The sequence below is a fragment of the Idiotropiscis lumnitzeri genome, chromosome 2 (assembly GCF_059441095.1).
Source record: "Idiotropiscis lumnitzeri isolate Australia: NSW breed Sydney's pygmy pipehorse chromosome 2, RoL_Ilum_1.0, whole genome shotgun sequence".
In the NCBI taxonomy this organism is placed as follows: Eukaryota; Metazoa; Chordata; class Actinopteri; order Syngnathiformes; family Syngnathidae; genus Idiotropiscis; species Idiotropiscis lumnitzeri.
Genome location: NC_142392.1, coordinates 34,180,775 through 34,241,722, shown reverse-complemented (window position 1 = coordinate 34,241,722; position 60,948 = coordinate 34,180,775). Strand labels below are relative to the sequence as shown.

At 42.8% G+C, this 60,948-nt stretch overlaps 1 protein-coding gene and 2 pseudogenes across 1 annotated transcript; 1 reads left to right on the top strand and 2 right to left on the bottom strand.

Annotated features, from left to right (window-relative positions):
- Positions 1-6,947: 6,947 nt before the first annotated feature.
- LOC148342373 (uncharacterized) lies at positions 6,948-25,269 on the top strand (annotated as a pseudogene).
- LOC148342374 (uncharacterized) lies at positions 20,343-21,650 on the bottom strand (the record flags this gene model as incomplete). Its single annotated transcript, XM_088286069.1, has 1 exon — positions 20,343-21,650. A coding segment is annotated over one exon (1,035 nt), but the record flags the coding sequence as incomplete, so codon positions are not given.
- A 991-nt stretch (positions 25,270-26,260) lies between the features above and the next one.
- LOC148342372 (uncharacterized) lies at positions 26,261-28,342 on the bottom strand (annotated as a pseudogene).
- Between the last annotated feature and the right edge of the window lie 32,606 nt (positions 28,343-60,948).

The following is a 60,948-nucleotide window of genomic DNA, read 5'->3' as shown; positions in this document are numbered from 1 at the left end:
ATGGAAAATATCAGAATAAAATTTCATACATCCAACATGAGACACGTGCTTGTGACCACTTCAGGGTCATTTTTGTCTGAAATATCTCCTCTACAACAACTTACCCTTGCGTTAAGTGAGTAATTTTCCATAAAAACAGTGCCACTAATTCGACATTAACTTCAAGTATCACTGCTGTGGTGCTGTATTATATGGAAAAGTCTGAACAATCCAAGAAAATTTTGCCCTATCCTGGACTGGGTGTGTGTTATCTAGTCGCGCATCCAATGTGAATATGTCTTATATCTCCCTCCTTGTTGAGGAGAACCTCTGGGATGGTAGTGGTGAGGCGCTATTTGAAGCAGTCTCTGGCCTTCTGGTCACACTGGTCACATGTCACCTCAAACCTGTGGACAGAACTGGACGAGTGGCACTTGCCAGTGAGAATGAGAAGGGGTAAATTATCTTCCTTCCAAAACTTTCAGTTTTGCATAAATTTTGTGTAATAACGTCAATCAATCATTCACTTGATGCTTGAATTTAATTACTCCAATCTATCTCCAAAAACAATTTCAAAATCAATACTCGGGAGTGCAATAGGGATTCAGGTTGATCAGGCCTGTCCACCCATCGCATCCTAAGTACTGTAAGGGCTTGCCGGTGACCTCAAACAATTTTCTGTCCTGAGGCCCGTCCCTACAACATTCACTCAAACCACATATGCATACAAACACTTTTCTTTCACACTGTCATTCACCAAACGATACTTTCCAATTCCACACAGAGACCCCTCCCTTGGCGCGTCCGCCTTGATTTCACTGAGATTTGTGCTGGCATATCCATAATTTTGCCTTAATTTAGCCAGCGTATGCCAAAATTTACAACTGTGGGTCTCTGGATTTTCCCATTCACTCCCCGTGAAGTTGTTTCTCCTCTCCCGGACGCAGCTGACGAAACTGCACCTGTGACATCAAACAGCTCATAGATGCGAATGTTAGCAGTCTGGTATTTATGGAATGATGTCATATCCTCTAAAATTGTCATGTCAGCGTTCGCGTCGTACAGTCAAACAAAAACATCGGTCTTCCACCTTTGTCACATTTAATACACATCAGTTAATAAATCATCTACAAAACTATTTAGTCCAACTTTATATTTGGTAAACCAATCTCCAATGACTAGATATTCCCCTTTCCAAAGATTTTCTTTCAACATGTTCATAGAATACTTCACTTAAAACTTATCCCAAAACCATAATCCCTTTGCTTAAAATTTAAATTTTAATAAGATTGTCGCCGCCCTGCTGTTCCTCAGGCATCCCCTGCATGTTTCAGTGTTTAACTTGTGTTCTAATTCCCTGCTAATTTGTATTTATTGTTAGGTTGAATACATATATTTTATCCCGTACCATACTACACTAGCACTGTAAAAAAAACTGCTCGACAGTGCGACCCATGCTCGACCACATGAGAACACCTCAAGTAGAGGCAGATGCCTGAAGATTAGATCGTCAGCAACATCGAGGGGGGTGCCGAGACACACCTCTGAAACAAAAAGACTGTGACCTTCTTTCGAGAGCACCAAAAGGCATATCTTCCTTTTCAATCAGTTAACGACTGCCATTGATGCCTGTTTTTCCTCTTGTGTCTGAAATGTTTACATGTTCCTGCTGGTGCTTCCCCCCCCCGGGGCCAGCACGGGCGTCTCCACACTCCCCTGCTGTTCTCCTTGCACCCTCTCTCTCATTATTCACAGCCTGTTCGATCAATTGTATGGTCGCTGGTGTCATCTGTGAATCGTTATCTTTTGTATCTCAAACCATTCTGCTCCCCCCCCATTAATGGCGCCGTCGGATCGGGCGGCGGCTCAAACACATACTGTTGCGAGTCTGGCAACTGTGGATGAATGCCTCTCAGACATTCCGTCTTTTCTTCCGCTTTTTCAATCACTTCATCCTCTTTCTCTGACTTCCTCCCCCTACTTGGGAACGAGCATCTAACTTCAAAGAGCTGTTAACTCTTTGTTAGAGCACACTCATGATTTTACGATTACACCTATACTCATTGCCTTCTGTAAAATCTTTCTCACTCTTATTTTTTTTCCTTTAATTTTCCAAATTCACTGTAGCCTTACCAAAGCCACTCAAACAATCAAGGTATCAAATCACAAACTACAAAGTCAGGAACCACCTATGCTCTTGCAAAGTTTTCTCATGCTCTCAAAAGCTTCATTCAATTATGATTTCTTAACACCAATCTTTTTTCTTTGTGTCATTTCCATCTGTGCATTTCATTCCAGTTACTAATTACAGTTACCTTAATAGAAAGACCATCAACTAAAGTATGAAACATAAAATATTTATTTCTTCAATTCCTCCTTACAGCAGACCCTAATTCTTATCCTTTTCATTTGTTCAAGTCACACCTTCTTCAATACTGCCTGTTTAATCATCCTCCTTTCAATGGAACATTAATTGTTCCTTTCTCTTTTCTTATTGAACTTCCAATCTCTACACTGACACAATTTCTTCTCTTTTCTCTAGCTTTCTTTCTTTCTCTTTTCTTATTTCATCCCTACTTCATGTTTTTCTTCTCTTTTTTTATGTTTCATTTTTATGAATTTATCCTTAATCTCCGTGCCACACCCGAGACCACTATCACACTTACTCTCCTTCGCCATCTTGAAATCCACTCGTGTGTGTCCCAACCACTTCTTACGCAGAACAATTTTAGCCTTCACATTCACACAGCTTCCACACAGACACGTAAATCCCAGATTTTAAACCGTGTCCCGATACGTAAATCCCAGATTTTATACCGTATCTTAACCACGAATAGTTCCAAACTATTCTAGTAGGTAAATCCCAGATTTTACACTACTATCGTCCACACTTTTACACTTATTTATTTATATATTTATTTATTTATTTAACCATATCATATCTTAACCACGAATAGTTCCAAACTATTCTAGTAGGTAAATCCCAGATTTTACACTACTATCGTCCACACTTTTACACTTATTTATTTATACATTTTAACGCCGTTCCACTCCGCCTTCCTCTTATAATTTAGCGTTGCCAATATGCAGAATTTGAAAAGGATCTGCTTACCTTATGTCACTGTGGGCCCAAGAGGAAGGCCGGTCGGATGTGCGGCTCCTTCATTCTTTATCAGGTCGTCACCTGGTGTGGACGTGGGCCCCAGGCCCGAGTCTCAGACTCTTGTGGTTTTTCCTGAAGCCCCAGGCTTCCTTTGAGCCCCAGGCTCTTGAAGCCCCAGGCTTCTCTTCTTTTCTTAGAGTCCCAGACTCTCTTTGAAGTCCCAGACTTCTATTACCTCTCATGCATCACGTCGGGGTCACCATAAATTGTTGGAATTTATCTTTATATCAATGTTAGAATTTAACTTTAACCCAATGTAAACTCAAATAAGTAATCTGACTCCAATTTGCGACCTTACCCAACTCCCACACATCCAACAATATGCGCGCTCGTTCTGCAATAGAAAGGTATCAGGAAGCCGGCATTTTCACACACGAGTGGATTTATTCCTAACACACAAATCTACAACTTGAGTTTGGGTCCCTCTCAATACAGCTCTCCACCTCTCTTGCCACCAGCGAATGTGTTCTACCCCCGAGTTGCCCAGTCCTGATTCATACTATACAACATGCAAAATGGCACAGACAAAGGCATCCTGGCATGATTCTATTGGCTATGTGTATTGCAGTTAACTTTAGCTCGCTCTCATTGGTCTTTCTCCTCCCGCCGAATCCCGTGGCTCCTCCTGCGTGCGATTCCCCCGATGGCCGCTCCTTCCCGGAGTCATCTCGTCTCGCTCAGCACCTTCTGTTTCTAAAACATTCCATTCTTGCACAACCCCCGCAACCAGTTTCTCGCCACCAGTCACACTCTCAGCATTTTACAATATCACATTTTCATACATTGGATGCACCAACATCTAATGAACTATGTTAAGCTCAAACTCTTATATTCCTTTAATAGTCAAAAGTATGAAATCCTTTAAGTGTAACTGAAGTTTAGACCATGCTAATGACCAGACATTCAGGAGAGGAATGCAGGAAGATTAGATCACAGCTGCACCACAGGAGGTGTGAACGAGACCCCTCTGAAACAATGGACTTCCATGCCAGGATCACAAAAGTGGCTCCGAGCCGTCTAACCTTTGTTCAGTTTTAAATTGACTGCCATTTACATTATCCTTTAGTTGTTAAATTTGTCTTTTGAGAGAAACTCTTGCCACAAACTGAGCAGGAAAAAGGTTTTTCTCCACTGTGTGTTCTTGTGTGTTCTGTTAAATTTCCCTTTTGAGAGAAGCATTTTCCACAAACTGAACAAGAAAAAGGTTTTTCACCACTGTGTGTTTTTCTGTGCCCTTTTAAAGACAGCTTTGAAGTGAATGAGTCAGTGTGACATGCCCTTTCACCTTTAGTTTGCTCATTATCATCATCGTCATGAGCATCTGATAATGTGTCCTTATTATGTGCTTGTGATGGCCCCCAGTGGTCTTCATCACCTTCTGTTGTCACGTGATGACTTGAACGGTTGCTTGGAGGCTCCGCCCCTCTCTTGTCCTCACTCTCATCCTTGTTTTCATCGTCAGTCTCTATACGGACAACGTTCACTGGTGACTTGTTGATCTCCTCCTCCTCCTCCTCCTTTTTGATGCGAGTCAGGTCTGGCACCTCTTTCACAGAACGGAGATATTTTTCACTGACGTCTGCAGGACACAAAAAGACAAACACACATTTGGTTTGATCAAGTCAAAGCTCATGCAGCGACTTTGTCTTATATTGTTTCTACAGTGCGGCACGGTGGCCGACTGGTTAGCGCGATGGCCTCACAGTGAGAGACATCATCGGGCGTGGGTTCAATCCCGGCTCCGGCCATCCTGTGTGGAGTTTGCATGTCCCCCCGTGCCTGCGTGGGTTTCCTCCGGGTACTCCGGTTTTCTCCCACATTCCAAAAACATGCATGGCAGGCCGATTGAACACTCTAAATTGCCCCAATAAAATCCTCGCTCTTCCTCTACGCCGTTCTACACTCGCAAGATGCAAACTACCAAAGCCACGTGTTCCGCCTCATCCGAGTGCACTTTCAGATGTAAGTACAAGTTATTTATATGTAATATTAAGACAGCACTCATGAGAAATATTGGGCAGCAATGTTTGGATATTTAGCTCCAGATTAAGATAATTTTATTAGTTGCGATATCGGCCAAATATAACTAAGGTAGCTCTAAGAACTATTGCATAGGAGGTACGGCTGAAACATTTGAATTGTCTTATTTCTGCATGTTAGCATTATTTTATTTAATCTTTCCCTTATGTTTTAGGGAGCAAGGAGATGACCGCGCTGATCAAGCTGCGCGGGGAGTACGACGGCCTCTTTACGGGGGCCAAGTTCTCCGCAGCCACAGCATGGAGGCAAAAATACAATTTCTATCGGGAAAAATATTTGACGGGTTGTCTTATTTATTTCCATCCATTTAAACTCAAAATTCAATGTACCTCCTGCAATGTGCTCCCCAATTACTGATATTAATGAATAATATACGAATCACCCTCCACATTAACATGATAAAACGCACTGAAACGGTCATGAACTAATGTACTGAAGTACATAAATCTGCATGTTACCCATAACACCAGGATTTCTGACTAATGTTTGCATCTTTTTTTACCCTTTTTTTCATCCTTTATTTTTGCATGCATTTTTATTTATTTAATACAGGACCATCGTGAAAAAACTTGAGCTGCAGGGCAAAGTGACGCCCCTGCAGGCAAAAAAAAATGTTTTTTTAAATGAAGTATAAAGTATGGAAGTCCACATTTTTTTTTCTTGTGTGTGAAAATGAAGATATGATTGTTTTATCTTTTTTCATATAAAGGATTGCAAAAACCCAGGGACTGGCGAAGGGTGGCAGGGAGGGCTACTGCCGATACTTGGCCCTGGTTCGAACTTATGGATGGAGTGCTCGGACAGAGACCGTCCATCACCCCCCCTGTCCTAATTGCCTCCATCCCTGAGGAAAGACCAGGGCCAAGTCGGGCCAGGGTGATGCAAGAGGAGGAGGAGGAGGAAGAAGAAGAAGAAGTAGAAGAAGAAGAAGAGCGAGGCCAACAGCCGGAGCAACGACAGAGAGGGAGAAAGCGAAGGACAGAGGATGAAATTATCAGACTTTACAGATTCGATTTAGCAATGCGGAGACAGGAATTGGAGAGACAGAGGTTGGCAGAGGAGGGAGACGAAGGTTTTTCAGTTTAATGAAAAAAATTATTGATCAAAATAAAAATCAATGCTTGGTGTTCAAGACTAAAATTTAGATCACATTCATTTAAAATTAAACAAAAACCGGGGTACTTTCAAAACAGATGAACTAGTTTGTATCCCAGTCACACCTTGAGATCAGCTTCTTCAGACAAAAGTGAAAAAGCCCAGGTTTGTGAAAGACCAAAACCTTTACAATAATATGAAGACTCCACCATGTCTGTTTTGCTTACAAACTATTAATTCATTGAAAAACTGGTGGACAAACAAGGCATACATTAAGTACATCATAACTCACAGTAACTATTCACAGTAAATAAAAAGCATTCCCCAGTTCATAACTGTTGCAGGATAAACCTGAGTGTGTCAGTGCTGTTTTGCCAATTCTCGCCTGAGCAGGGACTCATTTGGAGCATGGATGGAACCTTTCTTCCAGGACCCATGACATGGATGGGGCACGAGCAAGAGTCCCGATCTTCCTCTCGTGACTTGAAGTGGGGCATCATACCGGTTGCAGTGTCCACTACATCATCCATTACGTGGGGGTTTGCAGGGATGGTTGGGGCAATAGATGGCTGCCATGTCACTCCAAAAGATGGGAAAGATTTATTAACCATTCATTACATTGTATATGAATCTATTTTTCCATCTTCTCATATTTTGCCATGTTTGTGTGTCTGTGCTCTTTGATGATTCAGTTAAAGATTATTTTGTGCCAAAGGTGTGGTGCACCTCCAGGGCGTGGAAAAAGATGGCCCGGAATCTCACCTTCATCATTCCAAGGCACGCTCAATAATTGAGCGTGCCTTGGAATGATGAACGTTGAAGCGCCGGGCCCCCACGCCCTGCACCGGCCGCTTGTAAGGAGTGATGAGGGGGAGTGGTCGCTGGAGGCACGGATACCCTCCATCTGCCAAGATGAAGTGCCCTGGAGGAGGATACAACCCTCTTTGGTAAAGGGGGCTGTGGCGGAGGACCCTGGAGTCGTGGACTGATCCAGGCCAGCCCATGTAGATGTCCAGAAAAGCTTGCGGTTCTTATAAGTCGTGACCATCAAGGTCACTTGGAGGCTTGATTCGGACATGACAACCATCTATTGCTCCAGCAACTTTTGCAAATGCATGGTGCCTCGCCAGCCCTGCAAATGCCTGGGTCACTGCCTGAAGGTCTCCTGCAGTGTTGGGGAAGTGGATGACTCTGTGGCGAAGAGCCACCACTTCCCCAGTGACCCGGTGGATGATGTAGTGGACGGTGGACCGCGGCATCCCTAATGCTCGTGCCTGCGTTAAATGAGTATTTTTTTTCATAAAAACAGCGCCACCGCCCCCTTAACTGAAATTAACTTCAAGTATCACCGCTGTGGTGCCGTATATTATGGAAAAGTCTAAACAATACACCAAAATTTTGCCCTATCCTGGACTGGGTATGTGTTATCTAGTCGCGCACCAAATGTGAATCATAAAACCTGCGAGGCACATGAGCAGGCTAAAGCGACAACTATATCTTAATCTGTTTTTGTGGACCCTAAATTACAATATCTTATATCTCCTTCCTTGTTGAGGAGAACCTCCGGGATGGGCGTGATGCGGCGCTTTTTGAAGCGTTCTCTGGCCTTCTGGTCACACAGGTCACATGTCACCTCAAACCTGTGGAGAGAACTGGAGGAGTGGCACTTGCAAGCGAGAAGGGGTAAATTACCTCCATTCTGACACTTTCAGTTTTGCATAAATTTTGTGTATTAACGTCAATCAATCATTCACTTGATGCATGAATTTAATTAGTCCAATCTGCCTCCAATAGCAATTTGAAAATCAGTACTTGGGAGTGCAATAGGGATTCAGGTTGATCAGGTCTGTCCGTCCATTGCATCCGAAGTACTGTAAGGGCTTGCCGGTGCCCTCAATCAGGTTTCTTTCCTGAGGCCCGTCCCTTAAACATTCACTCATACCACATATACAGACAAACACTTTTTCTGTCACACTTTCATTCACCAAAAAGATACTTTCCAATTCCACACAGAAACCCTTCCCTCGGCGCGTCCGCCTTGATTACACTGAGATTTGTGCTGGCAGAACCTTAATTTTGCCTCAATTTAGCCAGAGTATGCCAAAGTTTACCACTGTGCGTTTGTGGATTTTCCCATTCAGTCCCCGTGAAATCGTTTCTCCTGTTCCTCCTGGACGTAGCTGACGATCCTGCACCTGTGACGTCAAACAGCTCATAGATGCGGATGTTAGTCTGGTATTTATGGAATGCTGTCTTGTCCCTTAAAAGTTGTCATGTCAGGGCTGGTGTCGCATAGTCATAAAACATCTGTCGTCCACCTTTGTTACATTTGATACACATCAGTTAATAAATCAGCTGCCGAACTATTTAATCCAACTTTATACTTGGCAAACCTCTCATCAATTGCTAGACATCTCCTGTTCTAAAGATTTTCTTTGAACATGATCATAAAATGTTTCAATTCAAACCTATCCCAAAAACCTAATCCTTTTGTATCATGGTCCGTCTTATCCTGTCATGTTTTTGTTTTGTGTTTGCCCAGCTGGAGTGGGGGTGTTTCCTTTCAGCACTTGTTCCTGTTCATGTCGTCATGGCTGGAGAGATGCGCCCACCAGCCACGCACCTGTCACTCGTCAAGTCATTGATTACTGCACTATTTAAACATTCCACGCTGACTACTCAGTGTCGGAATAGTCATCTTGCTCATGTCCCAAGTTGTGAATTCTAGAGACCTTGTTATTGCATTACGTGTAACTTGTTCCCGTTCATTGTTAGTGTTTCCGTTTTCTTTTATTGATTTTCTCGGTTGAGCTCGCTCATCAATTGGTTTTCCTTGCCCTTCTGTGGTAAGCGATTTTTGTTCATTTTGTTCCTTGCCTTTTGCAAGCCTTTTTCGTTCCCGTCGTTATTCCCCTGGTGTCAGTTTTTCCACTCGTGTCTTTAGTTGCACTTTGTCGGTATTGCGTATGATTTTATATATATATATAGTGTTCCTGTTTTTGTAAAAATAAATATCTTTGTTAAAATTCATCTCTCTGTGTCTGCGCTTGAAGAGTCCTGATCCTATTTTCCAGCTGTGATGGAAAATACCATAACAAAATATTCCGACCATGGACTCTGCGGACACAGAGAAGATTTACAAGGCTCTGGCCAGCCAAGGACGATTGGTGGGACAGCAGGAGACTGAGCTTGCGGACCCCCGCAACGCAGTTGGCCAGCTGGCCCACCGTTTTGAGAATTTCGATGCCCGCATAGGTAGCCTGCTGTCACGCACTGTCTCGGGTTCCGACCCGATTGCCTTTGCGACCGGAGCTCTCCCGCCCGGCTACCACAGTCGCGAGCCAAACTTACCTCACCCCTCCCATTATGTGGGGGAACCTGGCCTTTGTGGGGAGTTTATTCATTAATGTAGGTTAAATTTCGATCAAGAGCCCCTCACGTATGTTCATGACAGCACCAAGGTAGCATTTATGATGAGTCTATTGACTGGCCAAGCTAGTGCTTGGGCCATGGCTGTGAGCAATGCCCGACCAGACCTCCGGTCTTCTTTCCCTGCTTTCCTGGCTGAGTTTCAGCGGGCATTCCATCACACAGTTGAGGGAAAGGAGGCTGGAGGTGAACTGTTAGATTGCACTCAGGGCAGCCGATCGATGGCCGACTATTCCATTTCTTTACGCATTTGCACGGCGGAAAGTGGTTTTGATGACTGTGCCTTACGAACCGTGTTCCGCCGAGGAATAAACTCGGCTTTAAAGGATGAGCTCGCCGTCCGCGAGGTTACGGCATCACTGGAGGAGCTCATCAGCCTGGCGATCCGTCTGGACAAACGCCTGAGAGAGAGAATCCGAGAGAGAGGAGCAGAGCAGCTTCACACTGAGCCAGCGCACCCCCGGGTCCTAGTGCCTCCTCCTTCTGATGAACCTATGCAGCTGGGAGGAGGTCGGCTGGATGTGGTGGAACGACAGCGATGGTTCAGGTCGGGGTCTTGCTTCTACTGCGGCTTACTGGGCCACCGGGTGTCTTCATGTCCGACACGACCCTCACGCCGGGCACCACCACAGAAGCAAGGATAATTCTGTAAGTCGGCTATCCGCCACCTCGAGCACCCCGACTCCGGGGAAGAGAACTCAAGCCTCGAGGTCAGAGGACAAATGGACATACGACCTGGGGACACTAAAAGACTTGAGATGGACGGGGAAATTATTGGACTAAGTACTAGTATCCACATTCGTGCCCTCGTTGATTCGGGAGCGGATGATTGTTTCATTGACCCCGGGTTGGTCGCTAAATTAGGTTGCTCGGTCAGAGAATTAGGAAAACCCGAGAGAGTTTGCGATCTCGACGGGCGACTCCTGCCGGATATTAAACTGGTAACGCAACCGTTAACCTTAAAATTATCAAGTAACCACGTAGAGAAATGGTCCTTTTTTTGTCATGCCCTCCAGAGCAGCCCCGATTGTTCTTGGGTTACCCTGGTTGAGGTCTCACAAACCGGTAATCGATTGGGGTAGGCTGTCTTTTGAAAATTGGAGCCCTTATTGTTATGCCCATTGTTTACGCTCAGTGGAAGAAGGACTAAGTACCCGTGCCACGCCACTTGAAATTATTTGCTTAGATAATGTTCCTGAAGTTTATCATGACCTCCACTCCGTTTTCAGCAAAGATAGGGCTCAATCCTAACCCCCGCACCTTCCATATGATTGCGCCGTCGAGCTCCTTCCGAACTCGACCCTTCCTTCTGCTCGCCTGTATAAGTATCCCAGCCCGAGCAAACAGCAATGAAAGAATATATCACCAACTCCCTTGCGGTGGGATTGATTCAGCCTTCAAAATCCCCGGTGGGATATGGATTTTTCTTTGTAGAAAAGAAGGATAAGACATTACGCCCTTGTGTGGACTACAAGAGTCTGAACGATATCACATCGCGGTTAAAAATCGCTATCCACTTGCGGTGCTGGACTCTGCTTTTGCTCCGTTGCAATCAGCAACAGTGTTTTCCAAATTAGATTTACAAAGTGCTTACCATTTGGTGAGAATACGCGAGGGGGATAAATGGAAGACAGCCTTCAAGACGTCCTTTAGGCATTTTGAATATTTGGTAATGCTTTTCGGATTGACCAATGCCCCCGCAGTTTTTCAGAGCCTAATCAATGACGTCTTAAGAGATATGTTGAACGTCTTTTGTTTTGTTTCTCTTGATGACATTTTAATCTTCTTGAATTCCGTGGAGAACACCAACGACACGTCTGGGCCATCTTGCAACGTTTATTTGAAAACAAGTTGTACGTCAAGGTGGAGAAGTGTGAGTTACACAAGAATTAGGCCGATCCGGCCAAGACCCGCGCTGTGGTAGATTGGCCGACACCCACTAACCCTAAACAGCTGCAGCGTTTCCTGGGTTTCGCGAATTTTTACCGCCGCTTTATTTAGAATTACAGTCACCAAGCATTACCCCTCACTCGTCTCACATCCGTCAAGACAATCTTTATCTGGGATCAAAGGGCTGAAACCGCGTTCCGTGGCCTCAAACGAGCCTTCACCAACCCGCCTATATTGCGTCACCCTAACCCTGAGTTTCCTTTTGTTGTAGAGGTGGACGCTTCTGATTCAGGAGTGGGGGCGGTGCTATCTCAGCGTTCTCCAGTCGACCAGAGACTCCATCCCTGCGCCTTCTTATCCCGCCGGCTCAGTGAGGCCACTACGATGTGGAGAATCGGGAACTGTTGGCGGTGGTCCTCGCGCTTCAAGAATGGAGACACTGGCTAGAAGGCTCCATAGAACCGTTCACCATGTACACTGACAATAAGAATCTCTCATACATCCGGACTGTAAAAAGACTTAATCCTCGCCGAGCACGTTGGTCCTTGCTCCTCAGCCGATACAATTACACCTTAACATATCTCCCTGGGTCCAAAAACACCAAGCCGGACGCCCTGTCACGCATCCATGATCCAGTGGAGGAAAGGCCGGGACCTGACAGCGTGGTGCCAGACCATTGCTTGGTGGGATCCTTGCAGTGGGAGATGGAGCAACAAATCCAAGGGGCACAGGACGATGCCAACAACCCGTCCGGGTGCCCAGTGGGCCGGTTATTTGTGCCGGCCCAACTTCGCACAGAAGTACTAAAGTGGGGCCAATCCTCCAAGGTGGCATGCCATCCCGGGGTTCTTCGTACCCTCGGGCTCATCTGTGCATCGAGTAAAGCATCGCATCAGCCTCCAGCGGGGCTTCTGCACCCCTTGCCAATACCTCCACGACCTTGGTCACACATAGCCCTGGACTTTGTCATGAGTCTGCCTGCCTCTCGGGGCAACTCCGTCATACTCACCATTGTGGATCGCTTCTCCAAGTCTGCTCACTTCGTCGCCTTGCCTAAGCTTCCATCTGCCCTAGAGACGGCCAACCTGCTAGAGCTTCATGTTTTTAGGCTTCACGGAATCCCGACGGATTTGGTGTCCGACCGAGGCCCACAATTCGTGTCCCGGGTGTGGAAGCGATTCTGCCGGTCCCTGGGGGCTACGTCAAGCCTGTCATCCGGGTACCACCCTTAGTCCAATGGACATTCTGAAAGGACAAATCAGGACCTGGAAGCTGCTCTGCGGTGGATGTGTCTCGATCGGCCATCCTTGTGGGCCGACCATCTGCCATGGGTGGAGTATGCGCACAACACGCTGGTCTCGTCTGCCACGGAGCGCTCCCCCTTCATGACCGCCTATGGCTACCAGCCTCCGCTGTTTCCATCCCAGGAGGGGGTGGTAGAGGTTCCGTCCATCCAGTTCCATCTTAAGCGGGCGCATTGCGTCTGGAGGGAGGCCAGGGCGGCCCTGTCCTGCACCGCCGAGCGCAATCGGCGGATCGCTGACCGCCGTCGGCGTCCCGCCCCGGTCTACAAAGTGTTCTGTTCTGCTTCAGGGTTGCATTCACTCACACGATCGCTTGAACTTTCACACGATATATTGTATGCACCACACGTTACTTTAAGCATGTTTTGTTGTGAGTGTGGGACGCAAACCCCACTCTCTCCTTTTTATCATCACTCACCAGACATTAACACTCTACTTTCTCCTACACACCCTAACATTAAACCAATTGAGCATCATAAGACATAGACCCGGGAATTATAAACATGGGACACAACAACCCAGTAGAACGCAGCACAGCAAGGGCCACAAATTGCCACGGGACACACACAACGTATAGACAATTGCACAACAAATACATGTCACAATTAACATTCAGACAACAGCACAAACACACAACAGAGCAAGTGAACCACATTGGAACACCCTGAAATCAAGAAACTGTCAACAATATCGAAACACCTTAAAATCTATTCTATATTCCAGCAACCGGAACGCTCCGCACCTCGGTCAACCACGTATACCGTGACTGCCCGCTCTTTTACCGTGACTGCGCACTCTTTTTTGAGGTTGCAGTGCGACCATCAGCTCGTCAGCTGTGCACTTCCCTCCACCGTGTATGCCTCTGCAGCGATAAATAATGGCGGTCCGAAAGATCCAATCTTTCCCAGCCTCAGGCCACTTATATACTATACTATACTAACTATACTGAGCGTCACTTTATTGGGATCGCCGTGCACACGTTCTGCTAGTCAGCTGTGCATCCCCTTCTTCGACTGCCAGAGCAGGAGTCCCCCTTTTTGACTACGGGTGCTAATTTCTGTTGCCGGCCGACAACAGGAGCCCCCTACTTATTTCACCTGCGTACGCTTCCAATATTACTAGTAATCCATGCGCAATCTACATTCTATACAAAGCATTCCTGAAGTCCAGAAACAATATATCCAGAACCACTGACAAAATTTAACGGTCTAATAATCGGCCACGTCTTTCCACTCTACAATATAACAAATCAGGAGACTTTGAATAAACAGGCTCTCCCCTACCTTTGTTCTGATTGTCCAGGCCTGGAATATTGTAGAGTGTGAAGTACAAGCCGCAAGGACTCCCTTTTTGAGAAAATCACGTTGGGGTCACCAAAAATGTTGGCGTTGAGCCACCGAGAAAACGAGAAATATTTCGTAAATGAACCTGAAAAGCCAAACTTACTCCAATGCGTGTTCGTTTTTTGTACTCAAGAAGAAAAGGGTCAAATAAAGACTCAACAACAGCTGATTAGGGTTGCGATATTTTAGTTTCTTCGATTTCTTGAGTTCAGGAAATAGTACAAATACAGATATCTGGGCGGCTTTTTCTTAATCTAACGAGAAACTGTACTCGGACGAGCACAATCGAAAAATGTCGCGCTGATCTCAGCCCAGCCTCACATTTTATAGGAGGTTTTCTTTGTCAAGGGTCATGTAGGTTGAATCGGTCGTCCTTGCTCCTTCCCCCGGTCCACGTCCAAGGCTCACCTTCTCAGGCAGGCGGCAGTCTCTCGGTCTCTCCTGTTCACATTCCCCTGTAATCTCGTCAGTGTACAGATTGTGTGGTGTATGTTTTCCCAGATCAAATTGTTATGTTTTTGGGTGTTCTTGATCGCGTCCCGGTGACGTCCTCCCCGGCCCAATTTGATATGTTTGAATCTTCGATGGCCTATGTGGAGAATGTGTTTCGTCGTATTTTCCATGAAGTGCTATCTGGTTTGTCATCAGTTTGAGCTGAGCAGACTGAATTTGTTTGTTCTGAATGAGAGTGTGGGTCATAAAATTCTATGTGTGCAAGTTTGAGGTCTTACATTTAAACTAAGTCATATCAATTTAGCATACGAATGCATCAGTAAACACCATGACTACAATCCCAGTCAATCTTATCGATGCACTGCACTTCTACTTTCATTTGATAAATGCTTTTTGTTCAATCAATGTTGAACATATTCAGTAAATATGAACCTGACCTTTTGTCCCGTAAGTGTTTAAAATAATGCCAGCAATCGTAATACAATCCTTCACTATTAATTACATAACACCTACAATAAAGCATAACTTTAACTCTATTGATGAAAGTAAAGTTTAATTTAGGCTATTAAGTAACTCAGTGTTGGGCCTTCAATGCCTTCTCTGCTGGCCAAACATAATCAATAAAAAAAAAAAATCATAATCGTCGCATTGATGTCATATTATAGCTGAGCGTTGTATTTTTAGGTGAGGGTTTTGAATCCAATCGGAATTCCGCTCGCTCGTGTTGCCAGGCAGGTTTCACAATACGGGGAGCGCGCATTATTCATTCCGAGGCCTTAAGATGCAATTGTGCGAGCATCTCTTCTGTCAAAGTCAATGAGCTTTCATATTTGTTCGACAGTTGCGAAAGCCAATCAGATCACGAGTTGGTTACAGTGAGCCTTTTCGCTGGCCTTACGCTGAGAGTGATGAACGCGTTTTGTGATTGGATACTCACTTGTGAGGGGGCGGCGCGATGCCGAATCAACACACCAAAAAGTCGTAACTGGCGACCGTTCGAAAATCTAAAATATATTCTTGCTTTTTTTTAAACCACAATGGTCGAAGGAGGGAAAAGTGTGGATTTAATTTCAGATCCACTTGCAAGGATATTTTCAAGTCGGACCTTTCAAGAGAAGCTATATCGTCCAACACTCACTTAGTGGTGCTTAAGTGTGTTTCTGGATATTATTTGTCCAGCCGTGGTGTCAGAAATGATGGTATTTTGATGTGGATTCATTCAAGTAGGACAGAGTAGGACTTCACTGAAGGCACCTTAAATTACTCTCATACCCTGGAAGGTCACTGACCTGGCGAGAGAATTGCCCCCACCATAAACAATGCTCAGGCCTATTTTCTCTCAGGGCAGTATCTGGTTACATCGGAACTTCAGAACCAAGACTGGTCACTTCTGTGAGCTCCAGTCCCTTCATAGTTTCATAAAGAAAATTACTTCCCATATCTATATTGTCATGATCCGTCTGTTCTTTGTCCAGCAGAGGGCGTACCCTCCGCGTGCTCCCCGCCGCGCGTCACCGGGCAGACGCGCCCAGCCACGCAGCTGATGCTCATCCCCTGCTGATTAATGGGACTACTTAAGCCGTAGCCGAGGATCGCTCGGCGTCGGATAATTTTCCTGCAATGCTCATGATCAGAGTTACTGCTCACGTTTGCTCCATGTTGTTCCGTGTCTTGTTTTGCTCGCTCATAGTACTTTTCTGTTCAGCTACTTTTCGGCTCGCCCTTGGTTCTCGGTTTCGTTATTTGGACTCTTCCTTCCCTTCTGTGTTAAGACCATTCTCGTTTTGTAGTTTATCCTTGCTTGGCAAGCGCTTTAAGTTTAACCTCGTTTTGATTTCCTGGCGCGACTCGGTCCGCCAGCGTTTTCTGTTCTCGTCGCTCGCGGCGTTTGTAATTATAAATATATATCTAAATCTATATTGTTCCCTAGTCCATGCCCTAGTGAAAGTATGGATTGATTGTTCTCTGTCGGCCCCAATAAACATCTGGTCTGAAACTCCTCTTGTTGTCAGCGTTTGTGGAGTTCACTCTTCGCTTCCGGCCTCGGCCGGACAGCGACCCCAACATATATTAGGCCATTTAAAAATACACAACTTTTTTTTTCATTTATCCTCCTGACTACCAGGGAAAAAAATGTTCTCCAATCACATTTATTTTGAAATTCCCCAATCTACGTGAAGTAATTAGAATATTGCAAAAGAAATTTTTGAAATTTTTATTTTTGTTTTGAAGCTATGATGTGTCTTCTACAATGCACATCGGAACTCAATACAGGGGAAAACGGAACTTCATTGTGAAACAGTTAGTCCAACAAAAACATCAAAAAGTCTATTTGACAAAGTGTTCAACATAAATATTACAGTCCATCATCTCTTTTCTTTTATTTCACTTTTGCTTCTATTATGCTTATTTGATATGATACTTCAAATAGCAATTCCCTTTCTTGGAAATACAAAGGAAAATTTTGCACTTGGAGCACATAAATGTTTCACTGTTGCAGCCAGATTGGCGACACCCTGATGCATGTGTTTCATCCACCATTTCTGGAAGATGCACAGCATCATAGTCTCATCATGTCATGTCATGATCCACACCACTTATCCTGTACAGGGTCGCGGGAGGGTGCTGGAGCCTATCCCAGCTGACCAACGGGCGAAAGGCGCACTACACCCTGAACTGGTCGCCAGCCAGTCACAGGGCAGACATGGACACCCTCACTGAGTGGGAACTAAACCCACGCTGCCCGCACACAACTCGGGCGAGTGTACCACTACACCATCAGTGACTTCATCATAGTGTCTCAGAGCTGCATTTGACTGTGGTTTCCATTTTTGACGTGGGGAAGTGAAGTCATCTTCGCTATCACTTGCTGCACGTCCTGCACGTCCTACTTGGGCTCGAGCAATCAACTCTGCACCAAGGAGCAAATTGAGGATCATCAAGGATCTTCTGGGGTTTCTTCCCCAGACACTGGCAGTCACGCTTATACTGAAGCCATGAGTTGGTGATTGCCAGGTCAAAAAAGTGGAAAACTGCATGCACTGTCACTTGTCTAGTTTTCCAACCATTTTATGACAGCAAGTTCAGGTGTGCGTCGTCTCACCACCATCTCTGATGACCCTCTTTCTTTCCATTTGAAGAGCTTATCACCTATGATCTTGCAGTTGTTTGGAACCCTGTTATTCATGAGGGTTCCAGTTGCTGTCAGTCCTTTTGTCATCAGGGTGTCAAGGAGGCTGATTGTCGGAAAGTACCAGTCAAAGAACAGGTGTGTACCTTGGGGATCAGACTCTGTCAATTGAAGAACAGTTTGTTCCCTGAAGCCCGACCCTCCTGTAGCTGTGAAAGTTGTCTTGCCTTGGTAGACCACAAAATCCAAAACTAGACCAGTTGGTGCAGCCGCCAAGACAAATGCCTTCGGTCCAGTTGGGTTTGGTTTGCCCGGTACATACTGGTGCACTGGTTATCGACCAGTCAAAGGAACTATTTGCTCGTCAATGCGCAATTTTCCTGTTCTTGGCAGACTCAGACATCCTTGCCTTACTTTGCTCAAGAGGGACCTGATTCTCCACAAGAGATCACTTGTTTTTTCTTCATCTAAAACATCAAAGTCGTTGACGAGCTTGATGGAGTTTCTCGATTTGTAAAACCGATTTCTGGTCATGGTTTCCGCCACAATTTTCACTCTCGTACTTGAAGCGCAATACATTTGAATGTTTGGCTATCCTAGACAGCCCATGTCAATAGAATTTCCCAAAAATCTGCAGTAAAATTTCCTCTGCTTCTGGGAATGACCCTTTCTTGTCATTTGGAAAAAAAGAGCAAAATGGATGAAATAACTTCAAACGTCCACTACAAAGGACATGTTTTAAACACTTGAATACTAGGCTCAAATAGACTTAAAATAACTCAAACAACACTTTAACATGTTCATAAGAGTCTTATAAATAAAATGCCAACAGCATTTCAAGGCAAAATGTCTTTGATAAAAAGTATTAAACACTTACTTTTCCTCTTCCCATAAAAAGTGCTTGCACTGAGGGAAGCCATTTTCATCTACGGTGATGTCAAGGTAACAAACCACCCACCCCTACAAATTTGGTATCATTGGAAAGCTCTGAATGTCCTCTATAGAGCACAAAAAGAGTTAATGCAATTGGATGCACTGGGTGGGAGATATTTAGGTTTAAAAATGTCCTCTACAGAGGACAAATTTGAACTACTGGTCGTCAGGAGGATATTTCAATTTATATTTAAGCTTGCTTATGTAATAATACAATATTTATTCAATTATTTTAGTATGTAAAATTCTCAACAATTTAAACCTTTTTATTTCACACTTGAATATTTCTTAACATATTTGTTCTTTTGAATTTGGATGCAATTTAAATTATTACATCCATCCAGCCATTTTCTGCCGCTAATCCGGGGTCGGGTTATTGAATTAATTTTTTAAGTATTTTTTATCATTGTTAGAATAATATTAAGAGGTTATTATACATTTGCCGTGATGCAGCTTATTTTAATATGTAGTGCATATAACATGTTGCAGTTTAATATAGTGAACTATGCTGAGTGTTTGCAGTGTGACGGGGTGATACAGGGAGACACTTCTACTGCAGGGAGGTGTCTGCAATTGGCGGGGCGGTGGCACTTCTTCAGAAGTGAGGTTGAAGTAAACAACATCCAGAAGAGCCCTGATAAGTTGGCATCGAAGTCTGAAGCAAGCAACTGGGTCCTGATAAAGGATGTTGACGTCAAAGTCAGCTGCGATCCATGGCGACACCCCAATGATAAACCGGACTGAACCAGCTTTTGAGAAGACGAACTGTACCACCCTTGAGTGTAATCTGATTCCCCGATGTTATAAAAGGGAATGTGTGAAAAGCATCGAGGAACGGGAGGGGAGATAAAGTTGTCAAATAAACTTTGTTTAACCTTTCTGTCTCCACAAGAGCTGTTTGTCTCTCCTTTTAGCTCACGAACACTATATGTCAAATTGGCGAACCTGACAATCATTCAATATTTATTTCAAGATCAGGACTCTTCTAAATGAGTTCAATATTTATAAAATGTTTCTATATTTATTATTAATTGAATTAAGTCTGTATGTGGTTTCCAATTTTAAATTTTAATATTTTCCTATTTCAATATATAAATAATGCAATGTATAAAAAATATAATACAGCATGAAAAAAAATATTTGGTATATTTGACAAAATTATAGTTTTTCCAAAGTGAGATTTTGCTTAGCAACAAACGCCAAACCCTTGAGAGAGCTCAACCTAGAAAGTGTATTTAGCAAGTCAGAAATTTATTCAGAAAGCGTAATATTAAATGTATGTGAGGGGATATTTGAAGAGTTTGAGTTTTGTTCAATGGACCATTCATATACGAGCCAGCCAAACACAGCGAGAAAACCAGCGCTGACTCCAGTCGCCATCAAGTTGCCAACTCCTGACATACCAAAACCTTTGAGAGAAACTGAGACGATTTGCGTTTCTCGGTCTGGTTCTTTTTATCGTTCAACTTCTAGATCTGTTTTTCACCTTTTCACGCCGTAATGAAGGCCAGTTGAGCAAGTGGAACAAGTGATTTTATTGATGATTGTGGAAGGCAACGATTTCATAAGCACTGTTTCTTTTCACACCTTTTCCATTAAATACGATTAAAAAGACAACTGAAAAGCATAATGTTAAAAAATGTTATTCCAGGCAAAGGCAATTTATTTTCTTTACATGAAACAAAACAAATCATCATCACTCAGACACATTGCTTCTTCTGGCACGGATCACATTGGCTTAATGTCAATAAAAAAGCTTTGTAAAATTCAATATACCATATTTTATTCAAAATCAAAATTTACATCTTACCACAAAGAGTCAGTTCCTTCAGTTTTTTGTTTTCTTTTTTTAAGCTTCAAGGATCGCTGCTTTTCTCACCAGCACAATTGTGACTCTCTGCATTCTGTTTAGTGGAGAATTTTTTAGCACAAACGCTGCAACTGAATGGCTTTTCTCCATTGTGTGTTCTTGTGTGGCGTCGTAATTGCGAGTTATGATAGAAACTCTTTCCACAAACTGAGCAGGAAAAAGGTTTTTCTCCACTGTGTGTTCTTGTGTGGATTGTCAAATGCGACTTTTGAGAGAAACGCTTGCCACAAACTGAGCAGGAAAAAGGTTTTTCACCACTGTGTGCTGTTGTGTGTTTTGTGAAACTTGCCTTATGAAAGAAACTCTTGCCATAAACTGAGCAGGAAAAAGGTTTTTCACCACTGTGTGTTCTTGTGTGGATTTGTAAATTTGACTTTGTTGAGAAGTATCTTCCACAAACTGAGCAGGAAAAAGGTTTTTCTCCAGTGTGTGTTCTTGTGTGGCGTCGTAATTGCGAGTTATGATAGAAACTCTTTCCACAAACTGAGCAGGAAAAAGGTTTTTCTCCACTGTGTGTTCTTGTGTGGATTGTTAAATTTGACTTTTGAGAGAAACTCTCGCCACAAACTGAGCAGGAAAAAGGTTTTTCACCACTGTGTGCAGTTGTGTGTTTTGTGAAACTTGCCTTATGAAAGAAACTCTTGCCACAAACTGAGCAGGAAAAAGGTTTTTCTCCACTGTGTGTTCTTGTGTGTTCTGTTAAACTCTTCTTATGAGAGAAGCATTTTCCACAAATTGAGCAGGAAAAAGGTTTTTCTCCACTGTGTGTTCTTGTGTGTTCTGTTAAATGTGACTTTTGAGAGAAGCATTTTCCACAAATTGAGCAGGAAAATGGTTTTTCTCCACTGTGTGTTCTTGTGTGGTTGGTTAAATGCGACTTTTGAGAGAAACGCTTGCCACAAACTGAGCATGAAAAAGGCTCCTCTCCACTGTGTGTTCTTGTGTGAATTGTGAACGTTGACTTATGCAGGAAGCTTTTGCCACAAACCGAGCAAGAAAATTTTTTTTCTCCACTGTGTTTTTGTGTGCGGTTTTAAAGACAACTTTGAAGTTAATGAGTCAGTGTGACATGCCCTTTCACCTTTGGCTTGCCCATCATCATCATCATCATCGTCATGAGCGTCTGATAATGTGTCCTCATTATGTACTTGTGATGGCCCCCAGTGGTCTTCATCAACTTCTGTTGTCACGTGATGACTTGAGCTGCTGCTTGGAGGCTCCGCCCCTCTGTTGTTCTCACTCTCATCCTTGTTTGCATCTTCAGTCTTTATAGGGACAAGTTTCACTGGTGACTTGTTAATCTCCTCCTCCTCCTTTTTGATGTGAGTCAAGTCTGGCTCCTCTTTCACAGAACAGAGATCGTTTTCACAGACGTCTGCAGGACACAAAAAGACAAATTTGGTTTGGTCAAGTCAAAGCTCATGCGGCGACTTTGTCTTATATTGTTTCTACCGTGCTACCTTGACTTGTGCCTGCCGCATACGGAGCAATGTGTGCAACCCCAACTTGGACCGGACCATGGGGGCATTTCACAAAATTACGTCCAACCATGTAAACCTCCCTTTAGCAGCACAACAACAGTGATAAACGAGCAATTAAAAAGGAAGCACGTTGCGGCTGATGCCCGATTTCATTCCTGACATAGTCACAGACGTTTCTGGAAGCTAAGCGAAGTTAGCACACACAAGCTATTGTGTGCGTCTGATGGAACACCTGTTGTGGGACCCGAACATATTGATGGGGGCCACTGGGGGCCATCGCAACATAATGTCATTGATAAAATAGGAATCCTTCAAGCGAAATATGTTTACAAGTATTTCTTTTTGCATTTAGAGATAGTTTCATCGTGGTTATCGTATTTTCGCGACCATCAGGCGCACTTTAAAGTCTTAAATCTTCCCCAAAACAAATGATGCGCCTTGTAATGCGACTCGCCTATTATATGGACTATGGATCCCCTGCTTGAAAATGGCAGTCTGTTCGGCACGAAAGCGGAAGAACAGGACACACCCCGCTGTGATATGATTGGCTGCTGGCCGTGTGGGGCACTGTCATCAACTCACCGACAGATGTCACCATTTGCGATGCAAATCATTGTCATATTCTTCTAAACATCGGAAAAACTTAAGATTTAAACCGTATGCAAATGAACAAACATTTTAGTTCCCAAACATAAACTTGACAGATGAATTAAACTTAACTTTTGTTGCTGGTTTTGTTGAAACATCTGCCACCATGTTGTCGGTTGGACAGTATTCCAAATGTCATGCCATGTCATTATCCACACCGCTTATCCTGTACTGGGTCGCGGGAGGGTGCCGGAGCTGACGTGATAAAGTGTTTCTTAATGTCAACATATTTGCACCTTTGCCTTTTAAATAACAGCGTAATAAATTGTTTGACAAGGCCATTAACTTGAGGTTTAACGAATAATACGTTTGTCATTTAATACATTGTGTTCAATTAATTCTTCAGAGTTCTGGGATGTAGGTGGGACCGAACAGGCTTCACAACCTCCTCTCCCTCCTGCTGCTAATGACCTGCCTTCGCAAGTTGGACAGTCCACTCAACAAGAGGTGACTGCACAGGTAGGCTCCATTGCAAGTTACCCCAAACACACTCTCTAAACTACTGACTTATTTTACACAACTGTTAAGTAATATAATATCGTATTTTGTCATTTAATGGTCCTACAGTTTACATTTACAGTTTCAGGGATTGAGGGGAACATTATCATGGAGAAGCAGCATTCAGTTTTTGTGCGACGTCACATATATAAAACATACTTCCAGAGAATTGCAAGAATGCTTAAGGTGTGAATTTCTTGAAAACAAAAATATAATTTCGGAAATGTTTGTTGTTAAATAATCTGAAGCAACACTTTAATTTGAATCCTTAACATAAATTTTAAATTGACTATTTATAGTAGTTCTGTTGGTTTTTGGGAGGTAGGGGCCAGGTCAGAGGTACAACCATTCGATTCCCACTCCATCCAATCATGTGTCCTCCACAGCCACTCACATTAATGTATGGCTTGGTGTGAATGTTTGGTGGTGGTCGGGAGGGGTCGTAGGCGCACACTCGCAGCTACGCTTCTGTCAACCTGCCCAGGGCAGTTGTGGCAAATACGTAGTTTAACACCACCATCGTGTGAATGCATGAGTGCATGAATAATGTATTCATTGTGAGCACTTTGAGTGTCTGGTAATTGTCCAGAAAAGCGCTATATAAATATGATGCATTATTATTATTGTTAGGTTTTTACTTGCATTATAGGACACATAGGATCAGGCATTATTTTGATACTCACACAATTATCGTCAAAGTTCATTTCACATTTCACCTTTGCTTTGTTGACTAAACAGTATTTTTGTTGTTTGAATGTTTATTCTTTCAGGACAGTGGACCAAATCAAACGCAAGACGTGCTCTCAATTTCAAGCAGTCTCCTGTCCCCGACAACCTCACCTGACAACCATAGCGATCCAAGGACTACATGGCATGCATCGATTTGTAGGATAAAGATTGTTGATGATCTTTTGTCAGTGTTTATGGGCAGTAGTATAATGGAATTCAATTTAAAGATTAAGTTTGTAAATGAAAAAGCTATTGATGATGCTGGCGTGTCAAGGGAAGGTTACACTGCATTCTGGGAAAAATTTCTTGAACAGTGTGAGGGGGAAACAGAGCGGGTTCCAAGGCTGAGGCCAGATTTTTGTGAGGCTGAATGGCAAGCGGTTGGCCGGATCTGGGTGAAAGGGTTATTAGACCATGGTGTCATGCCAGTGAGGCTATCAAAAGCTTTCATGTTAGCCTGCATCCATGGCATTGACTCAGTTGATGTAGACATCCTTACATCATCATTCCTTAACTACCTTCCTCCCATTGAGAGATCAGCAGTTGAGAAGGGCCTCCAAGGGCACAATAGAGGAAAGTGATGAAGAGGACTTGCTTGATGTATTTACAAGAATGGGTTCCCATTTCCTCCCACCAAAGACTAGCTTACAGCCTGCCATTCAAACAATGGCTCATAAAGCCCTTCTACAAGAGCCCAAGTTTATACTTGATTGTTTCGCCACAATAATGATACCTGTGCATCACAAATTACCAGATAAGCGAAGTGTGTTGTCCCTGTATGACTCCAAGAAGGCCACAGGCAAAAAAGTGTTGCAACTGCTTAAAACAACAAAGATGGTGATGTCTCAAGGAGAGCAAGCAACCTTTAACTATCTCCAACGTTATGTAAAAAATGCTGATCAAACCAAAGCTGAAAAAATCCTGCGTTTCTGGACTGGTTCCTCTGTCATCTGTGTTGACAACATTCTGGTATGCTTCAATAGTGAAAGTGGACTGAACAGAAGGCCTGTTGCCCATACCTGTGGAGCCACACTTGAAGTACCATGCACATACAGCTCTTACCCTGAATTCCGCACAGAGTTTGACAACATTCTGTCCAGTAACTACTTAGAAATGGACATTCTTTAAATCTGACACCATGCAGAGAGTAGGCTTTTCTGTTTGTACATTAATACACTGCCATAGTTTCCACATTTTCTGCTCCACTTATTTTTATGATGGTTCCATGTTAGATGGAGCACTATCTTATTTTTGTGTGAGAAGCGGGGTTCATCGTGGATTGTTCACCAGACCAGGACCAGGAATGTGGGAGAAAGTTGGAGCACATGGAGAAAACCCACATGGTGCCAAATGCCACGCAGAAGGCTGAAGACTGGATTTGAGCATGCAACTTTTTAGGTGGATGTGATAACTTCTCATCCTCTGCTGCAGTTATATACATTTGATTTGATTAATTTAGCTTTGAAAAAGGCATGTTGTACGAGTGATCATCACGTTCCACAATTTTGAGGTCCTTTTGTGTGTGAAGTTGGCTTGTTCTTCCGATGATTGCATGGCTGTTCTACAGGTACTCCGGCTTCCCTCCAAATTCCCAAAAGTTCCCTAATTAAGGTCCGTTGAAGTTTCTAAATAATAATTAAAAATAATAATTGGGGAAAAAAGATGTCCCAAGACTCACAACACTTTTTTTAAGACCCAGAGTTGCCCATCAAGGGTCGAATGGTTAATTGCTGTTGATATGTAGTGTTCATACATCCTAAATTGTGAAAAAAATATTTGCTCTGTTACGAGAGTTTTTCCATTTGCCATTCCATTTGCATCCAAAGGCTGTTCGTGAACAGATATCCTAACGTTGCCTTTCTGTCAGGTAAATTGATGTTTGTAAGAATTTGTGATTGCTAATAAAATTTGTTCTATTTCAGTGTAACATATTGCATTTTTTAAACACATGACACCACCTGCTGTCCAAAGCAAGGAGTGACAATTATGTCATCATCTTTAACAGGCAAGTTTCTAAAATCTCAATTAGGATAATACAATACTACTTTATTTAAATAGCGCATTCCACAACAGCTGTCTGCAGAAATATTTAACATGCAGTTAGGTTCAGAAATTGTGGCTGAAGTCAGTGACCAAGACAGAAAGTGTATGTCATATTTTAATTTGAATGTAAAAGAAAATATGGATACCATACTCGCATGATTGGTGATAGGAAGGAAAAATAGTTTCACCAACAATGAATCTTTATGGCCAATGAAAACGTAATGCTTGGGAATTACAGAATTGCGGTGATGGCCTCTTTGAGGTACAAATACATGTTCACAGCCTGATATGGATCTCTTGGTAGAGTCATATCAGACTGGGCCATTAACACAGCACACAATACAAATGCATCCGGATCACAAGGCATGGTCTTACGAAAAACACACTGGTTTTTGCACAGTTGAACTTTGTCAGGTATCGCTCGCCGGTCGGCGAGGAGGAGGTGGACCCAGAAAGCGAGGAAGCAGGGGAAAGGGTAACTTAAAGGGAATTTATGAACTGAATCAAACAACGAGGACAAACAACGTGGCGTGGACAAACTAAACGTGACTAAATAGAACGAAAGAAGACAAGTGACGAGGATCGTGACAAAACACAAGGGACCGTGGGCATGAGCATGGGGCATGAGCATGGGGCAAGAGCATGGAGCAGGAGCGGGGGCATGAGCGAGAAGGAGGGTGGTCGTGAAGTCCATAAAATGGCGTAGCAGGAGAAATGTTCCGACGCAGAGCTGTCGGCCAGGGGTGGATAAATAGTCCGCTAATTAGGGGGAGCAGATGGGAATCAGGTGCGTGATGGTTGACAGGGAACAGGTGCGTGGCTGGTGGAGGGAGTGCTGAGGGGAAACGCCCCTTCTCAGCTGACAAACATAAACAACGTGCACATGGCAGGGAGGTGACAAAAACAATAACAAAAAACACAGACATGCCCGACACGGGTCATGACAAACTTGTTCATTGTCAACAGGGGAAAGGAAGTCCCTTGTCCCATAAAGTTCAGGTAAAGCATACATCACGTTGGGCCGACCACTGGGGACATTTATGTTCTTTGAGGGCCGAATGAGATGGGAGTTCCAAACTTGGGCAGTCTCATCCAATTCATCCTGTTGAAAATAATATGCAGATAGATGTAGGAAAAGCTACACAGTCAAATCAATTTTAAAGAGCAAGAAATTACAGCATAAAGCCCCTTTTCTCTCCTTATTTGCCACTCACTCGCACCTTCATCCCACCTTTTCTCCATCTCTGTTTACCTTGGTCATTTCATATTCACTGTGTGAAACCCACCACACACACACGTACCACCATCTTCTTTCCCCTATCCATCCTTTTTTATTTCCTATCCTTGTTATTTCCATTAACACACTCTCATATGCACAAATACACGTTTAATAAATTACTATATTGGAATGTAGTAACTCACCTGAATAAGTCCCATGCAACAAAATTGCAGGAGGCTTTTGTCCAGAAATCCAGCATCAAAGAAGCCATTGTCTCTAAGGTCTGTGAAGAGTGATAACCAGAACTCCATACACTGGCTGCGAAGAAACCCCCACCAATATTCAATTCTTTGATTGGCGGTACTGGCTCCATCCAAGTAGCTGTCAAGGGTGCTTCCTGGTGGTATGGGGACAAGGAAACGCTGGAAGCCTTTGACATGGCCATTTTCAGTTCCAAGATCACCTCTAACGATTCGAGGACAACCCCCTAAACGCTGCACAACTCCCATGTAGTAACCTCCAATCAACTTTGGGTCACTACTTGTTGTGTAGGCATTGAGCCACATTATTTTCCTTGAAAAGCCATCAATAGCCCCATTGATGCAAATTCCAAATGGCTTCACTTTATCATAGGAATCCAGGTGCCAAATAAAGTTCGGCCCTTTAGAGAAGTAGCTTCGTCGTCTCAGACGTCTTGCCTGCCTTCAGGACACTCCACTCGGGTCCAACTCTTTCAGCACCAGACGAACATCCTCTTTCCTGACTTGAAGTCCATGTTCTCTGCATTTACTGTACATCCATCGGTACCCGTGTAACTGTCCGGAGTGCTGCAATTGACCTCTAATAAAGTCAACCAGGACTGCCAAGTCAGTGAACGTTTTACGACGAAATAATCCTTTTTTGTTTAGCACTCGCTTCAGATGTCTTTCACTTATTTGAAAACCGTGCTTAATATCCAGAACTGATTTTATTTCTTTGTATTTCAAGCCAATTTCAAAGTAAAATTCAATTAAACTCGCCCACGGGTGAACACACGCCATCTTTGCTGCGTTTGTTTACACGGAAGATGACCCGGAAGTACATAAACGCGCATTAAAAAAAAAAAACATTCACTCGAAGAAAAAACTAAACAATGCGAGGGAACGCAAAGATTTTGCGAGGGAACGCAAAGTTTTTTTTTTTCTCTTCCGTGTCCCCTAAGGGGCTCCGTATTCTAGTGATTAGTTTAGACTAAACAGACTTTCATTGTATTTTAATTTCTTGTCTCCTGGTGATTCTTGAGTCAAGCTAATAAAAGCAGAGCAGATCAGGGAGGAGGAGGAGAGAGGAAGGAGTCACGCGGAGCTGCCTGCTCGCTTCTGCTTTGTCCCACTCTTTCCCCCGCCGGCTGGTGAAAACGAACGCCATGTCTGGTTCCTCCTGGCCTCTCAGCCATCTTTTTATTTCGGCTGTTACCTTTAGTAAGTTATTTCAGTAAGCTCTCCCAAAAGGCGTCAGAGCATTTAAACCTGACAAAACGACAACTGAAAAGCATAATGTTCACAAATGTTGTTCCAGGCAAAGGCAATTTTATTTATAATGTTTGATGTAAACACAAAAAAACTCATCATCACTCAGACACAATGGTTCTTCTGGCACTGATCACATTGGCTTAGTGTCAATAAAAGAGCTTTGCAAAATTTAATTTACATTATATTCAAAATCACATTTACATCTTACCACAAAGAGTCAGTTCCTTCAGTTTTTTGTTTTATTTTTTTTAAGCTTCAAGGATCGCTGCTATTCTCACCAGCACAATTGTGTCTCTCAGCACTATGTTTAGTGGAGAATTTTTTAGCACAAATGCTGCAACTGAATGGCTTGTCTCCACTGTGTGTTCTTGTGTGGCTTCGTAAATGCGACTTTTGAGAGAAACTCTTGGCACAAACTGAGCAGGAAAAAGGGTTTTCACCAGTGTGTGCTCTTGAGTGCACTGTTAATTGTGACTTTCGAGAGAAACTTTTTCCGCAAATTGAGCAGGAAAAAGGTTTTTCACCACTGTGTGTTATTGTGTGGCTTGTTAAATTTGCCTTTAGAGAGAAACTCTTGCCACAGACTGAGCAGGAAAAAGGATTTTCTCCAGTGTGTGTTCTTGCGTGACTTGTTAAATTTGACTTAAAAAAGAAGCTTTTGCCACAAACTGAGCAGGAAAAAGGTTTTTCACCACTGTGTGTTCTTCTATGTTTTTTTAAAGTTGACTTTTCAAAGAAGCTTCTGCCACAAACTGAGCAGGAAAAAGGTTTTTCACCACTGTGTGTTCTTGCGTGACTTGTTAAATTTGACTTAAAAAAGAAGCTTTTGCCACAAACCGAGCAAGCAAAAGGTTTTTCACCACTGTGTGTTCTGGAGTGCCTTACTAAAGTAGACTTTCGAGAGAAACTTTTTCCGCAAACTGAGCAGGAAAAGGGTTTTTCTCCAGTGTGTGTTCTTGTGTGTTCTGTTAAACGCGCCTTATGAGAGAGACTCATGCCACAAACTGAGCAGGAAAAAGGGTTTTCTCCTGTGTGTGTTCTTGTGTGCCTTTTTAACGAATTTCATGCCACAAACTGAGCAGGGAAAAGGGTTTTCTCCAGTGTGTGTTCTTGTGTGCCTTGTTTAAACTTGACTTTACAGAAAAGCTTTTGCCACAAACTGAGCAGGAAAAAAGTTTTTCACCACTGTGTGTTCTTGTGTGTCTTGTGAAACTTGACTTTTGAGAGAAACACTTGCCACAAAATGAGCATGAAAAAGGTTTTTCCTCCAGTGTGTGTTCTTATGTGGCTTGTTAAATGCGACTTTTGAGAGCAACACTTGCCACAAACTGAGCAGGAATAAGGTTTTTCACCACTATGTGTTCTTATGTGCAGTTTTAAAGAGAATTTTGAAGTTAATGATTTCCCACAGTGAGAACATACCCAACTGTCAGTGTGACATGCCCTTTCACCTTTGGCTTGCCCATCATCATCAGGAGAGTGTGATAATGTGTCCTCATTATGTGCTTCTGTTGTCACGTGATGACTTGAACTGCTGCTTGTAGGCTCCGCCCCTCTGTTGTCCTCACTCTCATCCTTGTTTTCATCTTCAGTCTTTATAGGGACAACATTCAGTGGTGACTTGTTGATCTCCTCCTCCTCCTTTTTGATGTGAGTCAAGTCTGGCTCCTCTTTCACGGAACGGAGATTGTATTCACTGACGTCTGCAGGACACAATAAGACAAATTTGGTTTGGTCAAGTCAAAGCTCAGGCGGCGACTTTGTCTTATATTGTTTCTACCGTGCTACCTTGGCTTGTGCCCGCCGCATACGGAGCAATGCGTGCGACCCCGATTTGGACCGGACTATGGGGGCATTTCACAAAATTACGTCCTACGATGTAAACCTCCCTTTCACAGCACAACAGTGATAAACGAGCATTTAAAACGGAAGCACGTTGCGGCCGATGCCCGATTTAATTCCGGACATAGTCACAGATGTTTCTGGAAGCGAACTGAAGTTAGCACACAAAGGCTATTGTGTGGGTGTGATGGAACACCTGTTGTGGGACCCCAACATATTGATGCAGACCACTGGGGGCCAAATCAACATTATGTCATTGCTAGAATAGAAATCCTTCAAGTGAAATATGTTTACAAGTATGTCTTTTTGCATTTAGAGATAGAACTAAATGTTCCTGGGCTTGTTGATAGAAAAGGGGGTTGTGATGTTCTCGCTTTTTAAGCCCATTGTAAGACAAAGATGCAGATGCATTCCTTGCAGCATGCGCTTGTTCACTGATGAGATCCGAGTAACCCTGGATGGATGCATTAAATGAATTTTAAATGTTTGGATGGGGTGAAACTACGCACATTAAGACTAAACAGTGCAGATCCACCGGAGGTTTATTGACTCTCACCCGACCGACCAAGACAGAACAAAGTTCCTCAATAAATAAGACCAATACGTACTTGATTTTTTTAAAAACGTAATAATTTGTGTTTTATTCACAAACATTGATCAACCTCCATTGATCTTATTGCCGCAGTTTGCACAGTTTTTAGAGTCAGGTCGAATCATTCCATAAGGAATTGCTTGAACAAGATATGTCAGAGAAGTCATTTTCAAAAACGAGACAAGCCTGCACAAATGAATCACCCAGCCAAGATTGTCTTTGTCACTTGCGAGGAGCAGTCCGCCAAAGAGAAAAGCTTTCCCACTCCTGTGCGGCGTTTTATTGAAGCACAGCAAAGCAATTTGTATATGCAAACTCAAAGAATGGAAAAACATGAACACTTTGACTTTATCACACCCGTCCTCACTCTTCCTGTTGTTCGAACGGTTTCAGCTTACAAGACATGTTTGGGTCACAATTCTGTTAAATGCGAGCAAAACGGTTTCCTGTCAAACACAGTTGAAGACATGCATCTGTTTTTGTGGCTTCCGGCTAAACTGCCAGCATAGACACAACTCTGTTACCACTGAACTCACGTTTTCCTGTTTAAGAGGTCCATGTTTTTGTGACCTTTTATTAACCTGTAAGCATATTTTTGAAACATGACATGACAAACTTAATTTCTTTAACAACATATAAAAACTGGAAAATGTGAAATGTTAAATAATCAGTTCAAATTTTAAACTAGGAAAAAAACACGGAGTTTACCCCCCACTTTTGGTTATTCTTTGGCATCCATTTTCTGCACTGATTTCATTTGGCATAAACAAATGTTCAGCAAACTGGCAAGTAAAAGGCAATATTAAAAAATAAAACGTTAATAACCTTGAACGATTTCCCCAAACTTAATGTTGTGATGCATATTTTTAACGATAGAAAGTTGTTCTTTACAAAGCAAATGAGAGTAAGACGTGTACAAACCTGCTTTGAGTGGCACAACACGAGGCTGCTTCCAATCTTCGCCCAGCAGTTGAAGATGTTGCTCGTTCTCTTCTTTTATTCCGCAAAGTTCCACTTTGTACTTGGGTGTCGTTCTCGCACACATTTTCAAACGTCAATCTCAACAAATCCGCACTTGATCTCTGCTTGGCGATGAGTCATGTGCCTCTTTTCGTTAGCAGCTAGCTAGCTAACAAGCAGCTAAGCTAACAAGCTAAGCTAACTACGCCGAAAAGCATCAACCCGCAAAGATTAGGTTATCGGGACACAAAGACTTAATGAATTATGTCGTAGTCCTTTAGAGTAGCACTGGACATCCTGTGAGAAATTTACAGTGAGTTCCACATAAATCAGAAGAATTTAGCGGTGGGTGTTTTTGTTCCGGTGTGGACAGGTCGGTGGATGTGGTCGAGGTCCTTCGGAAGCTACGCGCTTGTTTATGACGTCATTCTTTAAGCGCGTATTTTTCAAATATATTTATAATAATATGTATATTTCTTTGCCTCTGTGTTTTGTTTTTACCCCTGGCTGTTATATTTTAATATATATTTTATATAACATTTTAATCGGTCAACAAAATAACTAAATAAACGCCACATTGGCGAGTCAGCTCCATGTCACTTCCGCCTAAGCCCAGAGAAGCCGCCGCTGCTCCAGCAGTGGGACGTTTACGTTTCTCCTACCGAACTTGCAACAATGCTGTGGTTCACTCGGGCTGCAAGATTGTATGAATATAATTTCTGCATATACTAGCAGTGCTTCTCAATTATATCACGCCCACCCCTACCAAGAAGAAAAAGATTCGCGCCCCCCACCACCATTTTTTTTCTGTCTTTGTAGATTGATATTAGATTGTCAATAAAATATCCCTGAACTAAGCTAAATTGATAAGAAATATAATTTTGAGAACTATTATAGTGAGGATCTCGAAACTCAGTACTCTGTTGTGCAAATATTGATGAGATGACAAATATTTGTCATGTTATTGTTGGAGTTGGGTCACCGTGGAAATGAGAAGTAGTTAGTAAATCAAGAGCATGAACGAGATCAGAGAGCGGTCGTGACAGTCCGTAACGGAGCAATGCACCGCCAATGAGTTGTCGGAGTGAGGTGTTCAAATAGTCCAGTAATTAGGGGAGCAGATGGACATCAGGTGTGTGAGGGTAACGGGGAACAGGTGCGTGGCTGGTGGGGAACGAGTGCTGGAGGGAACGCCCCACTCAGCTGACTAAATAAACAGAATGAGCACTTGGCAGGAAGGTGAAGAAAATAAGAATAAAAACACTGACATGACCGACAAGGGTTATGACAGCAGTATTTTTTATCATTGCAGCATTTCATTAATTTTCTCTCTGTACCATAGACAGACATTCGGAGTGTTTCCTTACACTTGTAAATGTTGTGGGATGTAAGTGTGTATATACACATGGGGATTTGTGTATTTACGTATATACTGTGTATATTCGCATAGGTTTGCTTTTTCTGAATGTCTGCTGCTAATGTCATACATTAACGGCCACATTGCACCACCGCCTCTGTGTGATCTATATCTTTGCTGTCGTAACACTGCAAATTTACCCATTGTGGGACTATTGAAGGACATCTTTATCTTTATCTTTAAAAACCTTGTGTTGGTGCTTGCTAAATAATTTTCCATAAGATTAAGATTGAACAAAATGGTGAAACAAAAATTTAAAAAGTAAATACTGTAACGATTAAACATTGAATACTCAATTAATCCTAAAGCAGTTCAATGAATCTTGAAATTAATAGTGAATTATTGTAGTTTAATGAATACTGAAACGAATAATGAAATATTAAAGTACTTAAAGAAATACCTAAATCATTTTCGAACACAATAACAGTTAAGTAATAAAACAGTGACATATTTTCATTTAAAATTCGCAACCACATCGCAACCTGTTGAAAAACCCTGCAAAGGTGCAAATATGTTGACATAAAGTATCACTTTATCATGTCAACTGTTAATAATAGGGAAATACATTTGGAATACTATCCAACCAACAACATGGTGGCAGATGTGAAAACAAAACCAGCAACAAAAGTAAAATTCAATACATCTCTCAAGTTCATATTTGGGAACTAAAATATTTGTTCACGTGCAGACGGTTCAAAACGGACGTTTTTCCAATGTTTAGAAGAAGATAACAATGATTTGCATCGCAATTGGCGACATCTGTCGGTGAGTTGGTGACAGTGCGCCACACAGCCAGCAGCCAATCATATCACAGCGGGGTGTGTCCTGTTTTTCCGCCTTCGTGACGAACAGGAAATCCTTTCTGTGCGACTTTGAAAAACGATGCCATCTTTCTTTCATCTCGTCGAACAAAGAGAAGCACACGAGTTATCGCCAAGCAGAGATCAAGTGCGGATTTGTTGAGATTGGCGTTTGAAAATGAGTGCAGGAATGACACCCAAGTACAAAATGGAACTTTGTGGAATAAAAGAAGAGAACGAAGCAGGTTTGTACACGTTTTACTCTCATTTGCTTTGTAAAGAACGACTTTCTATCGTTAGAAATATGCATCACAACATTAAGTTGTTTGAAATAGAATAGAAATAGAAATCCCTTTATTGTCATTGTACTCAAGTGTGCAACGAGATTAGAGGGCTCCCCTCTCCAGTGCAATACAACAATAATACAGACAAATATATAAATTAGATAAATAAAGAAGGCAGTGCAATGGAATTCAGTACTGAATAGGGCATATAGAAACACATCACAATGCTGTTTTGCGAGGTTAGGGTGGTCTCGTGTGTGTGTGAGAGTTCAGTATGGAGATGGCTCTCGGAAAGAAACTGTTTCTCAGTCTATTGGTCCTTGATTTGATGCATCTGTAGCGCCTGCCAGAGGGCAACAGGTCGAACAGGTGTGAGTTTGGGTGGGTATTGTCATTGACGATGTTGAGAGCCCTTCTGAGGCACCGGGCGGTGTAGATGTCCGACAGTGGGGGGAGAGGGCAGCCAATAATCCTTTGCGCTGTTTTGACTGTCCTCTGGAGCCTCACTCTGTCCGCCTCAGTGCAGCCGCTGTACCAGGTGGAGACACAGTACGTCAGCAGGCTCTCGATGGACGAGTGGTAGAAGGCCAGCAGCAGCTTCCTGTCCAGGTTGAATTTCCTGAGGACTCTCAGGAAGTGCAGACGTTGGCGGACCTTCTTTACCACTGCTGTGGTGTTGTGACTCCAAGAAAGGTCATCGGAGATCTGTACTCCCAGGAACTTGAACGTGTGGACCCTCTCCACACACACGCCTTCGATGCAGAGGGGGGGCGGCAGCGTCTTGTTCCTCCTGAAGTCGACGACAATCTCCTTTGTTTTAGCAGAGTTAAGGTGCAGTCTGTTGTCCTTGCACCAAGTTGTCAGTCTCTTTACCTCCTCTCTGTAGGCTGTCTCGTCACCTTTCGAGATCAGACCGACCACTGTCGTGTCGTCAGCAAACTTGACGATGGTGTTGTTGCCGTGGGCCGGGCTGCAGTCGTAGGTGTAGAGGGCGTACAGGAGAGGGCTCAGCACGCATCCTTGGGGGGAACCGGTGCTCAGCATGAGGGTGGAGGACGTGTAGGGGCCGAGCAACACAGTCTGGGGTCTGTTGGTCAGAAAGTCCTTAATCCAGATGCGTGTGAGGGCAGGGAGGCCGAGAGTGTCCAGTTTGGCGACGAGGATGTCTGGGATGATCGTGTTGAATGCCGAGCTGTAGTCCACAAAGAGCATCCTTGCATAGCTCTGCTGTCGTTCCAGGTGGCCCAGCACAACATGCAGAGCAGTGTCGATGGCGTCCTCAGTGGATCTGTTAGCCCGGTATGCAAACTGGTAGGGGTCCAGAGTGGGAGGAAGGCAGTCCCTGATGTGCTGGAGAACCAGCCTCTCGAAGCACTTCATAATGACTGGTGTGAGAGCAACAGGACGGTAGTCATTCAGGTGGACGGCTGGTGACTTTTTGGGGACAGGAATAATGGTGGAAGTTTTCAAGCAGGAGGGGATGACTGCCTGAGCCAGGGAGCGGTTGAAGATCCTGCAGAAAACATGTGACAGTTGGTGGGCACATGCTCTGAGGACCTTGCCTGGTATTCCGTCGGGTCCAGTAGCTTTCCTGGGGTTGACCGCCAGGAGCGCGCGCCTCACATCGTGTTCCTCTACGATGAGTGGGGGGGAGTTGGAGCTTGAAGTGCGGGGGTGTGACGGTTGGGGCGAGTCAAAGCGAGCGAAGAAGCAGTTAAGCTCCTCTGCCAGCGATGCACTCGGGTCTACAGAGGTCGTGCTGCTGCCACGGAAGTTGGTGATGCTCCGTAGACCCTGCCACACCTCCCGTGGCCTGTTACTGGCAAGGTGGGCCTCCAGCCTCCCCTTGTAGGTTGCCTTGGCTAGCTTGATGCCTTTGCTCAGGTCAGCACGAGCCACCCTGTACTGGGCTTTGTCGCCTGACCTGAAGGCAGCGTCACGGGCCTTGAGGAGAGAGCGAACCCTGCTGGACATCCAGGGCTTCGCATTTGGAAAGGTCCGTATAGTCTTATGTTGGGACACAGTTTCCATGCAGAACTTGATGTAGTCCAGTACACAATGCGTGTAGACATCAAGGTCCTGATGATCAAAGAGGTCCCAGTTTGTGTCATGAAAGCAGTCCTGTAATTCACTCATGGCGTCGTCACGCCAGGTTTTCACAGTCTTTGTGGTAGGCCTGAATCTGCGCCTGAGAGGGGTGTACGCAGGTGCGAGCTGCAAGGACAGGTGGTCTGACTGGCCGAGAGGGGCGAGTGGGAGGGCTCTGTATGCGTGCTTGATGTTCGAGTACACATGGTCGAGAGTGTTGTCTCCCCTCGTTGGGCACTTGACATGCTGGTGAAACTCTGGGAGTACAGTCTTTAAATTGGCCTTATTAAAGTCTCCCGCTACTACGTGAACGCCATCAGGGTGGGCCCGCTGATGTTTATTGATGACGCACGCGAGTAGCGAGAGCGCCGTGCTAGTGCTAGCGTCGGGAGGGATGTAAACAGCTGTGACAATCACTACCGTTAGCTCCCTCGGGAGAAAATAAGGCCGGCATTTAACGGACATGAACTCGATGTCGGGGGAAGAGTGCTTCTCGACGATCGTGCTATCGCCGCACCAGTTCTCATGCACGTAAACACAGAGCCCCCCGCCCCTCCTCTTACCGGTGTCCCTCGTCCGATCCGCGCGATGTAGCGAGCGCCCGGCCAGCTGGATGCTAGCGTCGGGGACGTCTGCGTGCAGCCAGGTTTCCGTGACGACGATCACACTGCTATCGCGCACATAGCGGTTTCCCAGGATTTGTAATCCCAGGTCGTCGATTTTGTGGACCACGGATCTGGCGTTGGTGAGGTGCAGACTCGGTAGTGGTTGCCTATGGGGCTGCCGTCGCAGCCGTTGCAAGACACCGGACCTGCAGCCTCGCTTCTGCTTCCTCTCTCTGCGTCGCCTGCGCCGCCTCCCGGCCCCGATGACCAGCCATGGTGAGCCGGGCAGCCTCGCCAGTTCGTTCGGAATTTTGCGATCATAGCAAAATTCCTCTGTGATGGTTATTTCGCATCGATATCCAATGTTCACGATGTCTTGGCGGGTATATCGATGTTGGAATGGGGAAATCGTTCAAGATTATTGCCGTTTTATTTTTAATTATTGCCTTTTACTTGCCGGGTTGCTGAACATTTGTTTATGCCAAATGAAATCAGTGCAGAAATTAAATGCCAAAGAATAACCATTAGCGGGGGTAAACTCCGTGTTTTTTTCTCAGTTTAAAATATGAACTGATTATTTAATATTTTACTTATTCCGGTTTTTAAATGTTTTAATATAAATTAAGTTTGTCATGTCATCAGGTTTCAAAACTATGCTGACAGATGAAGTGTATGTTTATATCCACTGTTGGAGTTGAGCCACCGAGAAAATGAGAAACATTTCGTAAATGAATCTTCAAAGCCAAACTTACTCCAATGCGTGTTCGTTTTTTGTACTCAAGAAGAAAAGGGTCAAATAAAGACTCAACAACAACTGATTAGAGTTCCGATATTTTAGTTTCTTTGATTTCTGGAGTTAAGGAAATAGTACAAATACAGATATCTGGGCGGCTTTTTCTTAATCTGACGAGAAACCGTACTCAGACGAGTCCAATCGAAAAATGTTGCGCTGATCTCAGCCCAGCCTCACATTTTCTAGGTTTCCTATGTCAAGGGTCATGTAGGTTGAATCGGTCGTCCTTGCTCCCTCCCCCGGTCCACGTTCCACGTCCAAGGCTGACCTTCTCAGGCAGGCGGCAGTCTCTCCGTCTCTCCTTCCCCTGTAATCTCGTCAGTGTACAGATTGTGTGGTGTATGTTTTCCCAGATCAAATTATGTTTTTGGTGTTCTTGATCGCGCCCCTGTGACGTCCTCCCCGGCCCAACTTGATATGTTTGTATCTTCTATGGCCTATGTGGAGAATGTGTTTTATTGTATTTGTCCATGAAGTACTATCTGGGGTGTCATCAGTTTGACCTGAGCAGACTGAATTTGTTTGTTCTGAATGAGAGTGTGGGTCATGAAAATACTATGTGTGTAATTTTGAGGTTTTACATTTAAACGAAGTCATATAAATGCATCAGTAAACACCATGACTACAATCCCAGTCAATCTTATCGATGCACTGTACTTCTACTTTCATTTGATAAATGCTTTTTGTTTAATCAATGTTGGCAGAGTGGTACTACGCAGCAGTAGTTTCGCGTCCAACTATTTTCAGGATCAGCAAACCAGAATTTCTGTATTGACAGAGGAATAACTGCACACAACCTGTCTCGTCTGACAGTGTGGAAGAAGTGATTTTATTCTGAGGCTACAAAGGATAAAAGGGATGAAAGGGGCGGCACATCATAAGCATGCATGTGACAAAGTAATACATCATAAACATACGTAACAAAGTAAGGACGTTGAGAGCACATCTTTAACAATCAATGTCGAACATATTCAGTAAATATGAACCTGCTAAATTAAATAATTGACCTTCGGTCCTGTAAGTGTTTAAAATAATGCCAGCAATCGTAATACAAACCTTCCATATTCATGTCTGGTGTGGCCATTCCCTATAAGAAGGGAAGGCCGGAGAGAGGGGACACCTTTCCCTTTTTTCTTTTTGGGGAGACTTCTTTTGACATCAGCATGTGACGAGGATAAAATCTCTTTCTAACCAAAATGGCTGTGTCAGAGAATTTTTTTCCATCACCAATTCTGCCATGCTCGGCGACCTGTCCGGAGGGAAGCTGAGCCAGACCCACACATCAACAACAAAATATACCACATTTTTGGCATTTTGCTCCATTGAGGGTCTCAAGGGTGCTGGGGCGCAGGCGTTCAACAGCCGGCCGGCTGAACTTTAGGTGAGATGCTTTTACTCACAATGGGTGTTGTGCGCCTGTGTCCAAGCGGTCGGGGCTTTTGGGGTCGTTTAAGAGAGCTTGTGCGTGTGGGTCTGCTGGCTGATTGGTCATGGAAAATGTCCCTGTGTTAGTTTCAATTATTGTTTAAACAAGAGGCCTCTATAATGATTGATTAAGACATAAAAAGATGTCAAAGTACCGCACTACGAAAGAACATTAGAAAAAGTATAAAAAAAATAAATTAAAAAAATGATGATAGGAACTAAGTAAATGGGGACTAGTGCGGGAGAAATGTGCAGAAGATAAAGAAAAGAAAGGTCTAGTGGTTAAAGAGATGAGAAATAAGAAGTTTAAAACTATAGCTATAGACAACAGTCGTGAATAAGCTCAGTTTGAGCACAGACCCTGGCCAGGGTGTAAATTTTAGCAGGAAAATTATGATCTGAAAATAGAAATAATGAAGAGAAGCGCGCTTCCACGAATCATATTGGACACTTTGTGGCATGGAACACAGTAAGGATCGAGGTGTACCGTTGTGTGGAGGGCCCGACGGTTTTGCTGGTACGTAGCAATAGTAATGCATTAAGTCTGGGCCGGTTCGACTCCGCTGTTCAGATACGTACCCTGTGATTACTCGTGTTCTGGTAAAGGCCACGCAAAATCAAAAACCTGGCTACCATCTACTGTGGGACCAAGAAGTCAGGCAGCCCCCACGCAGGAGATAAGTGGTTATAGTTATCAACCAGTGCCAGTCCCTCCTTTGTAGGAAGAAATGCCCCTTCTAAAACCCAAATGTTATTGCATTAATATTCCGTTTTATCAGTTCAACTAACGCGTGTGCATCTTAGTGTGCATTGAAAGATGCAGCATAAAAAATGTTTAAAAATGTGGATAAGAACTAAAGCAAAATTAGAATGAGAAAGATAATTGGCTACATAATCATTGGGGTGAAATTAATCTTCATTGCAAAAAGGGGTAATTTAAATAGAGAAATCTAAGATCATAAAAGGATGAATGCATGTTCCATGGAATCTGATTTGTCAACACGGAAAAGCCCTGAGTGATGAAAACGTTAACATATGGTTAAGGAACAGGTCTCTTTGATGGCAAAAGTCTGACTACGGTAAACAATTGATAATTAGACCTCAATGATTGTGCAGTTGAAAAAGTTCATATCTTGACTGTGAAAAGCTAAAGTGAGAAACTAGGATTAACTATTTGGCAAACACTAGAACGTATTCAGTCTCGAGGAAGACTGAATGCAGTAAAATTGCAATAAGAAGAACAATAAACCAGCCCAGAGTGTTACAGTGTCCTGGAAACAAAAGTTTGGGATTGCCCCTGAGGGTGAAATTCCTCTCTGAACTCCTCCTTTGTGCCCCCGGCAGCAACTCATGAAACAGGGATACTGGTAAGAGATACAATTTTGTTGAAACAGAACATGCAAGGTTAAAGGTCATGCAAAACGAAAAAAAAAAAAAACATCTAATGTTCCATACTTCAGTTTTGCGACCGATGTACTACGGTAATTCAATTAATGGAACGACATTTTGAGATGGAAATGACAGGAATATGATGAATTATCATGTTGTGATGGATTAAATTAGATTATGAATTAAATTAGAATTTTTTTAGTCTGCGCATAATCCACTTCAAATTATACTGACTCATTGGTTGAGGAAAACGGGGTTATATTAGTTCAGTGGTTCTCAATTATTTCCTGTCACGCCTCCCCCCTACAAAGAAAATAAATTTGCGCCCCCCCCCCACTACAGTTTTTTTTACATTTCGTACTCATGTACATGTTCTTTGTATTATAAATGTTGGATTGTCAATAACATATCCCTTAACAAAGATAAATCGAAAAAAAATCTATCATTTTGAGAACGACTATTGTGAGGATCTCGAAACTGCGAATATTGATGGGATGATAAATATTTACTACACATTTTTGTTTAGTTTTTTTTACTTTATTAACATGAACAAACCAAACAGTTATTAATACGTACATAATATAGAAAAGACAAAAAGAGCCAGGGGGATTTCAAACAAAAATTCTATATAAATAACAAAGCAACAGTTTTAATATGTTGACGATACATTTTTTTTTTATGTTCACAATCTGATTGACGTTGAACCGCTTCGTTGTGATGACGTCAGCCATTTCCGTGTTCCAGCCTGAGAGCGTCTGCTAAATTGCTAACGTAGCCATCGTCTTATTTTGTTCGGATACGTAATGGTTGCAATACAACATTTCTGTTCATAGCTGCTGGCTCTCCGCCCGAGCGCGGTTTGAGTCAGACTTCTTTTAAAAGTTGAGCGTCCATCGAAGCAATTAATTTTAGCGATTAGCGCGCTTAGCGTCTTCTTGCTCGCTCTGCTGCGGCGCAAGATAGCTTGGCGCGGGGCATTTAAGGAGCGGCGAAAGAAATCACTTCAACGAGCGACGGGGCGACGCTTTTTTTTTTTGTTAATCAGGACTGGGCGACACGTTTTTTTTAAAACCAGTACTGCGTAAACTCTGGGCACAAATAGCTTTGACGAGCTCAAACTCGCATTGTCTGAGATCGCCTTTTTCGGTCCCAAAACCATGCAAAAAATTATATTCCCCAGGGTCCCACGCGCCCCCCTCAGCATCACACCGCGCCCCACTATTTGAGAATCACTGTATTAGTTAGTTAGTTAGTTGGCTGCCAGGATGGCCGAGTGGTCTAAGGCGCCGCGTTCAGGACCCAGTCTCCCCAGGAGGCCTGGGTTCGAATCTCGAATTTCCCCATTGTGGGACTAATAAAGGGAATATTATTATTATTATTATTATTATTTAAAAAGAATAGCTAAATTATAGTTGACGTGTTCATGGGGATTGAATATGAATCATAAACAGAAGACAAAACCAATTGGCATTTGTAAAATATATGTAAAATATTAAGTTTGTGAGCTCTTATGGGAGACGGGGCGAGACGCGAATGGATTGAAGCTTCCGCCAGTGACTGACCCGTCCAATAGTGTCACCACCACACAGCTGTGCCGGGTGGCCGTCCTCGAGGGCGTGCGCCTCCCAGTTACTGACATCAAGCGGAACAGTCCGTCAATGAGAAACTGCTCATCAGTATGAGTCGAATCCCTGTTTTTGCATCGATGAAAGAAAAGATTGTATTGGATGTAGAAAACGAATTGTTACACTCGCGGGTTCAGGGGGCCAAGAGTGCTAATTCACAGGGAAAGGAAAAAAGAATATGGGAAAAAAAAATAAAATAAAAGCGGGGGGAAGCAGCTAATGCAGCATCCGACGCATGCAGCTCCCATTGCGTCTGCTCTTTCCGTTTCCGCTGCTCCTTGGCCAGGTTCTGGTGACGCAGTGCCACAGCAGGCTTGTTGTCCGCACCTGCCGGTCAACAAGGTCACGTAACAGAAGTAGGGGTGGTTATAGACATGGGTTGTGAGTGGGACGTGCTCTTGCTGTGGGGTCACTGGGTGATGAGCGGTCCAAACCGAGCCACTTCCTGAAATGTGCCATCCTGTGGTCCAGCGCCACGCCAGTCACAAAGAGGTCCACTAGCACAGGGGCGCCATCGCTAGCCCCTCCTCCGACAACGCTTCGATGGCTTCCAAACGCACACTTGACGCCTCAACCCGATTGGGACCACATTCCACGATAGGGGTGCCCGCGGAGCCTCAGCATTCAAGGACCGGCAAGTCTTGGCATTCCGGTGACGATTGATGGACAACAGTTTTTGATGGTGGAACAAGATATTCCACGCTTTGCAAGTTCCTTCTGCATATCCCAGTGAGCAACAACACTGTCACGCTTGCGGGACTCTTGAGATTGGCCGAGTCACTGCCATGGACCGAACCCACACCTGTGAAACACTGGAATTCGAGTGGGACTGAATTTCCAGAAGGGACTGAATTTGACTGTGCACATCTGCCAGGGGAAGCATATGTTGTCCTCCGTTCCAGTCGACTGGGCAGCTCTGAGACCAGGGTCTCCATCCTCCCGCTGCTGGTACGTCTTGTTCCTGCTCTGGTCTGCGTGGTGAAGCCGCCTCCACCCATTCAAACCACCAATTGGTCCTTTTCATTGAACACTGAGTTCTGATGATTTGGTTTGTCGGGATGCATTCACCCAATTTCGAGGGTCAGAAGTGCATCTTGCATTAGGATTATGTATTTGTGATGTCTACCGGTGCTGCCTCGCATGTGTGCCTTGCCCCAGAGCAGAGGAAACGGTATGAATTGTCTATGTTCGCTGAGCCACAAATCACATTGACTATCGGTGCGCATCATCATACTAAAGATTTCGGCCCATTGGTGAAGACGGTTGGCAGAGTTAAATTTTGATGTCGAATACTCCGTCACAAGAAGGGTGTGGTGTTTCAGCACCCATTACAAATTCTTCTCTTATGAATCATTTTCCGAATTTCTTGACACTATGGTAGACAGTGAATGGGTCACTCTGAAGCGAAAGCTCTGTTTGCGTCTCTGCCTGAGGGGTTGTGGACCCGGGGTCTGACTGATGTTGTGCTCTGCTCCACAGCTTCTCCAATTTGTTTTTGCTATATCTGCAAAAGTTTTTATATTATCGTGAAAGAAATTAAGTTTGTCATGTCATGTTTCAAAACTATGCTTACGGGTTAATAGAAGGTCACAAAAACATGGACCTCTTAAACAAGAAAACGTGAGTTCAGTGATAACAGAGTTGTGTCCATGCTGGCAGTTTAAGATAAGATAAGATTCCCTTTATTAGTCGCACAATGGGCAAATTCGAGATTCGAACCCAGGCCTCCTGGGGAGACTGGGACCGAAACGCGGCGCCTTAGACCACTCGGCCATCCTGGCAGCAGGAAGCCACAAAAACAGATCCACGTCTTGAACCATGTTTGACAGGAAACCGTTTAGCTCGCATTTAACAGAAGTGTGACCCAAACATGTGTTGTAAGCTGAAACCGTTCGAACAACAGGAAGAGTGTGGATGGGTGTGATAAAGTCAAAGTGTTCATGGTTTTCCATTCTTTATGAGTTTGCATATTCAAAATGCTTTGCTGTGCTTCAATAAAAGGCCGCACAGGAGCGGGAAAGCTTTTCTCTTTGGCGGACTGCTCCTCGCAAGTGACAAAGACAATCTTGGCTGGATGATTCATTTGTGCAGGCTTGTCTCGTTTTTGACAAAAACTCTGACATATCATGTTCAAGCAATTCCTTATGGAATGATTCAACCTAACTCTACAAAATGTGCACACTGCAGCAAAATGATCAATGGCGGGTGATGAATTTTAGTGGATAAACCACAAAGGATTAAGTTTTTTTAAGAAATCAAGTACGTATTGGTCTTATTTATGAAATTTTTACTGGCTCGGTCAATGAACCTCCGGTGGCCCTGCACTGTTTTGTGCACATGTGCGTAGTTTCACCCCATCCAAACATTTAAAATACATTGAATGCATCCATCCAGGGTTGCACGGATCTCATCAGTGAACAAGCGCATGCTGCAAGGAATGCATCTGCATCTTTGGCTTACTATGGGCTGTCAAGGGAGAATCGCCCCAATGTGGAGGAGCGTCTCACTCCTCGGCAAGTAGGAATTTGGACACGGACTCCAAACGGCAAGTTTCAGGCCAGGAGAGATGGAACCCCAGTGAACAAGTCTGATCTCTGAACCTCCAATTCTCCCCGGGCCTTTTATTGAGAATCATAAGTCACGTCGACATGTGCCGACACATTACAATTAATACAGAAATCAATACAGACTTACACAATCGTTTCAAAGGTACATGAATTCTCAAGGGCATGTTTATCCTTGGTCTGGCTGGTGTTTGTCCGGTCCACATCCGCCTCCCCTCATATGTATTTAGAGTGGAGTTTGTTCGGTTGCCCTGACCTAAGTGGTCGCCTTAACCTAAGTGTGGTGATGTTTTTGTTAGTTCCCAGATTTGTTAGTTAATGAATGAACCAAGGTTAGTAACAATATTCCATATTATAGTGTTGTGTGGTGTTAGTCTTTATTCTTTTGTAATGTTGAATGATGTTTAGACTTTGTGTGATATTAGAGTGTTGTGATATTAGACTGTGTGTGACATTAGGTTTATTTCTGATTACATTCGATAACATGATTACTCTTATAATATTCTTCACATGGGCTTAAAAAGGGAGAACGTCACAACCCCCTTTTCCACCAACAAGTCCAGGAACATTTAGTTCCTGGTAATAAAGTTCCTGTGGCCCAGGTGGTTTGCATCTCGTCTGCAACTCATAGTTCTTGATAATGTATGCAAAAGACAATGATGACGGAACAATGGGAGGTGTTGTGTTACTTTGTTACTCATTACTGACACCCTATGACTGTTATACATCATTGCGGTTACAAAATAATTCAGTGAACTCATAATATTTTGGTGTATCTTTGTCGAATTTGAATACATATTGGATAACTTTAAAATATACAGTCATTATTCAAATATGTCAACATGAAAGTCAGAGTGAAAGTGTTGTTGCTTAATGCTTATGTGTAAGAACTTTTACTCTTCAAACGTAATTTTGTTTTAAAATTTATTTCAAAACAGAAATTTTATAAAAATAAAAAGGGTAATGTCGGAACTTACTCGCAGGATAAGTATCATTTTGGGTAAAAAAAAAAACCCAAACGTAAATCATACAATAAATCACGACTCTGATTCCAGCGCCACTTTAATTCTTTTAGGGATCCAGATTATAATGGAAGCAAAAAGTACCCACGATGAAACTATCTATAAATGCAAAATGAAATACTTGAAAACATATTTCGCTTGAAGGATTCCTATTCTATCAATGACGTTATGTTGCAATGGCCCCCAGTGGTCTGCATCAATATGCAGGTGTTCCATCAGACGCACACAATAGCCTGTGTGTGCTAACTTCAGCTCGCTTCCAGAAACATCTGTGACTATGTCAGGAATTAAATCGGGCATCAGCCGCAACGTGCTTCCTATTTAAATGCTCTTTTATCACAGTTGTGCTGCTAAAGTTTAGCAGCACAACTGTGATAGCAGCTAAAGGGAGGTTTACATCGTAGGATGTAATTTTGTGAAATGCCCCCATGGTCCGGTCCAAATCGGGGTCGCACGCATTGATTCGTGTTCGGCAGGCACAAGTCAAGGTAGAAACAATATAAGACAAAGTCGCCACCTGAGGTTTGACTTGACCAAACCAAATTTGTCTTTTTGTGTCCTGCAGACGTCAGTGAAAACAATCTGTGTTCTGTGAAAGAGGAGCCAGACTTGACTCACATCAAAAAGGAGGAGGAGGAGGAGGAGATCAACAAGTCACCAGTGAACGTTGTCCATATAAAGACTGATGATGAAAACAAGGATCAGCGTGAGGACAAGAGAGGGGCGGAGCCTCCAAGCAGCAGCTCAAGTCATCACGTGACAACAGAAGGTGATGAAGACCAATGGGGGCCATCACAAGCACAAAATGAGGACACATTATCAGACGCTCATGACGATGATGATGATAATGGGCAAGCTAAAGGTGAAAGGGCATGTCACACTGAATCATTAACTTCAAAGCTGTCTTTAAAACTGGGCACAAGAACACACAGTGGAGAAAAAACATTTTCTTGCTCGGTTTGTGGCAAAAGCTTCCTGCATAAGTCAATGTTAACAATCCACACAAGAACACACAGTGGAGAAAAACCTTTTTCTTGCTCGGTTTGTGGAAAATGCTTCTTTCAAAAGGCAGGTTTAACATATCACACAAGAAAGCACAGTGGAGAAAAACCTTTTTCATGCTCAGTTTGTGGCAAAAGCTTTAATGTAAAGTCAATTTTAACAGTTCACACAAGAACACACACTGGAGAAAAACCTTTTTCCTGCTCAGTTTGTGCCAAGAGTTTCTCTCAAAAGTCGCATTTACGAAACCACACAAGAACACACAGTGGGGACAAGCCATTCAGTTGCAGCGTTTGTTCTAAAAAATTTGTCACTAAACAGGGAGCTGAGAGACACGATTGTGCTGGCGAGAATTGCAGCGATCCTTGAAGATTAAAAAAAGAAAAAAAAATTAAAGAACCGACTCTTTGTGGTAAGATGTAAATGTGATTTTCAATAAAATATGATGAAATTGAATTTTGCAAAGCTCTTTTATTGACACAAGGCCAATGTGATCAGTGCATTGTGTCTGAGTGATGATGATTTGTTTTGGTGTTTACATCAAACATGGAAATAAAATTTATTGCCTTTGCCTGGAATAACATTTTTTAACATTATGCTTTTCAGTTGTCTTTTTAATCATACCTAATGGAAAAAGTGTGAGAAGAAACGGTGCTTATGAAATCGGTGCCTTCGACAATCATCAATAAAATCACTTGTTCCACTTGCTCAACTGGCCTTCATTACGCTGTGTGAAAAGGTGAAAAACGTAACTAGAAGTTGAACTATAAAAAGAACAAGAAAGAAACGCAAGCAGTCTCAGTTTCTCTCAAAGGTTCTGGAATGTCAGGAGTTGGCAACTTGATGGCGACTGGAGTCAGCGCTGGTTTTCTCGCTGTGTTTGGCTGGCTCGTATATGTATGGTCCATTGAACAAAACTCAAACTCTTCAAATATCCCCTCACATACATTTAATATTTCACTTTCTGAATAAATTTCTGACTTGCTAAATACACTTTCTAGGTTGAGCTCTATCAAGCGTTTGGGGTTTGTTGCTAAGCAGAATCTCACTTCGGAAAAAACTATTATTTTGTCAAATATACCCAATTAAATTTTTTATACGTTGGATTATTTATATAGGGAAATATTAAAATTGGCAACCACATACAGACCTAATTCAATTAATAAGAAATGTGGAAACATTTTATAAATATTGAGATCATTGAGAAGAGTCCTAATCTTGAAATAAATATTGAAATATAAAAATGACTAATGTTTTAAAATATTTCAATAACCCGACCCCGGATGAGCGGCAGAAAATGGCTGGATGGATGGAATAATTTAAATTACATACATATTCAAATGAACAAATATGTTAAGAAATATTCAAGTGTGAAATAAAAAGGTTTAAATTAATATTGATATAATTTCATATTAAAATAATTGAATAAATATTGTATTATTACATAAGCAAGCTTAAATATACATTGAAATATATTTTTTTTAAAAAGTAGTGTATTTTTAAATGGCCTAATATAGATATAGGAAGGAATTCTCTTTATGAAACTATGAAGGGACTGGAGCTCACAGAAGTGACCAGTCTTGGTTCTGAAGTTCCGATGTAACCAGATACTGCCCTGAGAGAAAATAGGCCTGAGCATTGTTTATGGTGGTGGCAATTCTCTCGCCAGGTCAGTGACCTTCCAGGGTATGAGAGTAATTTAAGGTGGTCACTAGTAGACTGGTCGTATCAACGGGGAGACGCATCTGCTCTCCCTCTGGGGGACTTTTGGACGGAAATCCCGAAGACTAGCGTGATGGGAATGCATATGCAACAAGTCAAGTCAAGTCAATTTTATTTGCATAGCTCTTAATCACAGACAGTCTCAAAGGGCTTTACATAACCACAATCGACATCCCCGATCTTAACCCCCAGAAGGGCAAGGAAAAACTCAAAACCCCATTAGGGGAAAGGTGAGAAACCTTGAGAAGGGACCACAGATGGGGGAATCCCCCTTCCAGGCTGCAATGGATGCCAACTGGGCAACATTTGACACATAAAATGATGCTATTCAATGTTAGATGAGATAATGTGAGAGTCAATCAAAAGAAGTGCTGCAGGAAGATGACTTCAGTGGACTGGGTCCTCATCCAGGGCTGTAATCTCCATGGCAGCATATCCGAGGATGAGCCTTCGATCTTGTACCGGTCAGTTGGTGTAAATTCAGAACAGCCACTTCCAAGTGAATCACCATCACCTAATTCCCAAGCCCGGGAATTGGGAACAGAAAAAAAAACAAAGAACAGAAGCAGTAAACAGGCCAACAAGTAGTTCAACGAAGTTCTGAAATATAAGGAAATCAGAAGAGGCGCTGCATGAAGACGACTTCGGCAAAGCAGGTCCCTTCCCGGTTGGTCAGTGCCGTAATCTTCATTGCAGGTCACCATCACCTAATTCCCAAGCAGGGGAAGAGGGGGCAGAAAAGAGAAGAAGCGGCAGTAAATGTTAGGATATGTCACCAATTTTGTGTATTCATAATCATGTTTCATACACTATTTGTATCACTAATAATTGTATACACACAGACACTCATTTAGCACACATGAGCACAGCCACACACACACACACACATTCGGTTTCAAGTTTCTGAATCTTCGAGCTGAAGTTTTAAACTGTCTGTTGTGATTGGTTGTTTCCTGCCTGTCTGCTAGAATTCCAGAAGACAGCCCCCCTCTTTGTCTCTTTATGTCCGGAGGAGAGTCAGAGGAGGGGGTCAGATGAAGGGAGTGTGGGAGGCCGAACAGGCCTGTTCGGCCTCCGGCTCTCTCTCTCTCACCAACTCGCAAATTGGAAAATAAAACTTTGCTTGATTGACTTTGGACATGCAGCCATCATTATTTAAATAATTCCCAGTGTAAAAAAGGCGTCAGGGCCGTTTTAAACCTGACATTTATTTGGTGGAGAATGCGGGCAGCCGCACTCGGACGGGCGTCGTCGTTGGATCTTTTGGACGCCATCGAATCTGACGTCAGCGCTTCAACATTGAGAAAGCGAGGCCTCCAAGTTCCTGCGACGGCGCACCGCCCGGATGCCGGTTGCCGATAGGACAAGGCTGATCCAGAGGAAATCAGGTATTGTTTTTCAAATTATTTTGTGCCACCATTTTAAAATTTAAAATATTAACACAATTCGTAAGGGGTGATTTATGTGGGTAAGACAGCGCGCGCAGAGGCCGGGCCTCGACCGTTTAGTCAGTACGGTAACAAAAACTGCATCGTGCTAGTCCAAGGAGTTATGTAAAAATAATCGGTAGCGAATTAGGCCATAACTCATCGGTAGCGAATTGACCATAACTCGTTGAAACTGAGCAAATTTTAGACACGGATAGCACGGTGAACAAATTGATTTGTTCCTCGGCGTCGATGGTAGCGAATTTGGCCATAAACTGAGCAAATTTTAGAGATTGATCCGCCTAGAGAAGGGAGACAAAGTTTCCGCGAAAATTAAAAGGTTCCCTCCGGTGTCGACAATGGAAAAGAGTGGCAATCAGGAGAAGGTCTTACTCACAATTTCACATTGAAATTCAGGGAATAATAAGGCATTATTTTCGGTGGTTTTTATTTGAAGTGTTTTGGGGGCTGTGCAGCTGTGTGTGTGTGAACAAAGGAACAAGTTTGAGTCAGTGAGAATGTGTGTGCGTGCGTGCGTGCGTGCGTGTGTGTGTGTGTGTGTGTGGGTTTGGAGAAGTAGCAGAACAGACAACAGCAAAAGAAGAGGTCTGGCTGGGGCAAGCCTGAAGGATCAGGTTTCAGGGTAGTGAGAGAAGAATTTGCAGAGAAGCTGAAGAAAAAAAAAAAAAAACCCCACACACACACAACGTCAGATGTGGAATGATCGTTTTGCTTGTGGATGTTTGCGGAAAAACTGTTTGCAAAATGAATGAATGGTGTGATTGGGGATTACAAATACCATTTGGTATTTTATCCCATGTACTGCAGTAAGGGTAATAAACAGGACCAGTATTTGAGAATGACAGAGAAAGTTGTTGGCTGCCAGGATGGCCGAGTGGTCTAAGGCGCCGCGTTCAGGACCCAGTCTCCCCAGGAGGCCTGGGTTCGAATCTCGAATTTCCCCATTGTGGGACTAATAAAGGGCATCTTAAGAAGGTAAAGAAGGGGGAGGGGGGTTGCAACTGCCCCCTGTATCCTGAGAAACCCCCAAAAAAGACAGATAAACCAATAAAGCGCTCACCTCAATGTGCTGCGTGTATAAGTGGCAGTGTGCATTTGTGGCAGAGGCTGCATTGGCCCTATAGGGCTGCACATACATAATTATGAGAGATATTAGTTGAATTAAAGGACTTATTATGGGCAAAAGATAAAGATGGATTGTGTTGCTGTTATACTAACATGTTATTGTTGTTTGTAGTTGTTCAGTGTTGAGAACTGTGTGTGTCGTTTTGTGGGCCCGTGTATATGTCTGTGTGTCTGTCTGAGTGTCTGTCTGTGTGTCTAAATATCAGGGAGAGTGATAAAAGTGGTTGGAATTATGCTAAAAGGATTGATGAAGTAGAGATAAAATGGAATCAAGGATTAGTAACCAACAAAAGGCTACTTATGAGTGACGAGATCTTATTGAGAAAAATAATTCACAAATTTACAAAAGAAGTTAATAAAGAAGATGATTTGAGGAGATAAATTCATTTAAATTAGAAATTAAATAAAATAACTTATACAACGGGATAGGCTTAAAAGAAAAGAGAGAAATAGCCTGATGTGCGTTTTCTGAAAAATAAAAAAAAAATTTAACCCAGATGTCTAGGATGGTTTAAAAAGATGAGTGAAGATAAGGAAGTTCATCAAAAAACAGGATCCTGATAAAATTCAGTATTTAGACAAATGGATAGCTGAACATGGCTTTAATGGTCAGTTAAAAACACGAAAAATAGCCGCATTGCAGAAATCAATCATAGCAAAGACAAAGAAAGACCCCAAAAAGATGAAGACAAATGGCTTTGAGGAAACAGAATATTGGATGAGGGTAGCCTTAAAAAGAGAAGAGGGTGACAAGAAACAGAAAAGATGAGACATTTGGGCAATACAAAGTGAGAATGACAGCTGTGTTTTAAAACCACAGCGGGCTGCAGGAAGATGGTGATGTGGATGGGGCATTTCAACAGCAGTTGAAGAATGCTTCACATGCAGGATCAAGAGAGGAAATTCATAAGTGGGTGAATAAACATTACATTTGCCTGCCAACAGGTACCCTGGAGGAGTATGTAAATCACGCCCTCCATGCTGAGAAGATAGAAAATAAAAAGAAACAGAGGTCTATAGACACTTTTTATCAAAATAAAGGTCAGAATGTCTTTTATCAAGGTGGAAGAGGCTGAGACAAGGACGCCTTCCCACCGGAGATGATATTTGTTACAATTGTGGCAGATCAGGACACTTTGCCAGAAACTGCCGTCAACCACACAGGAAGACCACACTAAAAGAAGGCCAGATAGCAAGAAATTGCCTTGAGAAGAAGCAGCCTTCAGCATGACTAAGTTTTTAAATGAAGAGGTTTTCCTAAATTTACAAAAGATATTGGCTTTTGATTAAATGATTGAGTTGAAATAACCGTATTGGTAATGGGACACCAATTACCCTTTTTATGTGACATTGGTGCAGATAGGATTGCTTATAATAAATCAATTTCAAATGACAGGGCAAGTGAGAAAGCCCATAGTCAGATTTGCAAGTGGAAAAATGGAACAGAGTAACAGAATTAGAACCTGTGTGGTTGAGGGACCCAGAAGGACACTGAGTTGGTTGCATGAATTGAAATTAGTTTTATTTTTACAGAATAATGAGAGCCCAAGTTGTGGGGATGTGATTAATTTACAGAAAAAGTTTAGTGATGAGATAATTTATATTTACATGATTCAATAGACAAGATATATCATTTTGATGATGGTTTTTACTTAATTGTATACTTGCGTCTCCTTCAGAAAGGGAGAAGTAGGTGTTATGAAATTTTAACAATTGGATGAAGCTTCTGAAAGTGAACATGAGGAATTTTTGCAAAAACATAGGTGTTTCTTGATTTTTTAAATTTTGATTCGAGACATTGGTAGGTTTGAGTGGTTGTGGAAAAACTACAGTGAATTTGGAAATTAGGAGCAGACTGTGGAGAGGCTCCTGTGAGGAGGAGGAAGAGAGAGAGTTCAGGGAGAGAAGGAGGATAGAAATTAGATTTTGCTTTTTGGTGAATTGAAGAAATACATATTTTAGATTTCATATTCCAGTTGATCATGTTTATATTAAAGTAGGCCAGAGATGCAATGAAATGCAGAAATATAAATGATACAGGAAAAATTTGGCCAGGGCTATAATTTTCATTAAAGCAGAGAAGAAATTAGAAATTACAGATAACATTAATGTGTACTTGTCCACTTTAAGGTAGAATTGGTCAAAGTGAAATGAGTCAAGATTAGAGAAAAAAAAATAAAAAATAAAATAGAATTAACATGTTCATTCTGTGATAAGAAATTTGTGATTATGTGAAAAGGGAAAAAGAGAATTACAGGCTTTTCAAATAAAACAACCTAATTTAAATTGGCCAACTTGTAAAATGGAAAAGAAGATTCTAAATTATGCACAAAAAGCTTGAACGTGTTGAGCAGAAGGAAGAAAAAGAGAAAACATTTAAAAAAAAGAAGGAAGCAGAGAGTCTTGTGATAAACAATAACTTTTCAGGACGAAGAGAGAAGCAACAGAGGATCACATGGCGAAAGAAAAAACCTAACATAAAAGTGTGTGTAGAAGGACTTCTACATCAACATGCGTTTTGCTTATTAAGCCGTGATACACTGACAATTGGACTTTAATATCAGAATCAATAAGCAAGGGCGAATTTAACCAAAAGTCAAAACTTTAAAAGGACGCATTGTCAGTGATAAGCGGGAAGAAAAATAGTAATAAAACTTTGCCAGACCACTTTTGTGTAAACACTTTCCTTGGGACTTTCATGACCTCCATTAAGTCCCTGACCTTTCATAGATAAAGTTGGAGCCCAAAGTCTCTCAGGGCTGTAATTTATGCGGCAGAGAAAGAGCCCAACAGGCTTAGGGTGAGTTTAAAACAACAGTATCATGGCCATAAAATGGGTTGTGTATGTTGGAACTTGTGGAGATACACTGCAAGATTGTATTTACAAAGCATCTTAATGCACTACCAAATTATTATTATAAGCCATTTGGGCAAACAGTGACTGCAAAAAATGGCTTCATGGACTTGTGTTGCTGCAGAAACACAGGAAAGTGAATCCATTTGCATATTAGTCACAACAATTTGGATTTCGTGGCAGAGAACCACTTAAGAGTGTGATCAAGAGCTTTCACTGCTGCTTTAAGGAATGAAAAAATGACATTCCATCACACGACATTCACATTGCACGGCGATTTAATTGTAACATTACATTAATAAGGTGCGATGCATTTAAGCCCAGCGTCATTCTTTTTCCACGCACCATTTAGAAGGCGCCACACGACTGTGGAGCCGTCCAAATTTTCACCAAACCCAGGACTTGACTTTTTGACATTTTTTCCTCCCGACTGGAGGAGTTAAGACGTGTAAAGACATGAAGACCAGGTGCACCTTCCAGACTAATAAGAAAGTGTCTGAGAACCAAGGTTGTAGGAAGAAATCACGCTGACTTTTATGCGATGGGAGTATTAGTAGTGTGATACCAACAGATAACTTGTAAAAGAGAGAAATTGTTAGGATAAGCAGGAAGAGCGTAGGCGGTTGTGAGCTAATTAAAATTTGGAGTTTCCCATCTTGTATGAGCTGTATGGTTACAATGGGAACTCACAGTCAAGATAAAATGTTCTTGTGTTCTGTTGATTTTGGGCGAACGGGTGCTTTAAAAATCACAAAAGATAAAAGAAAGGTTGCGCATAAAGCACGTCTAAGTAAGTATTTGTAAATAAAAAAAAAATTCTCTGAACAGAAAATGACACGATTACGATTGAATAAAGGCTGGAGCCAAGCCATAACCCCAGAGTCAACAAAGCACAAGAGGTTTAATGAAAGCACACACACACACACACACACACACACCCACGCACCCCCCCACACACACAGTAAATCAACTTGACAAGTTGATCTCAGGCCAGGGAAAAAGGCACCACTAATTGAACATGCACATTGGGTGGACAATGATGCAAACATTGAGTGAGACACGAGCAGACGTCGTGCCTCAACAGGGAGGAGATATGATATGGAATTGTTCCCACATACAGACTTTTCAACAAAAAAATTTTTTTGGACAGTGTTATTTGTTTGGGTTGCAATATTGTTTGACTATGATTGATATGTTTTCAAAATGGATCAAGCTGTTTCCAACAACACATGCTGATGCTTAAAAACGATTGGGAAAAGTGTTGTGTAATCAAATTATCCTGACATTTGGAATTTCCAGAAGTGATTTGAAGTGAAAATGATGCATTGTGTGAATAATGTTGTAACAAGTGGGACAGTTGTTAAAAAAAAAAAAAGAAAAAATGACTCAAAGCGTCACCGTGCATACAGTCTGCAGGACTTGTGGAACGCACTAATTGAACTGTTATGGCCAGACTTATCAAGACAATGAAAAAAAAAAAGAGACAATGGCCAGACTGTGTTTCAATCACAGCAATGAGGACAATGCCAGCCGAAGGAAGGACACTATCCCCTATCGACTCTCAGGTTCATCAGAACCACCAACAAAAAACATGTTTGACCGAAAAAGATGCAAAAGACGCAAATACTGGTCAAGTGTTTTTCTGATTCACAGAGAATTCACGTCCGTGTGGGAGACCAACTCTTCTTCAAGGTGTTGAAACGACTTCGTTGGGGGGAAGTGAATGCTGAGATGGCCCTCGCCAGATAATGGCGGTGACCCCGACGCTGCAAAGGTCGCGGGGCGTGGCAGCTGGATCCACCAGTTGCAGTACAAGCTTCACCGGTTTCCAGCTAAAGGCCTAGCAACGCGAATCCCTCCCCGAGTCACAATCTCGGACCACACGCACATCAGAACCACACCACCAGCCACAGATACGAATGTTGAAGCCACAGAATAAAAAGATTAGATATGGTTTGGAAATTAATGACGTACATCAAGAAATTTTTGCCCAGATTGGAGAACATAATTGCATTTAAAGTTTTAAAAATGAAACAATTATTGATGTTATGACCACTATGAAGAATTTGAAAGACACAATATATATCGGGATAATTATGGTTTTCATTTTTTGTTGTGTGTAGTCTGTTCATGTTGCATTATTTTTATGACAAAAATGGTGATTAACTGCATGTTTGTTGCCCAAAAATAACATTACAATCTGATTGATGTTGAGTATGACAAACTCGAACTGGACAATGACGAACTCGAACTGGACACTGAAACGTAAAATGAATATGGACTTGTCGCCCAAGCCCCACACGTGCGCACACATACACCACACACGAAGATCCGGGAGGTAAAGACGGCTGTTCTCCTCCTACAGCGAGGCAAGGGGCCTGCATCGAGTCCCCCAGAGACAAGCTCTGCGTGGAGACAGTTTTGTTATTTTTCACTAGGCACATTGAAATGTATTTTGATATGTTTTATTCCCTGATGACTCATCTTAAAGCCGTATGGACATGATTTAAATCCGACAAAGAGGGGGGAAATGTGAGAGTATGTAAATAGTTTGTGTATTTTTAATCATGTTTTTTATACACTATTTGTAACAATGATAATTACACACACACACACAGCCACGCACATCAGTGCTTCAGCATACATGCGCACAACTGCCACACCCACGCGCTTGTATAAGTTTCACTTTCCATAAGTTTCGTTTTTCCTTGAATAAAGTCCAGAGGGATGGGCGAAGAAGTCAGTGAGAGTGCGGGAGAGTGAACTGGCAAGACGTCTGCTTCACTTCCTGGCTTCTCCTCCCATCGCGATGGAGAAAAGACAAAACCTTCCCTGGTTATTCCTCTGGTTCTCTGCATTTAATTCAGTCTAATGAAGGCGTCAGGACCTTTTTAAACCTGACAGTCAAACAAAGATGAGACATGCCTTTTCACTTTTTAATCTCGAGGTGGCCGGCCTGGAAAGCTCTCAGTTCCATCCACTGCCGGAAGTGCTTACACAGGCGCAAATGCCAGTCACTACAGACGATATGGTAACATCTCAAGACCTCCTTAAATGGCCGTATTTGTCAGGTATACAGGTACCGTCCATTCAAGCCAAGGTTGACCTGTTGATCGGGATCAATGCACCCAAGCTATTGGAGCCATGGGAAGTTATTAATAGTCAAGATAATGGTCCGTATGATGTCAAAACTGCGCTCGGCTGGGTGGTTAATGGCCCATTGGATGGGAATAGTAGGATGGAAGCCTCTGTCGTATCTGTGAATAGAATTGGTGTCAGCAGGCTGGAGGAGCTGCTAATGAACCAGTATAATCATGATTTCTGCGAGAAGCACATGGAAAGTGTCAGGTTTAAATGCCCATTTTGGGAGGGCTTACTGAAATAACTTACTAAATGTAACGGCCGAAATAAAACGCTAGCTGAATGGCCAGGAGGAACCAGACACCGTTGTTCATTTTCCTCGCCGGCGGGGGAAAAGAGTGGGACAGAGAGGCCGCGAGCAACCTGCTCGCGGCCGCCCCATGCAACTCCTCTCTCTCTCTTCTCACCGGCTCGGCTTTTATTAGTTTGACTCAAGAATCACATGAAATTAGAATACAATGAAGGTCTGTTTAGCCTAAACTAAATCACCAGAATACAGGAGATTAATTAACAATGGTGGTCTGTTTTAGACTAAACTAATCAACAGAAGACAGAAAACATCAATAACTAATCATCAGTAACTCTAGCAGGCAGAGAATCACAACTCACAGTGTAAAGGTCAATTTAACTATACACATCATCAGGATACAGTGTCTGTGTGCGTGTGTGCTAAAATAACAAGTAAGTGTCTATGTGTGTGTGTTTAAACATGAATGAGTGTATAAAAACATGATTATAAATACACAAACTGATTAACTATCCTCAGCCCATCTTACATTTCCCCCCTGTTGTGGATTTAAAAATCATGGCCTTATGGCTTTAAGACAGATCATCATAGTGAAATCATACAACAGTGATCAGTGGATGGGCGAAAACCTCTCATTAGGGAAAAATTCCCCTCTGCACAAAACGAGAACCTCATGGTCTGATGACCACTCGGGAATAAAACATAAATAAACATTTCAATATACCTAGTGAAAAATAATAAAATTGTCTCCACGCAGAGCTTGTCCCTGGGGTGACTTGATGAAGGCCCCTTGCCTTGTTGTAAGAGGAGACAGCTGTCTTTGGCTCTCGGATCTTCATGTATGGTGTGTGTGTGTGTGTGCACGTGTAGGGGGCAGGTGTAAAAGGTCCATGTGTTTTTACGTTTTAGTGTCCAGTTCGAGTTCGTCATTGTCCAGTTCGAATTCGTCATTCTCAACATCAATCAGGTTGTAATGGTACATTTGGGCAACAAACATGCGATTAACCATCCTCTTTGTCATAAAAATAATGCAACATGAACAGACTACACATAACAAAAATGAAAATTATAACCATTCCCATATATTGTCTCTTTCAAATTCTTCATAGTGATCATAACATCAATAATTGTTTCATTTTTATCAAAAAAATTTAAATGCAATAATGTTCTCCAATCAAGGCTGAAATTTTGTTATGTACGTCATTAATTTCCAAACATTATCTAATCCTTTTGTTCTGTGGCTCCAACATTCGTATCTGTGGCTGGTTGTGTGGTTCTGATGTGCGTGTGGTCCGAGATTGTGACTCAGGTGGGCTCCTTTTCGAGGGATTCGCGTTGCTAGGCCTTTCAGCTTGCACTGCGACTGGTGGATCCAGTCGCCACGCCCCGCGACCTTTGCTGCCGCCGGGGTCACTGCCATCATCTGGCGAGGGCCATCTCAGCATTCACTTGTCCCAACGAAGTCGTTTCAACACCTTGAAGAAGATTTGGTCTCCCACACGGACGTGATTTCTCTGTGGATCAGAACACACTGACCAGTAATTGTGTCTTTGCATCTTTGTCAGTCAAACATGTTTTTCATGTGGACTGAGACCGATGTGCCAGTCGCTGGTGGTTCTGATGAACCTGAGAGTCCATGTGTGAAGCCATATAGGATTTCAAAAGGGGATAGTGTCCTTCCTTCGGCTGGCACTATCCTCATTGCTGTGATTGAAAAATAGTCTGGCCATTGTCTTTTTTTTTTTTTCTCTTGATAAGTCTGGCCTTAATAGTTCCATTAGTGTCCCATTTCGTTACATCATTCACAAAATGCATCATTTTCACTTCAAATCACTTCTTGAAAGTCCAAATGTCAGGATAATTTGATTACACAACACTTTTTCCAACTGTTTTAGCATCATCATATCTTGTTGGAAACAACTTAACCCATTTTGATAACATTAATTACAACCAAACAACATTGCATCTCAAACAAATAACACATTGTCTAAAAAAAGTTTTTTTGTTGAAAAGTCTGTATGTGGGAACAATTTCTTATCATACTTCCCCTCTGTCGACACACGACTATCTGCTCGTGTGTCAATCATCTTATTCCTCTAATCAATGAATTAGGCAGCCAGGATTTGCCATCTGCCAATTTGCTGATCCTGTCCTCAGCAATGTTTGCACCTTTGTTCCCCCAATGTGTGCATTCAATTAGTGGTGTATTTTTCCTGGCGTGATATCAAATTGTCAAGTTGACTTGCTGTGAGTGTGTGTGTGGGGGTGTGTGTGTGTGTGTGTGTGTTCATTTTCCTTTATAGTAATGCAGTGCCGACTTTGAGGTCATGCTTTGGGCTGCAGCCTTCGCTGCATTGTCAGCGAGGCAGTTTCCAATTGTAATTGGGTCATTTCATTAAGTAAGTTTTGCTTTTCAAATAACCATTTAGGCATGTTTTATGCACCACATTTCGTATCTTGTTGTGGTTTTAAAGCCCTTGTCTGCCCAATGTCGACAGAACACATGAACATTCATCTTGACTGTCAGTTCACATTGTAACCATACAACCCATACAAGATGGGAAACCCTAAATTTTAATTAGCTCACACCTGCTACGCTCTTCCTGCTTATCCTAACAATATCTCTCTTACAAATTATCTGTTTTGTGACCTTAGTTCTCAAACGCTTCTACTCCTCACCAGTCCGGAATGTGCACCTCATTTCTTTCTTAACAGTCTGGAATGTGCACCTGGTTTTTGTGTCTTACACGCCTGAATCAGTGCAAAACATCATGCTGCTTGTCTTGAACATACAGAATTTAGCATCCCTTGAAACAAAATTTCCATTTGCAATCCCCAAAACAAAAAATGTTCCTCCAGTCGGGAGAAAAATGTCCTTAAAAAAAAAAAAAGTGTCCATAAGGTCAAGTCGCGGTTTGGTAATAATTTGGAGCGGCTTCCACAGTCGTGTGGCGCCTTCTACTGGTGCGGGAAAAGTGACGCTTGGCTGAAACGCACCGCACCTTATCAGTGTAATGTGTCCCTGTGACAATTAGGTCGCCGTGCAATGTGAATGTGGTGGACAAGAATGTAATTTTTTAATTCCTGAAGCAGCAGTCAAGACTGCTTGAACACACTCTGACGTGGCTCTTACCACGGGTTCAAATTATTGTGACTAATATGCAAATGGATTCACTTTCCTGTGTTTCTGCAGCAACACAAGTCCATGAAGCCATTTTTTTGCAGTCACTGTTTGCTCAATGCTC